The sequence below is a fragment of the Drosophila virilis genome, chromosome 4 (assembly GCF_030788295.1).
Source record: "Drosophila virilis strain 15010-1051.87 chromosome 4, Dvir_AGI_RSII-ME, whole genome shotgun sequence".
In the NCBI taxonomy this organism is placed as follows: domain Eukaryota; kingdom Metazoa; phylum Arthropoda; class Insecta; order Diptera; family Drosophilidae; genus Drosophila; species Drosophila virilis.
In genome coordinates this window covers 989,555-1,050,502 of record NC_091546.1, presented here as the reverse complement: position 1 = coordinate 1,050,502, position 60,948 = coordinate 989,555, and the positions used below count along the sequence as shown (strand labels likewise).

General features: G+C 39.0%; 2 protein-coding genes across 2 annotated transcripts; both read left to right on the top strand.

The window, feature by feature from the left end:
* The first annotated feature begins 11,199 nt into the window (after positions 1-11,199).
* On the top strand, positions 11,200-47,705 carry beat-IIIb (beaten path IIIb). Its single transcript, XM_002059126.4, is given in 7 exon segments — positions 11,200-11,842; positions 14,192-15,199; positions 40,289-40,491; positions 41,874-42,009; positions 45,320-45,582; positions 46,034-46,160; positions 46,269-47,705. Coding segments are annotated over 6 exon segments (1,170 nt in total). The 5' UTR covers positions 11,200-11,842; positions 14,192-15,057; the 3' UTR covers positions 46,568-47,705.
* LOC26531567 (uncharacterized) lies at positions 40,600-41,283 on the top strand. Its single transcript, XM_015169078.3, has one exon. The coding sequence runs from the start codon at positions 40,679-40,681 to the stop codon at positions 41,132-41,134; it is 456 nt and encodes a 151-aa protein (XP_015024564.1). The 5' UTR covers positions 40,600-40,678; the 3' UTR covers positions 41,135-41,283.
* Positions 47,706-60,948: the final 13,243 nt, after the last annotated feature.

The window sequence follows — 60,948 nt, the reverse complement described above, 5'->3', positions numbered from 1 at the left end:
AGTCAAGCGGGAATGAAACAAAACATAATTGATTTTTTTTTAAATAAATAATATTGAATATACATTTTATTTAATGATGTTTAGTCATGAGCAATAATTATAATTTTAAATCTAAAAAAACTTTTTAACTCCCATATTTGTTATTGTTTTAACAAACGGCGAATGAACTGGGAATTTCTTCTCTCTTGCAGCTGCCGGAAGTGTGAGGATTTTTTGAAATAGCTCAAAATGTAAATTGTTTTTTTTTCTACAAATACCGGAAATCTCCTTAAGAGGTGACTAACTCTAAAATTGGAAGGCTTAACAAAAATAGTTGTTCGCTTTTAGCTGCAAGCATTGAAATCTAAATATAGCTTCTCCCCATTCACAGACATGTTCTCAACTATGTCTATTATTATATTTGCATGCAGCTTTGTTTGGTTTAGCTTAAAGATATGGCAATAATAATCGTGCTCGCACTTTGTGCCATCGAAAAGGCAGCTCAAGCGTGGAATTTAATATAGTCGTTCGTTGCCTCGCCGTGGGTGTTGCAACAGCCGAGCATAGCTGATGTGGCAGGTGAGGCTAATGCCACAACCTGGGCCAAATTGACACGCGCCACTATTTAAGGCCGTCGCAATGAGCTCATTGTTATGGTGGCGCCTCCAAATGAGCGGCATAACTCAATAAAAGCCATTGTTGACGCGCTTGCTGACGGGCTGGCTGACGGGCTGACGGGTTGCTCTGATATTCAGGCAACCGTGCACATATTAAATAAGCAATATAAACAGTCGGTCGCGCTGCTGAAAAGCTGAACATTCTGATTGGGCTGGCAGCTCGTAACTCGCAGCCCGTGCCGCCAATTGGGTGCTCGCGGTTTGCCGCAACATAAATTAAGGCCAACGCTCGGCTGCCTCATCAGTCAAGCGTCGTGTAGTTTGTAGCGCGTTTTATTAGCTACGCGCCGTAAGCATAATTTTCCAGCAAAACAGCTTAAAAATTTGCATACGCACACACTCACATGTACGCACACACCTGCACATATGTGGGCCGTATGGGAAAGGGATATGAATATTGCGTCTGGCGTCTAATTGAAACTATGCAGCTGCTCAAATTGAGACAATTAGTGGCAAGGCTTGACAAACTTGGTTCAGCTAAATCTTGATTGCTTGCGCCATGCAGATTTTTCAATTTACATTTCATTTGCTGTGTGTTTTTGTGTGTGTGCTTAGCAGAAGTTTAACAACTTAAATTTAGGCATAGAAACAATAACAAATTGAGTGCTGCCCGGTTTTCTTTTATTTGTATATATATATATCTATTATCTATTATTATATATATATTTACACATCATTATATTCGACTGTATTTGTTTGTTTTATTTCCTTCTTTCTCTTTGGTTAGCTTATTTAATGATACTACTTTTTAGCATCTTAACCTAGCCTTATAATGGGATTAACATTCTCAACATTTCCTATTAGGTTTTATATTTATTTGATTTAAATTTATTTTAATACCCGGCTTGGGAGATCGTTGGGATAGATCCCACGAAGACTTCGTCGCTTTCTTCTGCAAAGCTTTCTTGCCAAATTATTAGGGTGCGCAGAAAGACAGGAAGAAGGGGACAATTTGCTGGTGGACTCTTGACTCTTGGTTTCTTGATGGCTTTAGAAGTAGGGATCAAAAAAAATAACAAAGATGTGGGTTCGAGTTCCAGGCGAATGCCATAGTACTCAATGCTATTTAAAATAATGCTAAATAATTTAAACAAGTTTGGCTTACTTTCCCATATCTAATATAATAATTGTACTTTTTGGGCTGACCCTTATATATGTTATTTTTTGTTTTTATTATTTATTTGATGAATGTTTTTCCTTCCTACGGTCATTTTCTTTTAGGCTATTTACATTGTAAATATTACGAAAATCTACGAACAACATTTTATTTGAGCTAATATCAAATGCGTGACATATTTGAAAGCCACAAAACTGCATGACCTCAGTGCCAATTGAGCTGCTTAAACTTACCTGCATGAAGTGGATTCTTGAGAGTTGCCAAGTTAATTTGCCACAAAATTGTCTTTTATTCAAATCACGCACACCCACACACACACACACACACACCCATACATATATGCACATACAGCATTCGTAATGGTGTTCTGAACATGCATAAGCTGGCTCAGAAGCATGCATATTTCTGGGCGAGTGTAAAATTGCTGGGCTCTGGCTCCGGCTCTGGCGCTGGTTGGTCGGCCTCTTTTGCTTATGTTCTATCGAGGACTGGCACATTCGAAGGACATTAGCATAAAAGCGTTGCTAATACACAGCTGGAGACAGCTAACAAGAAACACTTAATGAAGCAATTTTTAGCAGCAGCAGCAGCTACAAGCAACTGCAGCTGCATAAAAAGCAACAACTCAACTTCCTGCCAAAGCCGAAAAGCCTTCTCTCCCTCTCTCTTTATCCCTCTCTCTCAGCACGTGTGTTTGCTTGTGCAAAAGTGTGTACAGGTGACTTAATCAACATGCAACTCATTTTGTTTTCCATGCGGGTGTGTGTGTGTGTGTGTGTGTGTGTGTGTGCATATACCGTGGCTTGTTTGCACATGCGGGGAAATGTACGGGGGCTGCTGTGCTTGCCTGCGTGCAGGTATTTAGCAAAAGCTTCTCTGGGTTGCAACAACAATAACAATACGCACATGCATATAAGACACTAAATTGTGTTGAAATCAACAATGAGCCCAAAAACACAGGCGCCCACACAATCAGGCAGGACCTTTTGGTACCCGGACAAGGCAAAGACAGAAGCTCAGTGGGGCAAATGCATACAAATGGCTTGGCTGCAGCTCCTGGTAGCCTGGACATGATCCTCGGGCCCTGGGCGCAGCGGAAGCAGCCAGTTTTGCCGTTGATGTGAAATTATGCACACTGACAATATGGTATAAATGCCAGCCAAGGGTTCGCCTACATATCGATGCAGCTAGTTGACACCAGAGATGCTGCAGCAGGTAACTTCTTGATTTCTGTTGGCCTCAAGCGGTTGCCCATTGAGCAAATATATCATCATGTGAGAGGGGCCTGCCTTAATTAAGGCTACAGCCAGAAAGACTTGTTCGATTTTCTAAAGGAAGTGCAGCTAATGTGCTTTGTAAAGTGGCCAACGGGATTGTTGAGGGGGAAATAAAAACTAAAAAACAACTAATGATTGGTTTGGTATTTGTGGTATTTTCAGAAAAGGGAGTAAATGTTTTTTATAAGCCCAAAAACCCTGAAAAATATGAGATACCAAATAAAATAATTCCTATTTCAATATCCATTTTAAATTAACAGCGAGTATTTAAAACCCAAACTTGGTTTAACACAACACTTCGGTTTATTTGTGAGACTTTTTGCTTCGCAAAATAGACAAATATCCAAATATCACTCATGCTTCTAATTCCAAAAATAAGTTGTTGAGTCATGCCAAAAAAAAAATATTCGAAAATGAATGCCAATGCATTTAACACATATCTTCGGCATATTTTTGTGGTTTTCATTCTGGTATAGAAGTGTAGTTAGACAAGTTTTAATAATTAAAATAAAGAAATGAAATTGGATTTCATATTTTAATATTTTTAAGGTCTACTTCTATTTTGTGGTTAATATTTATGATCTAGTTTCATTGTTTTGCTGCAGCGTTAACTATGATTCCTCTGCGTGAGTCTATAAATCTTATGGCAAATGTAATTTGTACAGCTGTCCATTGAGCATCACACAAGAGTACAGTCGTTAGTTTTGCCGAGAATAAGGAAAAGCATGGACACATGAAAAAACAGTCATGCCACCATTTGAGGCAAGTGACAGCCAGAAGCATTTGCTGCTACTCCTTCGTGCAACAGTCCATGCAACACTTTGGCCATTAGAAAGCAAAAATTTAACAATGTCGCAAGTCAACTTGCTGAACCTCAACAGTTTGGCTCTTTGTGCTTGTCTGTCCGAGTGTGTGTGTGTGTGTGTGTGTGTGTGTGTACATGTGTGTGTCTGTGTGTGCGTGTGTGTCAGGGCAACACAGCCACAGGTCATAAATTCAATTTGGCTAACAAACACGTTGGCATGCACAAGCCCACACACACACACACACACACACACACACACACACAAACAAGCACATACAGACTTCCAGCTGTCGACTTTGTTATAAAAATCAACTGCAACCATTTCCTGAAATTCTTTGCCAGGCTAATTTTTAACGTTCTACATAGTTTTGTTGCTTCAATTTTCTCTTATATATATTTACATTTTTTATTTCCATTTGTAAATCGGATGCAAACGCAGTCGTAAACTAATTAAGATGATTAAAATCTTTTATTTTTTGCTGCTGTTATTTTCCTCCGGCATTTGCCGCGTAATTGGCAATAAAACTGAATGTGAATGGGGAGTCCATGAAACGTACTTTGTAAATTTGATATGGAATTCAATTTATTTATTTTGCTTGTTGTCTTGTTGACTCGTTGGCCGGCTCGTTGGCAAATAGAATCTGTAAAAATCTATAACAACAAGTTGCCAAAATAAACTTAAATAATAAAATCGCAGCAGAGGCCGTGGCCGATGTGGGGGCAGAGGCAGCAACAAATATCCGATTAAATTATGCTCAAAGTCAAAAGCGCAGACAAAATGGCCAGCAAAATGTAGGAAGCACTTTTTGGCGTACTGCAACGAAATAAGAAAAGTTTGCAGAGACACACACACACACACATCCGCACACCCACATGGACCCTTGTGTGTGCGTTCTCTTGCCAGCAAAATAAATCAAATAATTCAATTTTAAGCTAAACTTATTTTCGTATTAAAAATGAAAATCAAATAGAAGATAAAAAAGGATCAAGCTGTGCTCGCTCGCTACCGGCACTCGACGACTATCCCCTTCTCCGCCTCTGACCTCCCCCCTCCCACTCCCCTCGTTCGTCGACCAAGCTCTGTGACAGTGGGCGTGTGTATGGGGTCAGCTCACTTTGCTGGGCGTGGCAGAGAGCCATGCCAATGCATAAAACTGCAACCGCATGCCATGTGGGCTGTGTCTGCATGTGTGTGAGTGTGTGCGTGTGTGTGTGTAGCAAAGTCATATCCTTTTGCAATTTCGTCCACTAACCCCACACATATAGCATTCTGCGTGCATGAGTGTGTGTACAATAAAATTGTTTGTCGTTTGTATGTTGAGCAAAATGCTCGCTGCTTGCCTTAGATTTATGTCCAGCGGTGTCTGCGGGTCAGGGGCGTGGCACGGCGAGGGGTAGCTGGAGCTATTGCTGTAGCTGAAAGTAGTTTACTTTAGCTGTAAATTGCATGAAAGTTAAGCAGTTTCAGTGTCCAGCTTAGCTAATACCGCGCTCGGTTGCACAAAAGCCGCAAAATTCGAGTGCGTTTTGCGGATTCCAAAAGAGGGGCTGCTGGCCTGTGGGCGTGGCACAAAGTGCAAGACAAAATCAATTAACAGTTTAAGCTAACACAGCCCAGCCACTTAAAGTCTCTAAGTCTCTCAACACTTTCCAGGAATATGCGAGGAATTGATTTGATTGCGCATACGCCACGTGTTGCCGCAAAATAGTTTTCCATAGTTTTGTGCAAATGATTATTTTTTCTTGCGATGTCTGTAAATAACAAATAATAAATAACAAAATATGCATATAATTAACAATGGCAAAATTTGAGTGAAAGATGGAACGGAAATAAAATTTTTCGTAATCGAAAACGTGACCGTAATTTTGAGTCTAGCCTGAAATAGGCCTGTAAAGCAGTTCCAAAAAGAACTTTCCCAACCATATCGCTTTTAAATATTTTCTGAGAATATTTGTATACTAGATATATATATAAGTAGGTTCTTTCATTTATTTATTAGTATATATTATTATATTATTTATTTACTTATTGATTCTTCTATGTATTTTGTGGTTAGTCGAAAGCATTTTTGGGAACACTGCAGATGTGCTGCCTTTTGTCTGAATGAAATAACGATTTTCGCTTTTTTTTCGTTCTTTTTTTATGATTGGCATGTGTTAATAAATTTTCAAGGCTCACAGCTTGGCACGTTGTTCGTTTGCCATTTTCCACATAGCATTTTTCCCAATGCGTGAAAGCCCACACGTGTTTTGGAGTTTTTTGAGTGTGTGTGTGTGTGTGTGTGTGCTATGTTGAAGATGGCTGCAAATTAACTCACACTAATTTTGTGGTTCAATGAGCACACAACTATGACAACAGAAACGTAGCGTGAGGATTTACTTGCGCCGAGGTGTGAACAGTCAGGAATTCCCTTCGATTTTATGTGAGCTGGTTGTCAATAGAATGGAAGAATGATTGATAAATAAAAGGAACTGGGAGAGTATTAAAAGGGAGTAATATTGTCTACAGTGTTCTCTAAGATCCGATACGCTGTATTACTTTATCATAATTTATTAATGAAATGGAGTAATATTGTCCACAGCATCCTCTAAGAACCCGATAGGCTGTATTTGTTTATCATAATTTATTAATCACGAACTTTTATATACTAAAACTCGGATCGATTCCAGCTGCCTGGCAAATAAGCTTAATATGTTTATTTGATACGCGCCACGCATTTTGATGTATTTATGAAATTGTGAATATATTATTTTATTTTTCCTTTTGCGTTTTGTATTATTGGCAAACGCCAAACGGTGCAAATATATTTTCATTTATGTGTTTATACATTTCGATACGCATTCATCATGAAACATTGACAATTTTATCTGTGCGAATGCGAGAGGCAATTCTGGCCCAAGTTATCCTGTCCGCACAGAACTCAATCCCTCCTCCGCCCACCCCGCCCCCGTTCATGGCAGGGTTCGACCATTGGGCAAGCGAAAAAGTAAATTTATGCCATTGCCATGGAGGAAATGCGTGTTTAGCAAATGTTTTAAATTGTATAACGAGAATTTATGACGGACAGCGTTTTGGGTGAAGGTAAAAATTGCATGTTAAAATTCGTTTAATATTTTTTTTTTATTTTATATATTTGGCACTTCTTTTTATTATTTGTGTGTTGTCGAAAATATCGCATATATAAAAATGACAGCCGTGCGTTGAGCGGGCACATAAATTGTCATTTATTTTGGGGCCTGCGGCATTTCGAAATGGGCGTGGGCGTCGCCATGGGCATGGTATTTGTGCAGCATTTCAATGAGCAAATGCAAATAAATTAAAAATACACGCAAATAGACGAAGGCAAACGGAAAATATTGATGCTCTTTGCGTTTGGCGTTTCGCTTTCATAATTTTTGTTTCTGTTTTTATTTTTATATTTTTTTTATTTTATGTCTACATTTGGCGAACGTGACGAAATGTGTTGTGGCTCTTCTGCCCTAACCATGCGCCACGTTCCATAAATTAGATCGCATTTCATTGGGCCCCACAGTTGGCTAATGCGTCGTATACGCAATGCCCCAAGATACACGTGGAAGAGCGGCAAAAATTAATAGAATTTCCAGCCAGCCAGCGACTCGCAGCTTAAATTAAAGACGCTGTGGTTGCTGCGGCTGCTGAGGAGTGTGGAGAGAGGGCAGTCTGTGTATAGGAGAGAGGGGCGTGTGGGAGTTGTGGTTTGATGTGCGCCACGGCACGCTGATGAATGTGTGCAGACCGCTTAATTATTCATTGAGGGCAATGCATTGGAATGCCGTAGTATTATGCCAGGCCGCAAGCTTATAAATAGCGCGGCACAAACTGTACCAAACCATGCAATTGTGGTGCCGAATGCCGCCACATTAATCAGTGGTGCACATTGATTAGAGCGCTCGAGTGCAATAAAAGCCGCACACAATGCGAACAAACAATCATAACACATGAAAGTCTCTAAACAATGATGAACTTTGCGAGGCACACAAACTCCTCTCGACGGATGTGTGTCGCCTGTGCCAACTGCGACTGGCGCATTGTTTGTCTGATGAGCAAATCCCGCGAGGCATCTAATGTTATTTTTATGGCAATTTTATGTTTGCCCTGCATCGCCTGCGCCTCTCTGGCTGAGTCCACATGCATTTACACATCATAAAGCCAGCGATAATTGCAGTGAAAACTAGAAAATTCTTGCATTGTTACCCCGTCTGCTGCCGGGGTGTCCGCCCCTTGGAGTCGTCTGTGTCAAGTAATAATATGTCTGTAATCATTAGACGCCAGCGTGCAATGACTTCACACACACACACACACACACTCAAACTCATACCCCTTTACATACGTAGGCTACAGTTATCATCATCCGGACATGCACACTGCCTACGACCGACATAAGCGGCAAAACTGTTGGCCACGAGTTCGGGTATTTATAAAAAAAAATAATAAACACATTTATTAAGTGATCATGAATAATATAGCTCCAACCAAAATCTGGATGAATATATGTGCAATGACAGATTTACGAGAGAAACTCTACAAGTTTCTTACTTTCGAAAACGTCTTTGAAATCTTTTGTCGCCTGTGCCACACACAGTTGTGCGTATATGCATATGTGTATGTGTGTGTGTTTGTTTCTTGGCGTGAATGTGATGTGTGTTCCTGTGCGTGCTGTTCCCTTTCTTTTTTTTCTTTTTTGGAATATTAAACATGAACAAAATGTGAGCGTGCTTTAGCTGCGTTTTGTGAACCCAATGACCGACTTGTTTGTTGAGTAGGTGTTTGGGGTGGGAATGAGTGTGTGAGTGTGTGTGTGGGTGTGTGTGCGGGTGTGTGCAGATGTCTAGATGAAGCTGCTGCTGACTGCGAACACTTTCAATTGCTTTTCACTGATGTTTAAGAAATCAGAAAAAACTATAGCATACTTATGAGTGCTTATATAGCTGAATGTTGGGCAAAAGAAAAACTACTACTAGAATTTCTTAAATCTAAACATAAACATGTCAAAAGAGTTGAATGCTCGCAAATTAGTTGTTCTGGGCTTATCTGTTGATCAGGTAAAATGCATATATTTTTATCTGGTTAGTGAGACGCAATTAAACAAGAAGTCAGTTTGGGCAGGAGCACAATTTGTAATCAAATGAAACATTTAAATTATTTTGTTGGCAGTAGAAGGCACTCAGCACAGGGCAAAAACATAAAGAAAAGTAATTTGTATGCAAAATAGATGCGACTGTCAGGTTGTAGGAGGGCCTGATAGAGCTGAGGCTGAGGAGTTGGTGTCACACTATTTGCGACTGGCTCACATTTACATGCTAAATAGCTGCAACTGGCTAAATCCGTTGATGACAATCCACTCAGACTGTCTGCTGAGGCCTGGAGCCCAATAGAGCCCAATGGAGCTGCCATTGTCTGAGCTGCCGAAATAAGCCAAGAGTACAAATTTGATTTTGAAATGCCAGCGCTCACTCACTCAGTTTCTTGCCAGGCTTGTAATTGAAATGTTAAATAATGAAGCCTGTGGAGCGCAAAAGATTCAATCAGCTCATGAATTAGTTCGAGTTGCGTAGATTTAAACGAATTTTAGCTGACAAAAGGACGAGCACTGGGACAGGACACGTATTATTACCTACGAGCTCGACGAGAGTCGATAATCAAATTTATGCAATTTCCAAACAACTTGAAACAAAACAGAGACACACACACACACACAGTATTGAAAAAGTTGACGCAATCAATTTCAGTTAATTTGCCCCCTTTCTCTCACACATACATTCTTCTTCATCTCCCCTGTTCTTCTCTCTGTTGCTATCTCTGTTCTTTGCTCAGTTGTTGCAAAGTGTCTAAATTAGCGCGCATTGCAACCTGGCAAGTAAAGTTTTTCGCTCAAGTAAAAGTGCAAATTCTTAATTCTCTACAATTCTCTCTCACTCTCTCTCTCTCTCTCTCTCTCTCTCTATCTATCTATCTATGAGCCAAGTTGAGGCGCGTTTCAGCGTTATGACTGTCAATGAGCCGATGCTGGCCAACTGCTGCCTGCCTCAACTGCAAATTTCTACTGGTATGTGCAACAGCAACAACAACTAAAACAATTGTTGCTGTTGTTTTTGTTGTGGGTCTCGCTCAGTGGGCCAAGTTTGGCTTCAGTCTGCGGCAGTCAGCACTTTTTTGTTTGGCCTAATGATGCGCAGCCCCATGCTCGTGTTTTTGGCAAGTATTCGTGTGTGTGTGTGTGTGTGTGCGTTTGTGTGTATAAGCCTGAGTTGTTGTTGCTATTATTGTACATATCTGTGAAATGCTGCTGATGCAGGCGCGCTTATGCTATACATGAGTATGGGTGTATAATGCGCTCATAGATATATGTATAGAGGAGCACAGCTTGCAGCAGAAGTATTCATTTGAAGTGCATAATTATTGCACTTAACAAACAAGTAATTGTTTTTATTTGGATTAAAAATTTTTTTATTTACAACCGATAAGCTGTTATTATTTTGCTAGGGCTAGACTTTTTTTGTTGGCCAGGTTCTTTTTAGGCCTCCCTCTTTCTTGCCTCCTCAGCAGGTTCCTTAGTCAGGACGCTAGGGAAGTAATTGTTAGTTTAGAATAAATGAAACTGTAGATTTAAGAGTAAAAATCAATTTTTTGGCTTTTATAATTTGTTCAAAAGCACGAGGGTAACAAAGAATATTTATAAAAGTTTCACTTAATCGTTGAAAATTATTTAATAAATTAAAATTATATCAACAAAATTTAACGATTTTATTTGATTGCTTTTAAAAATAAATACATTTTATACAAAAACACAGCACAACACAAGTTTAAATGTATAACCGATTTTAGCTTTTGTTTTGGGTATCTTTTTTCATGCTTCTTGTTAATCAGCTCCTATTTAAATAATTTTGTATTGACATCATTTTGAATAGCCTTGCTGACTAATACTAATGAGGTTTTCATATTATTATTTAAACTAGCCTTGTGGTGAATTTCCCCCTATTTTCAAAATCTAACAGCAAACGAAACAGCGAAAAGCTGTGCTACAAAATGGAATCGAAATACAAGAGAGCGCGAGATTGAACTATTGAGAAACTCTCTGAACAGCAAACTCTCTCGAGTGACGTACTCTCTCAAAATCTCTCTCTCTTTCTGTCGCTCTGCGTTTGCTTTCGCAACCTCAGACAATACGAAACAGGTTTTGTGCGAGCGTATTTCCTTTCTGGCCAAGTTAGCTCGGCTTTTCTTAGCCTGACTTCCGGTCGTTGCCATCGGCCGAAGTCGTGCGTGTGGCCCAAGTGAAAAGCAGGTAATGAGGAGAGCGAAGCTTTTAGTCTTGGTCGGTTATTGGTGCTGTGTGGTTGAGACGACGACAAGCGCTGCGAGCCCGACAGAAGAAGCGACGACAGCGACGACTGCGACGACGACGACGTTGATTCGTAATGTGTGTGTGTGTGTCTGTGTGTGTGTGTACGTGTGTGAATTAGCAGTGAAAAGGCTAAACTAGGTGTGCGAGTGTGTGCATATGACAAGGCAGAAACGAAATAAAAACAATAACAAAAAATAAGTCAATGAGTGTGGGACTGCAGCGAAACACTCGCGAGTCGCATTCACATTCAAGCGAGTTTATTCAAACATTTATTTGCCGTCTCGTTTGACAAATTAAAATGCATAAATTATGAATGAAAGTAGCGTTACGTGCGTGTCAACTAATAATTTGTTATTATTCTAATGCACGTGGCCAGAGCTCGAAATACTTCGCACCCTGTGTAACTTCAACTCAAACTGGCGAGACAAGGCCGTGAACCGCGCCTTCCGCCTTCTCGCATAAGCCAAATAAACAACAAAAAATATGCCAATTGCCAGCAGCAACAACAATAGAAACAACAACAAGCGCAGCAGCTCAGAGGCAAAGCTGCCTTTTCATTGCCAACATCGTTCACTTCCTGGCCACAAAGCATATTAAGACCCAGAGCGGCAAAGGAAAATGTGAGTATTACAGTGAGTCGCACAATTTAAGCCATATTTCCCTTGAGGGCCGGGGCGGACGCTCTGCACATTTTTCTAATGGACTGCACAACAAATTTCAGTTGAAATTTTAGCCCGTGCCGCACACGCGCCTCAGGTGTCCACATAAATTACAATAATTATGAAACTCTTGCTATAAAACGGCCAAAACAGTGGCCAACATGGAGACCCAAACATTGGCCAAAACGGTGGCTATTTATCTGCCTCAAGTTGCGTTAGTTTATGAAGCCAATTTAAAAATTGGCATTGTTATTTAAAGCAATTGAAAAACTTGCCCAAAATATATTAAAGGTGTTTGGCTTTCAAGTATTTGAATATTTTCTGTGACATTGTAACTAAGCCAAAAAAAAGCTGGGTTTATTTTTGGAATTTAATGAAAAATGTAGCTAAAAATAAAAATTCGTTAAATTGCTTTTCGGCTTTTAATTCAAGACTTTCATCGAGAGAGTCTCTTAAGAACGAGATTGTACACAAATTGTAAGCAAACGCCAGGTGCTCGAGTCGCAAGTGCTTGATAGATAAATGCTCAGTATTAAGTTGTTAAATGATGCAAACATTTTGAGCAAAAAATGTTGCAATATTTATATAAATTTTATATTTTACGTTACTTTGCGAAAGAACAATTAGTTGGCTCTACTCTTGTATTTAAATTCTACACATTTAGTTTATGTTGCAATTTGAGCTTAAATTTTAAAGCAATCACCGGCTCAAAAGAACCTGCCAAAGGGACAGCATTGGCCCTGGCCCCAAACGCACATACAGAAAAGCAGCACAAAAATAAATGGCCCGACTCAGAACAACGATGTTCAGTCAGTCTGTCAGTCAGTCAGTCTGTCACTGTGTCTGTCAGCCAGTCGGAGAGTCAGTCATTTAGTCAGTCAAGCAGTGCAGGCACTCAGTCATTTCTTTATTCAGCATTCAGCCGAGCTTGGCCTACATAGCAGCACGAGTTTAGCCTGTTTGTGTATAGGTGTGTATGTGTATGTGTGTGTGAGGCTGTGTGCGTGCAAGTGTTTGCAGTGTGGTTGGCTTTGTTGGTGCGGCTATCGAAATGTCTTGCCACGTTGCCTTCGTGTGGCAATGTCGGGCTTAAAGCGAAATTTAAAATGCGAATTGCGGCACACACGGCGTATGCGTAATATAATTTCATTAGGCCAAGCTGCCGAAGATGCGCTCCAAACTGGCAGCCCAGGCAGCAGTTGATGACCTCTGCGAGGCGCCGTTCTTCGGCCTTGGTGCTGCTTCGCTTTGGTTATTTGCATATTTAACAAGGCGTCGCTATTCAAGCCACATAATTAATTATGCAAAAGGTTGAGAAAAACAGAACTTGGCTATGTAAATGCTCGAGCTAGTCTATTTACTTATACACATGCCTGACAAGATAGAGTATACGCACCGTGGTCCAAACAACTATTTTGCATAAGCCACTCGAATGGCTGGCACGTGCCTGAATCTAGCTTTAAATAGCTGACAACAAGGTGCTAAAATTATTCATAGCTTCTAATTACGTAACATGATTTTCATTTGAAAAGTTTCCTCTCTCACTTGCTGTGTGTGTTCATTTTCTTATGTTTGTTTAATTGATTTTATGTAAATTCAATTTTTGGCCAAGCAATACAAATGAAACCCGAAATGCATAGCTCTTGTCATATTTCGCTTTTGAGATTTCGAGATTTGCCAACAAATATTATTAATTTATACACTTATTTATGTGTTTGTCTTACTGGGTCTCGAGCAGCTTAATTGAGTTTATATCATGGCACTCGAATTAGTCGCCAGCTCGACGCATCTTTTCGGAGAGAGCATAATTGCCATTAAACACATTCTGTTAGTTATTTATAAATTACGCTGCATTCCATAGATACCTTCGTTATGAAAACATATCAATTTACAAGTAATACAATGGCATCTATCAATGTGGGGCCAATTATAATATTTTATATTGAATTAAATGTGCTACGATTATATAACATATTGAATGTCCTAGCACATTACGTAAAAAATAGAATTTTATTAAAATTCATTAATAATTTGCTTTGCATGCTTGTAGAAAATATAGCTTATTATATTTTATAGTCTTTTTTATTTTGCATAATTTTTCAAATTAAGGAAAAACACAAATTTAAAAGTATTTTTTATTTGTTGTACGTTTTGCTTTATTTAATAAGTTTCTTTAAGCAGCAATAAAAGCGCAGCTAGTTCATAACTATTAATATTAAAAACATTTCTGAAAAAAATGTTATTTCGAATTTAAAAAACATAAATAATAAAATAACTTACTATATTTTATTTGTACTTAATTTCTTGCAGTTTAATAGTTGCAACTGGCACAAAACAAAGTCTGTTGCAATACAAATGTTGTTGGAAATTTGGAAACTGTAATTTTTTTGATGCTTCAATTAATTTAACCACACAAATTGGAAGAAGCAGCAGAAGAGAAGCAACAATAACAACAACAGCGAGAGAAGACAAACTGTAATGGGAAAGGAAGCAAAGACAAACGCGCGCAAATAACAGACAAACACAAATTGCTGAACAAACACTGGCAGGACGCACGACATGTAAATGTAACTGCGAGCACATTCATGTACGTGTGTAAAGGTGTGTGTGTAGAGCGCATAATAAGAAGAGCAAATAGCAAGAAGCGCGTGGAAAATAAAAATAAATAGCAAACGACAAAACGCATACCACAACCCAAAGGAGAAAGGCTAAAGAAGAAAGTAGGGGAAGCGGAAGTGGTGGATAGAGAAGGAAAGGAGGACATCGGATCCTGGTGGGTGACGCGTTCCCTCGTTGGCGGTCAAGGGAAATTTATTGCATTGCGCAAATGAGACAACAACAAGACGAGCAGCCAAACTAAAACGCAAAGCAAACAGCAGTAAAAGCAGTCAAAGGAGAACAAAATGGAATAAGTAGAAGCAACAAAAAAAAAAAAAAAGAAAAAAAATACGCTACGTACCCCAAATTGTAGCTAAAGAAAAATAACCGAAAAATTCCGCAACAAATTGAAAAATTAAAGTTTTACCAGCGCCAAGCCAAGCTAACGAAACCGACGAAAGAAAAACTTGGCCAAGAAAAAGCGCCAAAAGTGTTACAAACAGCCACCAGAAGAGAAACCCAGCCAGACGGAGCAAAGGGAGGGAGGAAGACGCAACGGAACACATTAATGCTACAAAATGGGTGCAACTTTGAATAGACGACGACGTGGCCGTTGCCTGCAACTGAGCGCCTGCTGCTCCTGCTCCTGCTCCTCCACATCCTTCACATTCAGCCGCCTGCTAGTGCTGGCTCTGACGCTGGCCGCCCTGCTCTGCAGCGGTGAGTACTTTACGAGCGGGGGTTTGGGGGCTAGTTCCTGAATGTTTATTTAATTTATTAGCAACTTTGGCGAACGTCAACGCCAGCAACAAACGAGCCCTACAAAAATTGGCCAAGAAGTTTTCCTTTTTTGTACACAGTTCTTTTGGTTGGGAGGCGTGCAAATATTTTAGCCAACAATATTAGTTTGGCAGCCACATTTTGGCGCCCCTTTAAGAGCCATGTGCCATATTCTGATACGAGCTCTTAATCGATTTAAGGCCTGGCAGACTTTGACAGTTGACAGAGTCAACGGCGAACCAAAGCCTTCGAATCTTTGGATCCCGAATACATTGCCAAGCTGCTCAAATCTCTGCAGTAATTGGCAGGCGATAAACTTTGTGGCATGTTTAACCCTCTTCACGACCTTCGGTTCACTTTAAACTTGACGCATTAATCTGAACTTTGGCTTACTTATTTTTAATTAAGTTCATCAAACTAGTTAAAAATATAAACAAAAATTAACTGCCAACTTGGCCCTGTGGCCAGATTTTTGGGGACATTGAGACTAAGTTGGGTTCAAAAGAATGCAAAGTTTGATTATAAAATTCAGATTTTTGTCTATTTTAATTTTTTGCAATATATTCAATATGTGCATGTATGTGCAACAAGTACATTTTGTTATTTAATAGCTGGCATACGCGACGTATATGCAATGCAAACAAATCACAAAAACTGTTTGTCGCTTTCTAATTGGTTAAACAAAAATAGAAATATAAATATATTTATTAGTTATTATTTAAATTAATGGAATTTTTAATTTGGAAAGATTTCCGAACAAAAAGTTATAATTATCATACCATTCTCTCAGCGGTTGAAGGTAATATTTTGACATGAATTTCGACCAAAAACAGTGTAGTCAGATTTTAAAGGCAAATTGATTTACAGGCCAAACCATAAACAAAAACCCAAATTTCGTGAAAATCGGATGAGATAAGACCAAGTTATAAAGGTGGGAAAATTCGACCGATGTCTATATATCATATATGAGGGTAACATTTGGACATGAATTTCGACCAAAAACAGTGTTGTCAGATTTTGATGCCAAATTGATTAGTGGGCCAAACCATGATTAATAACCCAAGTTTCCTGAAAGTCGGATGAGATTTGACCAAGTTATGGGGGTGGGAAATTTTGACCCATCCCTATATAGGAATCTTAGGGTAAGATTTTGACATGAAATTCGACTAAAAAATATGTGTTCGGCTATGAATGTCAGATTAATCTTGAGGGAAAACCAGGAAGAAAAAGCCAATCCTCGTGAATATCGGATGAGATATGACCAATATATGGGGGTGGGAAAATTCGACCTATGTCTATATATCATATATGAGGGTAACATTTGGACATGAATTTCGACCAAAAACAGTGTTGTCAGATTTTGATGCCAAATTGATTAGTGGGCCAAACCATGATTAATAACCCAAGTTTCCTGAAAATCGGATGAGATTTGACCAAGTTATGGGGGTGGGAAATTTTGACCCATCCCTATATAGGAATCTTAGGGTAAGATTTTGACAGGAAATTCGACTAAAAAATATGTGTTCGGCTATGAATGTCAGATTAATCTTGAGGGAAAACCAGGAAGAAAAAGCCAATCCTCGTGAATATCGGATGAGATATGACCAATATATGGGGGTGGGAAAATTCGACCTATGTCTATATATCATATATGAGGGTAACATTTGGACATGAATTTCGACCAAAAACAGTGTTGTCAGATTTTGATGCCAAATTGATTAGTGGGCCAAACCATGATTAATAACCCAAGTTTCGTGAAAATCGGATGAGATTTGACCAAGTTATGGGGGTGGGAGATTTTGACCCATCTCTATATAGGAATCTTGGGGTAAGATTTTGGCATGAAATTCGACTAAAAAATATGTATTCAGCTATGAATGCCAGATTAATCGGGAGGGAAAACCAAGAAGAAAAAGCCAATCCTCGTGAAAATCGGATGAGATATGACCAATTTATGGGGGTAGGAAAATTCGACCTACATATGTCTATATATCATATATGAGGGTAACATTTGGACATGAATTTCGACCAAAAACAGTGTTGTCAGATTTTGATGCCAAATTGATTAGTGGGCCAAACCATGATTAAGAACCCAAGTTTCGTGAAAATCGGATGAGATTTGACCAAGTTATGGGGGTGGGAAATTTTGACACATCTCTATATAGGAATCTTGGGGTAAGATTTTGGCATGAAATTCGACTAAAAAATATGTGCCCAGCTATGAATGCCAGATTAATCTGGAGGCAAAACCAGGAAGAAAAAACTAATCCTCGTGAAAATCGGATGAGATATGACCAATATATGGGGATAGGAAAATTCGACCTATGTCTATATATCATATATGAGGGTAACATTTGGACATGAATTTCGACCAAAAACAGTGTTGTCAGATTTTGATGCCAAATTGATAAGTGGGCCAAACCATGATTAAGAACCCAAGTTTCGTGAAAATCGGATGAGATTTGACCGAGTTATGGGGGTGGAAAATTTTGACCCATATAGGAATGGGAAATTTTGACCCATCCCTATATCTTGGGGTAAGATATTGACATGAAATTCGACTAAAAAATATGTGTTCGGCTATGAATGTCAGATTAATCTTGAGGGAAAACCAGGAAGAAAAAGCCAATCCTCGTGAATATCGGATGAGATATGACCAATATATGGGGGTGGGAAAATTCGACCTATGTCTATATATCATATATGAGGGTAACAATTGGACATGAATTTCGACCAAAACAGTGTTGTCAGATTTTGATGCCAAATTGATTAGTGGGCCAAACCATGATTAATAACCCAAGTTTCCTGAAAATCGGATGAGATTTGACCAAGTTATGGGGGTGGGAAATTTGGACCCATCCCTATATAGGAATCTTGGGGTAAGATTTTGACATGAAATTCGACTAAAAAATATGTGTTCGGCTATGAATGTCAGATTAATCTTGAGGGAAAGCCAGGAAGAAAACGCCAATCCTCGTGAATATCGGATGAGATATGACCAATATATTGGGGGTGGGAAAATTCGACCTATGTCTATATATCATATATGAGGGTAACATTTGGACATGAATTTCGACCAAAAACAGTGTTGTCAGATTTTGATGCCAAATTGATTAGTGGGCCAAACCATGATTAATAACCCAAGTTTCGTGAAAATCGAATGACATTTGACCAAGTTATGGGGGTGGGAAATTTTGACCCATCCCTATATAGGAATCTTGGGGTAAGATATTGGCATGAAATTCGACTAAAAAATATGTATTCAGCTATGAATGCCAGATTAATCTGGAGGGAAAACCAAGAAGAAAAAGCCAATCCTCGTGAAAATCGGATGAGATATGGCCAATTTATGGGGGTAGGAAAATTCGACCTACATATGTCTATATATCATATATGAGGGTAACATTTGGACATGAATTTCGACCAAAAACAGTGTTGTCAGATTTTGATGCCAAATTGATTAGTGGGCCAAACCATGATTAAGAACCCAAGTTTCGTGAAAATCGGATAAGATTTGACCAAGTAATGGGGGTGGAAAATTTTGACCCATGTCTATATAGGAATCTTGGGGTAAGATTGTGGCATGAATTTCGACTAAAAAATATGTGTTCGGCTATGAATGTCAGATTAATCTTGAGGGAAAGCCAAGAAGAAAAAGCCAATCCTCGTGAAAATCGGATGAGATATGACCAATTTATGGGGGTAGGAAAATTCGACCTACATATGTCTATATATCATATATGAGGGTAACATTTGGACATGAATTTCGACCAAAAACAGTGTTGTCAGATTTTGATGCCAAATTAATTAGTGGGCCAAACCATGATTAAGAACCCAAGTTTCGTGAAAATCGGATGAGATTTGACCAAGTAATGGGGGTGGAAAGTTTTGACCAATGTCTATATAGGAATGGGTAAGATTTTGGCATGAAATTCGACTAAAATATATGTGCTCAGCTATGAATGCTAGATTAATCTGGAGGCAAAACCAGAAAGAAAAAGCCAATCCTCGTGAAAATCGGATGAGATATGACCAATATATGGGGGTGGGAAAATTCGACCTATGTCTATATATCATATATGAGGGTAACATTTGGACATGAATTTCGACCAAAAACAGTGTTGTCAGATTTTGATGCCAAATTGATTAGTGGGCCAAACCATGATTAATAACCCAAGTTTCCTGAAAATCGGATGAGATTTGACCAAGTTATGGGGGTGGGAAATTTTGACCCATCCCTATATAGGAATCTTAGGGTAAGATTTTGACATGTAATTCGACTAAAAAATATGTGTTCGGCTATGAATGTCAGATTAATCTTGAGGGAAAACCAGGAAGAAAAAGCCAATCCTCGTGAATATCGGATGAGATATGACCAATATATGGGGGTGGGAAAATTCGACCTATGTCTATATATCATATATGAGGGTAACATTTGGACATGAATTTCGACCAAAAACAGTGTTGTCAGATTTTGATGCCAAATTGATTAGTGGGCCAAACCAAGTTATGGGGGTGGGAGATTTTGACCCATCTCTATATAGGAATCTTGGGGTAAGATTTTGGCATGAAATTCGACTAAAAAATATGTATTCAGCCATGAATGCCAGATTAATCGGGAGGGAAAACCAAGAAGAAAAAGCCAATCCTCGTGAAAATCGGATGTGATATGACCAATTTATGGGGGTAGGAAAATTCGACCTACATATGTCTATATATCATATATGAGGGTAACATTTGGACATGAATTTCGACCAAAAACAGTGCTGTCAGATTTTGATGCCAAATTGATTAGTGGGCCAAACCATGATTAAGAACCCAAGTTTCGTGAAAATCGGATGAGATTTGACCAAGTTATGGGGGTGGGAAATTTTGACACATCTCTATATAGGAATCTTGGGGTAAGATTTTGGCATGAAATTCGACTAAAAAATATGTGCCCAGCTATGAATGCCAGATTAATCTGGAGGCAAAACCAGGAAGAAAAAACTAATCCTCGTGAAAATCGGATGAGATATGACCAATATATGGGGATAGGAAAATTCGACCTATGTCTATATATCATATATGAGGGTAACATTTGGACATGAATTTCGACCAAAAACAGTGTTGTCAGATTTTGATGCCAAATTGATAAGTGGGCCAAACCATGATTAAGAACCCAAGTTTCGTGAAAATAGGATGAGATTTGACCGAGTTATGGGGGTGGAAAATTTTGACCCATATAGGAATGGGAAATTTTTACCCATCCCTATATCTTGGGGTAAGATATTGACATGAAATTCGACTAAAAAATATGTGTTCGGCTATGAATGTCAGATTAATCTTGAGGGAAAACCAGGAAGAAAAAGCCAATCCTCGTGAATATCGGATGAGATATGACCAATATATGGGGGTGGGAAAATTCGACCTATGTCTATATATCATATATGAGGGTAACAATTGGACATGAATTTCGACCAAAACAGTGTTGTCAGATTTTGATGCCAAATTGATTAGTGGGCCAAACCATGATTAATAACCCAAGTTTCCTGAAAATCGGATGAGATTTGACCAAGTTATGGGGGTGGGAAATTTGGACCCATCCCTATATAGGAATCTTGGGGTAAGATTTTGACATGAAATTCGACTAAAAAATATGTGTTCGGCTATGAATGTCAGATTAATCTTGAGGGAAAGCCAGGAAGAAAACGCCAATCCTCGTGAATATCGGATGAGATATGACCAATATATTGGGGGTGGGAAAATTCGACCTATGTCTATATATCATATATGAGGGTAACATTTGGACATGAATTTCGACCAAAAACAGTGTTGTCAGATTTTGATGCCAAATTGATTAGTGGGCCAAACCATGATTAATAACCCAAGTTTCGTGAAAATCGAATGACATTTGACCAAGTTATGGGGGTGGGAAATTTTGACCCATCCCTATATAGGAATCTTGGGGTAAGATATTGGCATGAAATTCGACTAAAAAATATGTATTCAGCTATGAATGCCAGATTAATCTGGAGGGAAAACCAAGAAGAAAAAGCCAATCCTCGTGAAAATCGGATGAGATATGGCCAATTTATGGGGGTAGGAAAATTCGACCTACATATGTCTATATATCATATATGAGGGTAACATTTGGACATGAATTTCGACCAAAAACAGTGTTGTCAGATTTTGATGCCAAATTGATTAGTGGGCCAAACCATGATTAAGAACCCAAGTTTCGTGAAAATCGGATAAGATTTGACCAAGTAATGGGGGTGGAAAATTTTGACCCATGTCTATATAGGAATCTTGGGGTAAGATTGTGGCATGAATTTCGACTAAAAAATATGTGTTCGGCTATGAATGTCAGATTAATCTTGAGGGAAAGCCAAGAAGAAAAAGCCAATCCTCGTGAAAATCGGATGAGATATGACCAATTTATGGGGGTAGGAAAATTCGACCTACATATGTCTATATATCATATATGAGGGTAACATTTGGACATGAATTTCGACCAAAAACAGTGTTGTCAGATTTTGATGCCAAATTAATTAGTGGGCCAAACCATGATTAAGAACCCAAGTTTCGTGAAAATCGGATGAGATTTGACCAAGTAATGGGGGTGGAAAGTTTTGACCCATGTCTATATAGGAATGGGTAAGATTTTGGCATGAAATTCGACTAAAATATATGTGCTCAGCTATGAATGCTAGATTAATCTGGAGGCAAAACCAGAAAGAAAAAGCCAATCCTCGTGAAAATCGGATGAGATATGACCAATATATGGGGGTGGGAAAATTCGACCTATGTCTATATATCATATATGAGGGTAACATTTGGACATGAATTTCGACCAAAAACAGTGTTGTCAGATTTTGATGCCAAATTGATTAGTGGGCCAAACCATGATTAATAACCCAAGTTTCCTGAAAATCGGATGAGATTTGACCAAGTTATGGGGGTGGGAAATTTTGACCCATCCCTATATAGGAATCTTAGGGTAAGATTTTGACATGTAATTCGACTAAAAAATATGTGTTCGGCTATGAATGTCAGATTAATCTTGAGGGAAAACCAGGAAGAAAAAGCCAATCCTCGTGAATATCGGATGAGATATGACCAATATATGGGGGTGGGAAAATTCGACCTATGTCTATATATCATATATGAGGGTAACATTTGGACATGAATTTCGACCAAAAACAGTGTTGTCAGATTTTGATGCCAAATTGATTAGTGGGCCAAACCATGATTAATAACCCAAGTTTCGTGAAAATCGGATGAGATTTGACCAAGTTATGGGGGTGGGAGATTTTGACCCATCTCTATATAGGAATCTTGGGGTAAGATTTTGGCATGAAATTCGACTAAAAAATATGTATTCAGCCATGAATGCCAGATTAATCGGGAGGGAAAACCAAGAAGAAAAAGCCAATCCTCGTGAAAATCGGATGTGATATGACCAATTTATGGGGGTAGGAAAATTCGACCTACATATGTCTATATATCATATATGAGGGTAACATTTGGACATGAATTTCGACCAAAAACAGTGTTGTCAGATTTTGATGCCAAATTGATTAGTGGGCCAAACCATGATTAAGAACCCAAGTTTCGTGAAAATCGGATGAGATTTGACCAAGTTATGGGGGTGGGAAATTTTGACACATCTCTATATAGGAATCTTGGGGTAAGATTTTGGCATGAAATTCGACTAAAAAATATGTGCCCAGCTATGAATGCCAGATTAATCTGGAGGCAAAACCAGGAAGAAAAAACTAATCCTCGTGAAAATCGGATGAGATATGACCAATATATGGGGATAGGAAAATTCGACCTATGTCTATATATCATATATGAGGGTAACATTTGGACATGAATTTCGACCAAAAACAGTGTTGTCAGATTTTGATGCCAAATTGATTAGTGGGCCAAACCATGATTAAGAACCCAAGTTTCGTGAAAATCGGATGAGATTTGACCAAGTTATGGGGGTGGGAAATTTTGACACATCTCTATATAGGAATCTTGGGGTAAGATTTTGGCATGAAATTCGACTAAAAAATATGTGCCCAGCTATGAATGCCAGATTAATCTGGAGGCAAAACCAGGAAGAAAAAACTAATCCTCGTGAAAATCGGATGAGATATGGCCAATTTATGGGGGTAGGAAAATTCGACCTACATATGTCTATATATCATATATGAGGGTAACATTTGGACATGAATTTCGACCAAAAACAGTGTTGTCAGATTTTGATGCCAAATTGATTAGTGGGCCAAACCATGATTAAGAACCCAAGTTTCGTGAAAATCGGATAAGATTTGACCAAGTAATGGGGGTGGAAAATTTTGACCCATGTCTATATAGGAATCTTGGGGTAAGATTGTGGCATGAATTTCGACTAAAAAATATGTGTTCGGCTATGAATGTCAGATTAATCTTGAGGGAAAGCCAAGAAGAAAAAGCCAATCCTCGTGAAAATCGGATGAGATATGACCAATTTATGGGGGTAGGAAAATTCGACCTACATATGTCTATATATCATGTATGAGGGTAACATTTGGACATGAATTTCGACCAAAAACAGTGTTGTCAGATTTTGATGCCAAATTAATTAGTGGGCCAAACCATGATTAAGAACCCAAGTTTCGTGAAAATCGGATGAGATTTGACCAAGTAATGGGGGTGGAAAGTTTTGACCCATGTCTATATAGGAATGGGTAAGATTTTGGCATGAAATTCGACTAAAATATATGTGCTCAGCTATGAATGCTAGATTAATCTGGAGGCAAAACCAGAAAGAAAAAGCCAATCCTCGTGAAAATCGGATGAGATATGACCAATATATGGGGGTGGGAAAATTCGACCTATGTCTATATCATATATGAGGGTAACATTTGGACATGAATTTCGACCAAAAACAGTGTTGTCAGATTTTGATGCCAAATTGATTAGTGGGCCAAACCATGATTAATAACCCAAGTTTCCTGAAAATCGGATGAGATTTGACCAAGTTATGGGGGTGGGAAATTTTGACCCATCCCTATATAGGAATCTTAGGGTAAGATTTTGACATGTAATTCGACTAAAAAATATGTGTTCGGCTATGAATGTCAGATTAATCTTGAGGGAAAACCAGGAAGAAAAAGCCAATCCTCGTGAATATCGGATGAGATATGACCAATATATGGGGGTGGGAAAATTCGACCTATGTCTATATATCATATATGAGGGTAACATTTGGACATGAATTTCGACCAAAAACAGTGTTGTCAGATTTTGATGCCAAATTGATTAGTGGGCCAAACCATGATTAATAACCCAAGTTTCGTGAAAATCGGATGAGATTTGACCAAGTTATGGGGGTGGGAGATTTTGACCCATCTCTATATAGGAATCTTGGGGTAAGATTTTGGCATGAAATTCGACTAAAAAATATGTATTCAGCCATGAATGCCAGATTAATCGGGAGGGAAAACCAAGAAGAAAAAGCCAATCCTCGTGAAAATCGGATGTGATATGACCAATTTATGGGGGTAGGAAAATTCGACCTACATATGTCTATATATCATATATGAGGGTAACATTTGGACATGAATTTCGACCAAAAACAGTGTTGTCAGATTTTGATGCCAAATTGATTAGTGGGCCAAACCATGATTAAGAACCCAAGTTTCGTGAAAATCGGATGAGATTTGACCAAGTTATGGGGGTGGGAAATTTTGACACATCTCTATATAGGAATCTTGGGGTAAGATTTTGGCATGAAATTCGACTAAAAAATATGTGCCCAGCTATGAATGCCAGATTAATCTGGAGGCAAAACCAGGAAGAAAAAACTAATCCTCGTGAAAATCGGATGAGATATGACCAATATATGGGGATAGGAAAATTCGACCTATGTCTATATATCATATATGAGGGTAACATTTGGACATGAATTTCGACCAAAAACAGTGTTGTCAGATTTTGATGCCAAATTGATAAGTGGGCCAAACCATGATTAAGAACCCAAGTTTCGTGAAAATAGGATGAGATTTGACCGAGTTATGGGGGTGGAAAATTTTGACCCATATAGGAATGGGAAATTTTTACCCATCCCTATATCTTGGGGTAAGATATTGACATGAAATTCGACTAAAATATATGTGTTCGGCTATGAATGTCAGATTAATCTTGAGGGAAAACCAGGAAGAAAAAGCCAATCCTCGTGAATATCGGATGAGATATGACCAATATATGGGGGTGGGAAAATTCGACCTATGTCTATATATCATATATGAGGGTAACAATTGGACATGAATTTCGACCAAAAACAGTGTTGTCAGATTTTGATGCCAAATTGATTAGTGGGCCAAACCATGATTAATAACCCAAATTTCCTGAAAATCGGATGAGATTTGACCAAGTTATGGGGGTGGGAAATTTGGACCCATCCCTATATAGGAATCTTAGGGTAAGATTTTGACATGAAATTCGACTAAAAAATATGTGTTCGGCTATGAATGTCAGATTAATCTTGAGGGAAAGCCATTAAGAAAAAGCCAATCCTCGTGAATATCGGATGAGATATGACCAATATATGGGGGTGGGAAAATTCGACCTATGTCTATATATCATATATGAGGGTAACATTTGGACATGAATTTCGACCAAAAACAGTGTTGTCAGATTTTGATGCCAAATTGATAAGTGGGCCAAACCATGATTAATAACCCAAGTTTCGTGAAAATCGAATGACATTTGACCAAGTTATGGGGGTGGGAAATTTTGACCCATCCCTATATAGGAATCTTGGGGTAAGATATTGGCATGAAATTCGACTAAAAAATATGTATTCAGCTATGAATGCCAGATTAATCTGGAGGGAAAACCAAGAAGAAAAAGCCAATCCTCGTGAAAATCGAATGAGATATGACCAATTTATGGGGGTAGGAAAATTCGAACTACATATGTCTATATATCATATATGAGGGTAACATTTGGACATGAATTTCGACCAAAAACAGTGTTGTCAGATTTTGATGCCAAATTGATTAGTGGGCCAAACCATGATTAATAACCCAAGTTTCGTGAAAATCGGATGAGATTTGACCAAGTTATGGGGGTGGGAGATTTTGACCCATCTCTATATAGGAATCTTGGGGTAAGATTTTGGCATGAAATTCGACTAAAAAATATGTATTCAGCCATGAATGCCAGATTAATCGGGAGGGAAAACCAAGAAGAAAAAGCCAATCTTCGTGAAAATCGGATGTGATATGACCAATTTATGGGGGTAGGAAAATTCGACCTACATATGTCTATATATCATATATGAGGGTAACATTTGGACATGAATTTCGACCAAAAACAGTGTTGTCAGATTTTGATGCCAAATTGATTAGTGGGCCAAACCATGATTAAGAACCCAAGTTTCGTGAAAATCGGATGAGATTTGACCAAGTTATGGGGGTGGGAAATTTTGACACATCTCTATATAGGAATCTTGGGGTAAGATTTTGGCATGAAATTCGACTAAAAAATATGTGCCCAGCTATGAATGCCAGATTAATCTGGAGGCAAAACCAGGAAGAAAAAACTAATCCTCGTGAAAATCGGATGAGATATGACCAATATATGGGGATAGGAAAATTCGACCTATGTCTATATATCGTATATGAGGGTAACATTTGGACATGAATTTCGACCAAAAACAGTGTTGTCAGATTTTGATGCCAAATTGATAAGTGGGCCAAACCATGATTAAGAACCCAAGTTTCGTGAAAATAGGATGAGATTTGACCGAGTTATGGGGGTGGAAAATTTTGACCCATATAGGAATGGGAAATTTTTACCCATCCCTATATCTTGGGGTAAGATATTGACATGAAATTCGACTAAAATATATGTGTTCGGCTATGAATGTCAGATTAATCTTGAGGGAAAACCAGGAAGAAAAAGCCAATCCTCGTGAATATCGGATGAGATATGACCAATATATGGGGGTGGGAAAATTCGACCTATGTCTATATATCATATATGAGGGTAACAATTGGACATGAATTTCGACCAAAAACAGTGTTGTCAGATTTTGATGCCAAATTGATTAGTGGGCCAAACCATGATTAATAACCCAAGTTTCCTGAAAATCGGATGAGATTTGACCAAGTTATGGGGGTGGGAAATTTGGACCCATCCCTATATAGGAATCTTAGGGTAAGATTTTGACATGAAATTCGACTAAAAAATATGTGTTCGGCTATGAATGTCAGATTAATCTTGAGGGAAAGCCATTAAGAAAAAGCCAATCCTCGTGAATATCGGATGAGATATGACCAATATATGGGGGTGGGAAAATTCGACCTATGTCTATATATCATATATGAGGGTAACATTTGGACATGAATTTCGACCAAAAACAGTGTTGTCAGATTTTGATGCCAAATTGATTAGTGGGCCAAACCATGATTAATAACCCAAGTTTCGTGAAAATCGGATGAGATTTGACCAAGTTATGGGGGTGGGAGATTTTGACCCATCTCTATATAGGAATCTTGGGGTAAGATTTTGGCATGAAATTCGACTAAAAAATATGTATTCAGCCATGAATGCCAGATTAATCGGGAGGGAAAACCAAGAAGAAAAAGCCAATCTTCGTGAAAATCGGATGTGATATGACCAATTTATGGGGGTAGGAAAATTCGACCTACATATGTCTATATATCATATATGAGGGTAACATTTGGACATGAATTTCGACCAAAAACAGTGTTGTCAGATTTTGATGCCAAATTGATTAGTGGGCCAAACCATGATTAAGAACCCAAGTTTCGTGAAAATCGGATGAGATTTGACCAAGTTATGGGGGTGGGAAATTTTGACACATCTCTATATAGGAATCTTGGGGTAAGATTTTGGCATGAAATTCGACTAAAAAATATGTGCCCAGCTATGAATGCCAGATTAATCTGGAGGCAAAACCAGGAAGAAAAAACTAATCCTCGTGAAAATCGGATGAGATATGACCAATATATGGGGATAGGAAAATTCGACCTATGTCTATATATCGTATATGAGGGTAACATTTGGACATGAATTTCGACCAAAAACAGTGTTGTCAGATTTTGATGCCAAATTGATAAGTGGGCCAAACCATGATTAAGAACCCAAGTTTCGTGAAAATAGGATGAGATTTGACCGAGTTATGGGGGTGGAAAATTTTGACCCATATAGGAATGGGAAATTTTTACCCATCCCTATATCTTGGGGTAAGATATTGACATGAAATTCGACTAAAATATATGTGTTCGGCTATGAATGTCAGATTAATCTTGAGGGAAAACCAGGAAGAAAAAGCCAATCCTCGTGAATATCGGATGAGATATGACCAATATATGGGGGTGGGAAAATTCGACCTATGTCTATATATCATATATGAGGGTAACAATTGGACATGAATTTCGACCAAAAACAGTGTTGTCAGATTTTGATGCCAAATTGATTAGTGGGCCAAACCATGATTAATAACCCAAGTTTCCTGAAAATCGGATGAGATTTGACCAAGTTATGGGGGTGGGAAATTTGGACCCATCCCTATATAGGAATCTTAGGGTAAGATTTTGACATGAAATTCGACTAAAAAATATGTGTTCGGCTATGAATGTCAGATTAATCTTGAGGGAAAGCCATTAAGAAAAAGCCAATCCTCGTGAATATCGGATGAGATATGACCAATATATGGGGGTGGGAAAATTCGACCTATGTTTATATATCATATATGAGGGTAACATTTGGACATGAATTTCGACCAAAAACAGTGTTGTCAGATTTTGATGCCAAATTGATAAGTGGGCCAAACCATGATTAATAACCCAAGTTTCGTGAAAATCGAATGACATTTGACCAAGTTATGGGGGTGGGAAATTTTGACCCATCCCTATATAGGAATCTTGGGGTAAGATATTGGCATGAAATTCGACTAAAAAATATGTATTCAGCTATGAATGCCAGATTAATCTGGAGGGAAAACCAAGTAGAAAAAGCCAATCCTCGTGAAAATCGGATGAGATATGACCAATTTATGGGGGTAGGAAAATTCGAACTACATATGTCTATATATCATATATGAGGGTACCATTTGGACATGAATTTCGACCAAAAACAGTGTTGTCAGATTTTGATGCCAAATTGATTAGTGGGCCAAACCATGATTAAGAACCCAAGTTTCGTGAAAATCGGATAAGATTTGACCAAGTAATGGGGGTGGAAAATTTTGACCCATGTCTATATAGGAATCTTGGGGTAAGATTTTGGCATGAATTTCGACTAAAAAATATGTGTTCGGCTATGAATGTCAGATTAATCTTGAGGGAAAGCCAAGAAGAAAAAGCCAATCCTCGTGAAAATCGGATGAGATATGACCAATTTATGGGGGTAGGAAAATTCGACCTACATATGTCTATATATCATATATGAGGGTAACATTTGGACATGAATTTCGACCAAAAACAGTGTTGTCAGATTTTGATGCCAAATTGATTAGTGGGCCAAACCATGATTAAGAACCCAAGTTTCGTGAAAATCGGATGAGATTTGACCAAGTAATGGGGGTGGAAAATTTTGACCCATGTCTATATAGGAATGGGTAAGATTTTGGCATGAAATTCGACTAAAATATATGTGCTCAGCTATGAATGCTAGATTAATCTGGAGGCAAAACCAGAAAGAAAAAGCCAATCCTCGTGAAAATCGGATGAGATATGACCAATTTATGGGGGTAGGAAAATTCGACCTACATATGTCTATATATCATATATGAGGGTAACATTTGGACATGAATTTCGACCAAAAACAGTGTTGTCAGATTTTGATGCCAAATTGATTAGTGGGCCAAACCATGATTAATAACCCAAGTTTCGTGAAAATCGAATGACATTTGACCAAGTTATGGGGGTGGGAAATTTTGACCCATCCCTATATCTTGGGGTAAGATATTGGCATGAAATTCGACTAAAAAATATGTATTCAGCTATGAATGCCAGATTAATCTGGAGGGAAAACCAAGAAGAAAAAGCCAATCCTCGTGAAAATCGGATGAGATATGACCAATTTATGGGGGTGGGAAAATTCGACCTATGTCTATATATCATATATGAGGGTAACATTTGGACATGAATTTCGACCAAAAACAGTGTTGTCAGATTTTGATGCCAAATTGATAAGTGGGCCAAACCATGATTAAGAACCCAAGTTTCGTGAAAATCGGATGAGATTTGACCGAGTTATGGGGGTGGAAAATTTTGAAATTTTTACCCATCCCTATATCTTGGGGTAAGATATTGACATGAAATTCGACTAAAAAATATGTGTTCGGCTATGAATGTCAGATTAATCTTGAGGGAAAACCAGGAAGAAAAAGCCAATCCTCGTGAATATCGGATGAGATATGACCAATATATGGGGGTGGGAAAATTCGACCTATGTCTATATATCATATATGAGGGTAACAATTGGACATGAATTTCGACCAAAAACAGTGTTGTCAGATTTTGATGCCAAATTGATTAGTGGGCCAAACCATGATTAATAACCCAAGTTTCCTGAAAATCGGATGAGATTTGACCAAGTTATGGGGGTGGGAAATTTGGACCCATCCCTATATAGGAATCTTGGGGTAGGATTTTGACATGAAATTCGACTAAAAAATATGTGTTCGGCTATGAATGTCAGATTAATCTTGAGGGAAAGCCAGGAAGAAAAAGCCAATCCTCGTGAATATCGGATGAGATATGACCAATATATGGGGGTGGGAAAATTCGACCTATGTCTATATATCATATATGAGGGTAACATTTGGACATGAATTTCGACCAAAAACAGTGTTGTCAGATTTTGATGCCAAATTGATTAGTGGGCCAAACCATGATTAATAACCCAAGTTTCGTGAAAATCGGATGAGATTTGACCAAGTTATGGGGGTGGGAAATTTTGACCCATCCTTATATAGGAATCTTGGGGTAAGATTTGGCATGAAATTCGACTAAAAAATATGTATTCAGCTATGAATGCCAGATTAATCTGGAGGGAAAACCAAGAAGAAAAAGCCAATCCTCGTGAAAATCGGATGAGATATGACCAATTTATGGGGGTAGGAAAATTCGACCTACATATGTCTATATATCATATATGAGGGTAACATTTGGACATGAATTTCGACCAAAAACAGTGTTGTCAGATTTTGATGCCAAATTGGTAAGATTTTGGCATGAAATTCGACTAAAAAATATGTGCTCAGCTATGAATGCTAGATTAATCTGGAGGCAAAACCAGAAAGAAAAAGCCAATCCTCGTGAAAATCGGATGAGATATGACCAATATATGGGGGTGGGAAAATTCGACCTATGTCTATATATCATATATGAGGGTAACATTTGGACATGAATTTCGACCAAAATCAGTGTTGTCAGATTTTGATGCCAAATTGATTAGTGGGCCAAACCATGATTAATAACCCAAGTTTCGTGAAAATCGAATGACATTTGACCAAGTTATGGGGGTGGGAAATTTTGACCCATGTCTATATAGGAATGGGTAAGATTTTGGCATGAAATTCGACTAAAAAATATGTGCTCAGCTATGAATGCTAGATTAATCTGGAGGCAAAACCAAAAAGAAAAAGCCAATCCTCGTGAAAATCGGATGAGATATGACCAATATATGGGGGTGGGAAAATTCGACCTATGTCTATATATCATATATGAGGGTAACATTTGGACATGAATTTCGACCAAAATCAGTGTTGTCAGATTTTGATGCCAAATTGATTAGTGGGCCAAACCATGATTAATAACCCAAGTTTCGTGAAAATCGAATGACATTTGACCAAGTTATGGGGGTGGGAAATTTTGACCCATCCCTATATAGGAATCTTGGGGTAAGATATTGGCATGAAATTCGACTAAAAAATATGTATTCAGCAATGAATGCCAGATTAATCGGGAGGGAAAACCAAGAAGAAAAAGCCAATCCTCGTGAAAATCGGATGAGATATGACCAATTTATGGGGGTAGGAAAATTCGACCTACATATGTCTATATATCATATATGAGGGTAACATTTGGACATGAATTTCGACCAAAAACAGTGTTGTCAGATTTTGATGCCAAATTGATTAGTGGGCCAAACCATGATTAAGAACCCAAGTTTCGTGAAAATCGGATAAGATTTGACCAAGTTATGGGGGTGGAAAATTTTGACCCATGTCTATATAGGAATGGGTAAGATTTTGGCATGAAATTCGACTAAAAAATGTGTGCTCAGCTATGAATGCTAGATTAATCTGGAGGCAAAACCAGAAAGAAAAAGCCAATCCTCGTGAAAATCGGATGAGATATGACCAATATATGGGGGTGGGAAAATTCGACCTATGTCTATATATCATATATGAGGGTAACATTTGGACATGAATTTCGACCAAAAACAGTGTTGTCAGATTTTGATGCCAAATTGATAAGTGGGCCAAACCATGATTAAGAACCCAAGTTTCGTGAAAATCGGATAAGATTTGACCAAGTTATGGGGGTGGGAAATTTTGACCCATCCCTATATAGGAATTTTGGGGTAAGATATTGGCATGAAATTCGACTAACTAATATGTGTTCAGCTATGAATGCCAGATTAATCTGGAGGGAAAACCAGGAAGAAAAAGCCAATCCTCGTGACAATCGGATGAGATATGACTAATTTAGGGGGGAAGGAAAATTCAACCTACATATGTCTATATATCATATATATCAGGGTAACATTTGGACATGAATTTCGACCAAAAACAGTGTTGTCAGATTTTGATGCCAAATTGATAAGTGGGTCAAACCATGATTAATAACTCACGTTATGAATTCCAGATTAATCTGGAGGGAAAACCAGGAAGAAAAAGCCAATCCTCGTGAAAATCGGATGAGATGTGACCAATTTATGGGTAGGAAAATTCGACCTATGTCTATATATCATATGTGAGGGTAACATTTGGACATGAATTTCGACCAAAAACAGTGTTGTCAGATTTTGACGCCAAATTGATAAGTGGGCCAAACCATGATAAATAACCCAAGTTTCGTGAAAATCGAATGACATTTGACCAAGTTATAGGGGTGGGAAATTTTGACCCATCCCTATATAGGAATCTTGAGGTAAGATTTTGGCATGAAATTCGACTAAAAAATATGTGCACATCTATGAATGCTAGATTAATCTGGAGGGAAAACCAGAAAGAAAAAGCCAATCCTCGTGAAAATCGGATGAGATATGACCAATTTATGGGGGGTGGGAAATTTCGACCTATGTCTATATACCATATTTAAGGGACATGAATTTCGACCGAAAACAGTGTTGTCAGGTTTTGATGCCAAATTGATAAGTGGGCCAAACCATGATTAATAACCCAAGTTTCGTGAAAATCGAATGACATTTGACCAAGTTATGGTAGTGGGAAATTTTGACACATCTCTATATAGGAATCTTGGGGTAAGATATTGGCATGAAATTCGACTAAAAAATATGTGCTCAGCTATGAATGCTAGATTAATCTGGAGGGAAAACCAGAAAGAAAAAGCCAATCCTTGTGAAAATCGGATGAGATATGACCAATTTATGGGGGTGGGAAATTTCGACCTATGTCTATATACCATATTTAAGGGACATGAATTTTGACCGAAAACAGTGTTGTCAGGTTTTGATGCCAAATTGATAAGTGGGCCAAACCATGATTAATAACATAAGTTTCGTGAAAATCGAATGACATTTGACCAAGTTATAGGGGTGGGAAATTTTGACCCATCCCTATATAGGAATCTTGGGGTAAGATTTTGGCATGAAATTCGACTAAAAAATATGTGTTAAGCTATTAATGTCAGATTAATCTGGAGGGAAAACCAGGAAGAAAAATCCAATCCTAATGAAAATCGGATGAGATGGGACCAAATTGTGGGGATTGGAAAGTTCGACCTGTCTATGAATCATATATGAGGGTAAGATTTGGACATGAATTTTGACCAAAAACAGTGTTGTCAGATTTTGATGCCAAATTGATAAACAGGCCAAACCATAATCTAAGACCCAAGTTTCGCGAAAATCGTATGAAATTTGTCTAAGTTATGGGGGTGGGAAATTTCACCCAGGCCAATACAAAATTTGATTATAAAATTAAGATTTTGGTTTATTTTAATTCTTTGCAATATATTCAATATGTGCATATATGTGCAACAAGTACATTTTGTTATTTAATAGCTGGCATACGCGACGTATCGTAATTCAAAGCTATCACAAAAACTGTCGGTTTCCAATTGTTTAAGCAAAAATATAAATATAAATATATTTCTTTTAGTTATTATTTCAATTTATGGAACTTTTAATTTCGATAGATTTCCGATCAAAAGTTTATTTTTTCATACAGTGTTCGGGTGAAATTTAATAAAATAATCGTCTTAAAGCGAAAAGAATTTTTTTGAACACAAAATCTGAAAAATCTAAACAAATAAAAATGTACTTTTCAAATATGTAATCGGAGCGAAGGCGAATCGAATTATGTCTTTTTCAAGTATTTCAAATAGTTATTATTTAAATGTATTACAAGCTATCTGGCATACATGACTTATACGCAATGCGAGCATAACAAAAACTATTCTGTTTGAGGTTTAATAGAGTTTACTTTCTAGAACAACATGCTTTTTGTGCGTCACCTAATTAAGTGGATCTGGCCTGGCCTGGTTTGATAGTTTTCGTGCTCGTTTGCAAAACTTTCACGGTGCCGCATTTAATTAAATAAATAAATGTGCGCAACTTTTTCTTTCAATATTAATATTTTTTTTCCATTCGTTTGCTTTGCAGCTGCATCAACTTGTCAAAGTGAATGTTTTTCTGTGCTTCTGTTTGCCATTTAGAAACTGCTTTTTTTCCTTTACATGTGGATAATTTGCTTGATGTACTGGGGCGGTTTTTTGGGGGGCGTGGCACAAACAATAACTGACAAATAGAACTTGGTCTAGACAAGGGAAGAAAAAAATGAAAATGATTATTACGACTGGTTTGGGGATTTGTGAGGCACTTAATTGATTCGGAAAGCGCGTCCACTGAATTATAGATAAAAATCTTACTTACTTTTATTATGAGGTCACGTACGCAGTACAAAGCGAACAAAAAATCGAATGGAAAAACTAGAAAAAAATCTAAGGGCAACAATAATGAAATTAAGCAAACGTGGCGCGCACTCAAAAAGCAGTCCAGCAAAACGAAACTCAGTCATATTTTTTTTATTTATTGGCAGCACATGAAACTAATGTTAAACGACACGCAGAACAATTGCCAGCTGGGCTTTGGGCTTGGGCAAACTTCATCAAATATATGAATGAACGAAGCTTTAATCAGCTGTAAGCGTTTAGGCAATATAAATAGCTTTAACTAACGAGCCACCGAATACTTAGCATATTTTTGAAATATGATATTCAAGTTTTTCACTTAACGCCGAAAAACATGCAACAATAATTTAAATGTTGCCACAGACGTGTGCCAAATTTCGACTGGGCATGTAATTAATCATAGTAAGCAAAATTGATGTTTTCAATTTAATTAAATTAATCGATTTGATAAGGCTTGTTATTATTGTTATGAATAAGCTGGGCGCTCGATGTGTGAGTTGTGTGCAGTTTTTGCCGCCAGCCAATTTACAAGTCGAAATGAATTTTAATTATATTATAACAACTGTTCATGTTTATGTCTCTCTGTGTGTATGTGTGCGTGATTTAATTGATATCCTAATTAAAGAAAATAGGCATTGTTGCATTTGGCTGCCGACAACTTGACACTGACAATTTGTACATTGTCACAGCGGCTCTGATTTATTTGTTACCCAATTTCACATGAGCTAAGCTATTTTTGTTTTAATAATATGTATTAATTATGCCAGCTAATCTGGGCACTCTATCACCAGGGAATAGTTAACAGAATTTTCAAATTGTGTTTATTAAACTTGTATCAGAATGTGGACCTAAGAATTGTGTGCAAGTAAAAAACGTATGGAAAGAATATGCCTGTCCTAGATTTTAGGCGAGGAAGTAGGCCTGGGCCAGTTCCAACTATGCAAAGCGACTCCATAAGGCAAATAGCCAAATGACGAGCGTAACTGCGAGGCATACTTTTGTTTGGCTTGGGAATAAAAAGTTTGTAGCTGCGATTAATACGCTGCTTTTGCCATTTCTATGAGCTGGCTTCAAATCGATGACAAAGTTTTCTGGCTAACCCCCTCTCAATCCTGCGGGACGCACGAAATATGCAAATGCAAGTGCGCCTGCAATGCAGCAAAGCATCGAGGAACGTGCTCCATTTACAGCAACAGCAACAACAAAAATAATAACAATAACAACTGGAATGGGACAAAAAAGAACGCACTCATCGTCAAAGAAAACGAGCCTGACAGACAGACACACCGAAAGGCTCACAGACTGGGGCACACACAAGGACATACACAGTGAGACATAGACAATGGACGGCATGTCCTCGTTGTTGTTTTTGTTGTTGTTTTTGTTGCTGCTCTAGCTGTAGACTGAGACAAACTTCCGCTTCTGATTGCAGATAAAGCACGTTCCAGGCGTCTGTCTGTCCCGGCTGGGGCCAAAGCCTGAAAGGGGGGCCTAAATTGATGCGTATTGATGCTGCAGGCGTTTGCGAAACATGCAAAAACATTTTCTATTTGCTCAAGGCCTGGCATCCGGTCCAGCCGCCAAAATCAGTCTAAATTATCATCCCAGCTGCATTATAATGTATTAAATCAATTTCACATCCCAACTCTAAGCACCAAAACAAACACAAAATATTCTTGATTGATGACATTTGAGCTCTTAGTTTTTTCTGTATTTACATTTTTCGCATATTTTTTCTACGGAAATATTCAAAATTTGTTTTTCCCAAGTTTTTAATCTTAAAACTTAAGTTTGAAGGTTCGTTTTTGGTTCAAGGCTTAAGCCAAAAATTCGAACAATGTTGACTTCTGAGGATTCCAACCTTTGGCAAAAACCTTTAGTTCACGTACTTCATGAAAATATTAAGCTGACGAATGAGACAACAATGCATCAAAATATTTTTTAAAATAAATCTGAGGTCCTTTTACAATCAGCCCAAAAAATAGTAAAATGTTGAACATATAAAGTTCTTAATTTAAAACCTCCCTTGAAGGTTATTTCTTTATTCTCCACAATGAATGCTTCTATGCACAATATTCTGCCACATTCAACCCCTGGGTTAGGCATTAAATATTCAGTTTAGTATTCAAAACAAATAACTGTATGCGAATTGTTGTCTGCTGCGTTTGACACTTGCCACGGCCATGTGGCAGGATTTGTTTTGACTCGTGCTAACTCGATTTTATTTGACTTTGGCTGCGCCTGACATTTGGCCCCGGGCCGCAAATTAAATCATTTAAAAATCAACAATAATTAAGCACGAAACTTTTGTGGCAACTTTCTATCAAGGTAATAGTGCTTAGATCGTAACACTGGCATTTACACGACATCAAATGGAAAACTTTTCGCCCGCCTGGCACTTGTTAATTAAACGCCGCATTAGATGACAAAAGTTTTCATGTTGCATGGAATTTGGAATTTCAGTCAGTTGTTGGCTTAATAATTAGACAGCTTGCCCACCCCCAGACTGGACCAGCTGTGCTGAGCTCTCACTTGACATTTGTCGACGATAACCACTGCCCAATTTTCACTTGTTATTATATTTTGTATATTTTTTTTTAGAATTTTTCTACTAGTTGTGTTACGAATATTGTTGCTGTGAGCAGAAGCAGCTTATTGCCCTGGTCTGAGCATGTAAACAAATCTTAGATATGTTTACAGTCAATTTAAATATATTGGTAGTTTTTTGTTTTGGAAAGTGGACATATTCTCAGAAGCTACTTTGTGAAAAATGCACCACAAGTCTCATATAATAAATAAAATTTAAACTGCAATTGCCGTCGACAAAGGCGATTGAAAGCAATGGCAATGCCAAAGAAAAGCTTCAAGAAGTCTTTTAAAAAACATTTTCAAAGGCAGCGCGGGCTATAGTGTGCGTAGTGCGATTTTCTTTGACTTGGGCTGCGCAGAATATTAAGTTGTGGATCGTTGGTCGGGGGTCGGCGGTCGGCGGTCGCGGGTGGAGAGTGCATAATGCTAAATCATACTTATGTCATAAATACTTGGCTCAAAGTGTCCGCCGCACAAACAGGGAACAAAAACAAAAACGGAAGCCGCACTCAAAGGCGCCGCTTCCTGGCTCCGGCTGCACATCTGAGCCTGGCTCTGGTTCTGTGCCTGCTTCTGGTTTGGGTCTGGTCCGGGTCCTGTGGTCCCAATGGCGGCAGTTTGCCTTTGTGCATTGTGCTTTGCACTTGTTTATTTTGCTGCCAAAGGCGAATGGGTAGGCGGTACGCGGTGCGCCTGGTTTATTTCAAACACAAAAAGTCAACGGGCTTTAATGCTGCCGCTTCCTGGGGGGCTTAATGAAAATGTGCATTTATTTTTAGCCAAATGTCAACGCACCACACATTGTGACATATTTATAGAACTCGCATCAAAGCCCGGCGTAAATATAGTCTACAAGGTAAATTCGGATTAATTCCCAGACGTTCAATTGCCATTTTATTGGTTGCCAGTCAACGAATTCCCTCATGCACTTACTTGGAAGCCCTGTCATCATCACGAGCAGACGTCACAGGTGAAAGCCATTTTGACCAATTTAAAAGTTGGGGACAATGTGGTAAATTATTTCGCCTCGATTAAAAATATCAGTTTAATTAATTAAAAGCTTTAAATAGATACGTGTGAATGCTTGTGAGTTACTGCATCATAATCGATAAAGAAGGGCTATGTTCGGCGCGCCGAAGATTTAATACCCTTGCAGACCCAACCTTTTCATTATGCTCACAATGGTTTGCCCCTATTTAAGGAGCATAGGAAAACTAGCTAATACCGAGTATCGTTATGATCTCTTAATAAACAAATAAGTTTTTCATACAAAAACCTACCTTTTTATCGATCGTTCCAATGAAAGGTATATGAGCTATATGGCGAGTTTGATCAGGATATCTTAAAAATCAAAAAACAATTCAATCGTTCCTATGGCAGCTATATAATATAATGTTTAGCATATACATGGGGCGCATAGTTAAACTAAAAAATGCCGAGTTTGGTCAAGATATCTTAATAAACAAAAATTTTTCATACAAGATCTACTTTTCGATCTAGCTGAAAGAAACAGGGACTTTTGCAGAGTTTTATAAAGATAGCGTTAAAGCTGAGAGAATATTTCGCGTAGAAACAAACAGACGGACAGAAGGACATGCCTATATCGACTCGGCTGTTGATAGTGAACAAGAATATATCAACTTTATGCGGTCGGCCTGCAAGGGTATAAAAATCTGACAGCTTTTAAATTTATGTTCAACTATTCTCTGGGCCATCTAGAATTGATAGTTTTCTTTAAGCATTTTCGTTTTCTTCTTCTTGTTCTTTCAGCCTTTATGCAGCGCTCAGTTTTGGTGCAATTTTAATTTCATATCTTGATTTTCGTGCCATAACTTTGACCCAAATTGTCTAAGCCTACCTATGGGCTTTTGTGTACGTTTAAAAGTCAGCAACTTTTCGTTTCGTTTCGTTTCGTTGTCTCGAGTGCACACAGCACACAACTCCTTGCCTCCTGCCCCTTGCCACTTGCCACTTGCCACTTGCCACGTCTGTACGGATTCCCTTGCCGCGGCACGTTTCGCACGCCTCAAGTTGGCCGCTTTCATTCTTTGGTAGTTCGCATTGTTGGGCTAAACAAAAGCGCATTGTTTTGGCGAATTTCTTTCGATTTCCTTGACTTTTATGCACTTGCTGCGGGTTATTTATGGGCCCCTGGCATTGGACCAGAGCTAAAGCGAAGTCTTTGTTCTAAGCGCTCAAAAAAGGCCAGCTTAGTTAATCATCTAGTCTCTCTTTAAACAACTGCTATAACTATTTCTCCTTCTTCTTTCTCTCTATCTAGTGGAGAGCCTGACTATGACTGAGATACGTATCCCGAAGCATATTATGCGGCATGAGGACGCCGTATTGGGCTGCAAATTTGACCTGGATGGCGAATCGCTGTACTCGGTGAAGTGGTACAAGGATGGCTTCGAGTTCTATCGCTATGTGCCACGTGACATGCCGCCTGGACAGGTGTTTCCGCTGCCCGGCGTCGATGTGGAGGTGAGTCTGTGTGCTAATCTGATCGTTGATGCGACACGCCTCGATTGAATTCCATCGAGTAGGCAGGTAGTTTTCATTTATTCCCCAAGCTCGTCAATGTTGCTCAAGTCAATTACAAGCAAGCTGTAGAACGGCAGGCAGGAAATAAATATATACTCGTTCGCTTACATTTTCGGAACTCGACAAAATGTACTCAAAGAATAAATCGAAAGTGCTGCAGACGCTGGAGGAATGCTTCCCGCCTCTGAGCCACGACGAAACCATCGAGATGATTGCCCAAATGGTGCGCCAGCCGAAAAGCAATCCCATCGAGGCCGGCCTGCGCCTGGGCAAGATTGACAAGCAGCAGAGTATTCTGCATGCCGAGAGTCAAATGAAGCTGCACGCGGCCATGGAACACTTCGATGCCACCCCGGAAGCTCTGGACAGTGTGCTGCCGGTGAGCGATAAGGAAATGAATGAACTGGCCGAGGTGGCCTCATCGCTGCATGCCGACGACGATGATGATGACGATATCGATGATATTGAGGAGGAAGATGTTGATGATGAGCTCGATGGGGACGACGATGAAGCAGATGCTGAAGAAAAGGAAAAAGAAGTCGAAAGCCTTAAGCTATTTGATCAGAAAGATCCAACGAAATGAGGCCAAATTGTCAATAGTTCAGAATATATGCGACGGGTGCCTGCATTGAGTTTAGCACTGTCCAACACAATTGCGAGTTGTTCAGTTAGTGTTCGAAAATGTGTAGAATTTCAAAATTTGCATTTAAATTAAAGTTCAGTTCTCCATCGCATACTATCAATTTCTTCGCCTGCATTTCAAGAATTTAGAGGCAAGTCTTTCTCGTTAAATATTGTACATGTGCGTCTGAGGCTGTGTGTGTTTGCGTGTGTAAGTGTATGCATCTACTTATGCATTTATAAATACATGTACGCATGCATGATTGTTTTCTGATACCAAACGCAGGCCATGATTTATTGTCGCTGTGCTGCATATTTAAATAAAACGAATTTCTGCCAAGTGCTCTCCTCGATTCTCAAGAATTCAAGTAGGCTCTGCATTTTTAGTTAGTGCTTAGCAAGTGTCTTGGAGGTGAAGTCGGGGGTGAGTAGGGATGTATGTATGCATGTATGCATGTATGAATGAGTGCATGTATGTATGTATGTATGAATGCATGTATGTGCATATATGCAAACCAAACATGCATACATGTACCAGATAACGTTGAAAAGAACCCCAACTTTTTTTTAAATTCAGAATCTTTCATGACATAAATTTCACTTTCTATAGTTGCCACAAATGTGCAATGTTTTCTGTGCTCCCTGTTGACTTTTACTTTTTACATATGCGTTTATTTTACAACAATTCTCTTTGCTTGCAGTTGCAAAACTCGACGGACATTGCCGTTGTCCTGCGCTCGGTCAGCCTACAGTCGACGGGCCGCTATCGGTGCGAAGTGTCCGGCGAGGCGCCTTCGTTCCAGACAGTTTCCGGTCACGAGGACATGATTGTTGTGGGTAAGTGCAAGTGTGTGTGCGAGTAAGAGAGCGAAAAAGCGAGAGAGAGAGAGAAAGTGCGAGGCACAGAGCAAGATTAATTGCTCAGCATGGACAAAGCGATGAAAAGTAATCTGTTTCTTTCAGTGGAATACACACACGCATATATATATATATATATATATATACGTATACATATAAAATATTTCGCATTTATATAGTTTATGCTTTGGCATTGTTTCGCGCTGCGATTTACAAATTCTCAAGCATGAAACCTGTGCCAAATAAAAAGAGAAAAACAAAGATAACATGCCATGCAAGGCTACGCAGCCACTTGGCCAGTTGGGCGGCGTTCAACAACCTTCACACAGACACACACACATAGACACAGCTACACTATGTCTGCACGTCTGTCTGCGTGTGTGTGTGTGTGTTTTGTATTATTCTGCTGGCAAATTGCCCATGTACGTGATGCAATTCAGTTGCTCACTTACAGCTGCAGACCTGGAACCGAGCGACTATGGCTACCGCCTGGGCTTGGGTCTGGGTCTAGGGTCTGGGGTCTGGTTGGCTGGGCTGCAACTTAATTTGAAATTTTTGCGAAATCCAACAAAACATGGCGAAAATATGGCAGAACGCAATATGAAAAAGTGCTTTGGGGAAAACTTAGAATAAACGTGTTTAATAACAGCCGCAGCGGCCGTTGAATTGCCAGCAACAAGAGCGCAAGGAATAAATCCCAGTTGCTATTCGCCATTTTCGCATTTGCCAGCCTTCATTTCAAACGGGCTACAGTTATTGCCAACTTGATGCTTGACACACGGACATACACAGACACACACAACTGAGAAGAGAGTGTACGACTTGAAGGCACCCTGTATTCTGTCGTGGCATATAATCGTAATTATTTTTATTAATTATTAACAATTTCGTGTTACATAGTTTCTTTTAATTATTTAATTATTTTTTGTCGGAAGTTGGGGTTTTATATATATTATATTTTTGTCTCTACTCGAAAAAAGCGTTCTTTTTCTACCAAAAAAAGTCTCACTCACAAGCAAAATAAATAAACTAGGCTTGTTTACTGAGGACCCATTTCAAATATTCATTTGGTCCTATATGCCAAGCATGGAATACGGCAAGGGGAAAGGGGGCCAACATTATTATGATTATCATTGACATTAGCATTGGGTCTCAACTGTTACTCCCCAGGCAATTTTGGGTTCATTTTCGTCAGGTAGAGCCAGGCAGAGGAGGGCTATCAAACTGTGTATATCAAATAATTAGTTCAACTAACTAGCTGGTATACTATATATGTATATATATATGGGGCATAGGAGTATATGAGGAGGCAGCAATCAAAGCTGAGCGCTTCCGTTTTGCTAGGGGAATTACATGATTACTTGACTTTAATGTTTGCCAATCTGCGATCCGAATCGCAATCATCCCAGCCACGCCCGTGCTCTCCCCTAAGCGGATTAAATCAGCTGCAGATCTAAGTATAAAGTTAATGAATCACCTGTTAATGGCGGGAGCCTAAAAAAAGAAACGTATGAAGTGAAAAAATATCAAATGATTTAAATTACCGGAATATTGAAATTAATGCGGCAGTATATATATATATTACGACTGTGTGTGTGTGTGTGAGTGTGTTTTTATGTGGCAGAAAATAATTGAATGTGATTACGGGCGCACAGCTAAATGACGAGGCGCAACACAGTTGACCCAGTTAGTGGGCCCAGATGGGTTTGATAGCTGCTCGTGAAATGGGATAATTGAAGTACAAGCGCGGAAATTGAAAAACAGAAATGGAAAATAACGTCGACTGAGCAACGCGTACATTGCCCAGTTAATTAGATTAGCATAAGCTGCATGGCAATATCCTGGTCAGCTTTAGGTATTACTTCCGCATGCAAGAGATATGCTTGATAATATTGCCAAATTGATATACTATCTATTTTTGGACTGGAAATACTTCCCTTTGTCAATTTAAGCCGAAAAATTTGTGCACTATTGTAGACAACTTGTGGGACATTGTCTAAGCAGCTCGAGAATGTTGGCTCCATCAAAGTGGCCAAACAATTAGAAGCAATTGGACAACAAAAAAGGGTTTATTTTCGCTTTTCTTTTTGAATGAACGGGGGAAAGTGAAAAATGGACCTAATGACAAATAATAAAAAAAATATGCGTTGGACAAATAATAATACAAACAATGAAAGAAAGTAACAACAGCTCAATCAATGTCTGGAAAGCTTGGACATAAAATACCGAAAATAATAACTTATGAAGTTAAGCAGCGCTAAAATAATTGCAAGAAAAAGAAAAAATGCAGAAACAAACAAAAAGACAGCAAGAGACAAGAACATACAAAGCCTGCACAAGATTTTCTTTTCTTTCATTTCGGTTTTTTCTTCTATCTTCACTTGGATTTTTATTACTGGCCGCGAACAAGGCCTTGCATTTATTATGCGAATTTCGCTGTAGCCGGAAGCAGGCGCCAAATAATAATACAAGAGCAATCCAAATTATTATTATTTTTTTACTTTTATCATTATTAAGGCGAATGGACAGCGTGAAGGAATTTTAGCAAATGCCAGACACCAGATGCACAAGTATTTTTAAAAGCCAGATTATAATTTCTGTCTGTATGTGTGTGTAAGTGAGTGTGTGTGTGCATTGCAGTCGATTTATATGGATTCATTGGAGGATTTCAAGTGAAACTGAATCTGCTGGCTGCCTGGTTGACTGACCCAATTGGCACACATCCAGGTCAGATTCTGATTCAACTACGTCAACAACAAAAATGTGCAATAATTGCACATGAAACTTGGCGATTGTTGTCTCCAATTGCTGTTGCCAATTGTTGTTGCATTTGTGCAGAGTTATTTGAATAGCTAAATCTGCAGGTTTAATTTAAAATGGCACCCAATAAGACTCGTTTAAACGTTTTAATAGTGGAATTAAAAGCAACCTTTTTATTATAAAAAATGGAATGGAAAAATGGTGGAGACCTATTGGCAACTCATGGAATCTTTTCAGGACGATCGTACAAAAGTAAAATCGAACTTTGAAAAATCTAAATAATGGAAGCAACAAAAAAGCTATTATTGAACCTTACCCGGAAGAAGAATCAAGAATTGAGGAACTTCATCTAATTGCTTTCATTCATTATCCATTATCCAAGTTCGTTAAAAAGTACGTCGGGAATTAGCTGAGGAGGAAATTTTTTATACAACGATTACCTACACTCATATAGGAATTCGAGACCTCATTTCCAGTTATCTACATATAGCCAGGAACTTACACGTTGTGCACTTATCTACCATTGCAGTCACACCCAAGCATGGACCACAAATCACCGGCGGTCAGCCCCGATACCAAATTGGCGATATGGTGCGCGTCAATTGCACTTCGGCGCCATCGAAGCCCGTCTGCCATCTCGGCTGGCTGATTAACGGCATGCACGCGAACCGCTCGCTGTTGCGTCCCTACGAGCCGCTGTCGGTGGGCCGGGAGGGTCTCGAGGTGGCGCGCCTCGGCCTGGAGTTTCGTGTTCGCGGATGACACTTCAAGCACGGCGACATGAAGTTGAAGGTGAGTTATGGCTGCCCGGATCGGCTTTAAGCTGATTATGGCCCACCCCCTCAAATTGAAACATTACACTGGCCAACGTCGACTCAATTCAATTTGCGGCAACATTACATGACAGCGCATGTTGATTGCTATCTGGTGGTGGGGAGGGGTTGGAGTCGTGGGCGAGTGCAAATGTGTGTCGCAGGGGCCACAAAATTTCACGTCTTTTATGATTCGACCGACTACTGCCTGGCCATGGCCAATGTCCGTTTGCATATGCGGGTCATTTTGGGTTATCAGCTGGGCGCCTGGTGCCAGTTAATGAAAGCATAAAACTTTTAGTGTGCCGTCAACGCGCAGACACATTTACCGGGGCTCCCCTATTGCCCGCCGCTGACCGACACAGATTTCATGAGCCAGTAAACAGCTGCTGGTGGAGGAGAGACTATAGCGACGGCTTCTCTTATTGCAGTGTGTCGCCAAAATCAGCTCCGTCTACTGGCAGAGCAACGAGGAGAGCGTCGAGAGTGATAAGCATCAGCGGATACCCGTGTTGGAGTCCAGGGAGACAGTGCGCCAGCTGGACAAATCACTGGAAGGTGAGTGTGGATGCAACATCAATCATCTGCGCAACAGTTGTCAGTGCAGTGCATCAACTGTACCTCCCCTCTCCATCTCTCTTTCTCTCTAACTAACTGGAAAAGCAGACAAGCAGCTCAAGAAGAGTCGTCGTCCTGCGGCGGCCACGTCTGCCGCCGCCGCCGCAGCGGCTTCATCGGGCGCTAGGATATTAGCGTCCAAATCCATGGCACGCATTTCGCTATACGCGCTGCCAGTCTTAATAGCATTTCTGTGTAATGCTGCCGCCGCCGGTTTGTGTGTTATGCCCACGTCCACGTCCACGCCCACGCCCACGCCCAGGAGGAGTAACAAGCCGAGGAGCAGCTGCTGTCGACATGACCGCCGCCCGTTGGCCCAATTAAGCACATCCACGCCGTGCAGATAACAATTAACGAAGATGTATGACACCACCAGCCCCCATTCAGGCCCGACCCTAGAGCTATGCCAAACTCATTAAATCTGTGTAAATATTTCAACTACGTAAATGCACAAAGCCGATAAACAGAAAACGTGAAAGCACAAAATACGCACATCAAGTATACGCCGCATTTGCCGGGCGGCAAATCAAATTCTGTAGCTGCTTAGCTACTGTACATACAATGAGACAGACATACGTATTTTCCAAAAATTATAAATGATATTTTAGGAAGGGATACGGAGGGGGTACGGCGTGCAGATCGTTGTTCCTTGCTTGCTTTTAGGAAAGGGAAGAATTTGCTCAAAGTTGTTACCAAAAATACGAAAAATTAAACAGAAATCAAGATATGCAAGTACTTAACTAGCCAAATCTGTACAAGCGTAGTTTTTAAGTATCCTGTTAATGCAAATCAGAAAATCGAAAAATATATAGCTAAAGTTAAGATTAAATTAACTGCAAATAGAGTCTTCAATATTGATGCTTAACATAAATCAAAAACACTTTTCGTGTACAATTAAAAGCTACATAAAATACATGGGTAAATTTAATTGTTGCAACTACCGATAAGTACATGAAAAATTAAATTAGATTGAAAAATAGCAAAGCTGATATGCTTGAGATTGATAAGCGAAGATCCAATGCAATTTTTAGGCAATTTACGAATTTTAATTAACCTTGAAAAGCCAGCAAAAAATGCAGAGACACCCAAGAGTCGAGCTATAGCTCGGAGGCGCCACTGTAAATTTCTACAGAGTAGGCTAATCAAATTGTAGGCACACATTGTACAGTTATTTCTTCTTTCTCTATGCAATATTTAACTGCTGAAGGCACACCTAAACACACACGCATATGGAACACGTAAATGTGCATATCTTGAGAAAATTATCCATGGAATTCTGCATGCGTATTTGTTGAATGTCTAGGTCTAAGAAATAATAATATGCAAAATATTTAACTGCAATATATTAAGTACATATTTATGTTTAGCTGTGTAAAGTAATATGTAATAATGAATGTTATTAAGTCTTTAAATAAAACCGCATTGAAAATCGAAGCTGCCGCCTGCTGCTTCTGCGTTGCCCCAAAAAGTGGGCAATACTTTTTACGAAAGCGCAACTGGAACTGGAGCTAAAGCTGGAACTGGAACTGGAACTGAAATTGTCATTGTCAGCGTTTGTCCTTGCTTCTCATTGTTTCTTCTGCCGCGTTATACGTTTTTTATTGCTGTCATAATATCTCGCCTTGGTTGTATTCATGCCGCGCTGCTTCCCTTTTTATTGTTATTATATTTACTTGTCGGATTTGCAGGGCCCACTCGCCCCCACATTCATTTACTTTCTATACGTCTGTTTTAATGCGAACATATTTGTTTTGACTTATGGGGAGGTTGCACTTATAGGCCAGGGTCGGGGCTGCGTAAGCCATGCATGCATGCACTTAAAACATTTTATTACGTGTCATATATCAGCACATTGTACGATTGAATTTTGACTATGAGGTCATTACTGACAACCATTAAGCAAACTTCATTGGGATTTATTATTGTCTATTATTTTATTTATTATTTATTCAAGGGTTCGAGCACTTTTTGTTCATAAAGTTCTTTGAACTAATCTGGGTTTTTTTAATTTTAAGAATTGCTTTATGTTAAAATCGATACTTAAGTAGACTTTACTGCTGGGTTATTTACTTGGCCAGCCCCAGCCCACCTGTTCGCATTTAAAGCACTTTAACTTTAATAATCTTGGGTGAAAATTGTGCACAAATGAAACATCACTTGAAATGAAACGCCTCAAGCAGTAGAACTAGTCCAAGTTAAGGCACATTTAAAGTTTTTGCAGCAATTAAAAATTGTGAAAGGCGCTGAAGCGCTTGCACGGATTCCGGGAACAAAGTTGCCACACAGCTCGGCATGAGCTCGTGCTTATTTGCTTAATTTCACAGAGCGCATATGCACAAAAGGACATCAACAGCAGGCAGAGACCGGGGGCAGAGCTGAGGGCGTGGTGTTGGCTTCTTTATTTATTTATTTAGTATTTTTTTTTTTTTTTTTATGCCAGCCACTTGCATTGCATTTTGTTTATATGCTTTTAATGCAATTAGCACGCTTTTCACTTTGATTTACGCCCAGGCGCCCGAGTGCTTGACTAACCGAGGGGGGAACAGAGGGACAGACTGAATGACAGTCGGTCTGACAAACCGTGCCCAAAGGGCGCTTTGTCTATCTAGGCACACACGAGTGGCTGGCAGCTCTGTTTCTGCCTTTTTGTCCCACTGTTTGTCTCGCATTTGTCAGTGTACATATTTATGAGTGGCAAAGCGGCTTTCATCTTTTGTCGGGCGGCGTCTCCGAGTGTTGGGTGCCTCCCTTTGTTTGCCAGCCTGACTGCTGCTGCTGCCTCTCTGTTCATTATGTGCTCGTTGCGCTTGTTTATGCAACCATTTTCATTAGCAGCGCCGCGTCATTGCCATCAGTCAGCAGTCAGTCAGCAGTTGGTATTGGAGTCGGACTAGGAGTCCTTGTCGCAGCCATTTGGGTGCTTTGACCCTTTCCTTAATGCATATTGTTTGTGCCTTGGAGCGTCGTTTGTTGCGTTGTTTTTAATTACGATTTGCTCACTTACATTCCATTTTGCTGCTGCTAATACCCACATGTCCCCGTCGTCCTCGGCACCGACTGCAGATTACACTTCAATCAAACGCGCGTAAATATCAATCAACGTGGCCAGCGCGAGGCTAAGAAACGCCCCCGAAGCAAAACTCATTTAAAAGTAATCAACAAGTGGCACGAAAATGGCGCAAAAAGCGAGTTGCAACAAAATTGAAACTAATCAAAGAATCAGACATGCTGGAGAAATAACCACGCATTAAATGTTAAGAAAATAAATCATCTCGATACTCGATCCGTTGGTAAGGAGTGAATAATATATATGTAGTATTCAAAAGGGATCATCTTAAAGTAAATATTTCATTTTGTCTTGCTAGAATTAACTTTAAGTAAAATATACGTCGTGCTCCTCGGTTCTCGAGACTTGTCTATTCTACTATATACATGTAGATATAGATATTTAAATGGAGCTATATTATACTTGGTCTGTCCATCAGACCTTCAAAAACAATTTTTTTTTTGCGATAATTATTTATGCATTTATATAAATATTTTTCAGCTTCTATCAAGTATTAGTCACGCTTATCCATTGTTATAAATACTTAAATAGATAAGTTATTCTTATGGTGCATATTTTTTGAGATTTAAATATGTATCACTGACGCTTCATGAAATCTCTTTCAAATTTGTCATAAAAGTCATTAAAGCAATAGTCCTGTTAATTATACATTTTAAATAGGGTATGCCCTGAGGTCAAATTACACACTCTGTCAGCATGGCTGTCAACATGCCGAACAGGTGTTAGGGACTGCCAAATGCAGATATTGTTTATTTTTTAACTAACTAATACAGACGTTTAACATAAAATTAAATCTCAAATGTCTAAGATGCATTTTACCTCTAACTATAGAGTGGTAAGAGGTAGATGCAAATTAAAAGAAAAAAATTTCGTATAAACCTCAATTCAATTGCTTCCCTTCACACTAGACACACATACATACGCTCACACAAACTCCGCTCAACTGCATAGAAAATATCATAGCATACATTTGTGCGCTCGCTTTTCGCTGGTATTTCGATTTCAATGAGTTATGGGCATAAATAAATGTCAGCATCGTTACTGGACGCTGTCGATAATTTATGTTTATTGCTTATGCAAAACGCAAGTCCAATAAGCACAAAATCAAACAAATGGCTAAAAGTTCAAGACCCCGTGCCCGTCCCCGTCCTCATCACCGTTCAAGACCCCGACCCCGACCTCGTCCAGGAGCCACTGCTGGGTGTCAATTTGGGGTCGTGTCTTGTGTCTCGGGCTAATGGCGGCTCGTTGATAAGCTGTTCGCTGGGAAATTAGCAAACAAAATGCGTAGCTGTAAATGCTTTTGCCTTTATTTTCATTTTCGATTTTTTTTATTTTTGCTAGGCCGCAAGGTGAAAATTGTGTGCGAAAAGTCGTACGTGCGTGAAAATGAATGAAGGGCGCGTGCACAAAATGTAATTGTTTGCGGCAGGAACTGAGTGGTCAGGTGGCCGGCAAAGATATGGCCCTGCCTTGTATATGATTTAATGTTAATCACTTTTAAGAGCCGGAGATGGAGATGGCGATGGAGTTGGCTGTTAGGGAGCTGTGGAGCCGTGGAAATGTGGAAATGTGGAGCTGGGCATATTGAAAATACAAGCTCGTAAATTAAATTTTACACCGGCTGGCGCAATGAATAGCTAAAAAGTCCGTCTTTGGTTGGCCAAATGATGCAGCAGCAGTAGCTACTCCTCGAGAAGGCCTCCGACTTGGCCCCATAAATTCTTGGGCTAAGCACACGCAGTGCGCCTGGTCATCCATTGCCAACTCGACTCGACTCGACCACGTTAGGGCAAATGTCTGTTGGCCTTTTTTATCGTTTAATTAAAATTCGCAACACGTAAATCCATTTGAGCCGCTGCTGCAATCTTTACTTTAACCTTAAGGCGTTCGCTTCTTAGCCGCAATCCAAGTGCCAAGCTGTGCGAGAGTCCATGTGTGTGTGTGTGTGTGTGTGTGTATGTGGTAAATCCCATTTTTCTATTTTGTTGCTCCATAAAACCACTTTACACAATTTTCGTCTTTTGTTTTTCGATTTGGCTCGTGTTGTTTTGTTGTTTTGGCATTTTTTCTTTTTTTTTTTTTTCCATCCTTCCTTCGACTTTTACCAATTATTGTGCGCTAGTGCAGCCAGTCAGCCGGAGCCGGAGCGCTCGAATTAGCCTTTGTTGGCGCTACCAATCAGCCCAGCCTCCAGCTCCTAATCCCCACTTCAACTCTCGTTCGTCTTCTTCTTCTACTTGCTCGACTGGCTTTCATTACTTTTTCTATCAACGTACTTAGGCGCCATTGTTGTGCAGTTATTTAGCACAATCAACACCCGATGCCGCTGATAGCCCCGCCCTTCTGCCCCTCCCCCCTGACAGACCAACAACTGCCTTTGACTTGGTACATTTTATCAATGTTCCCTGTCCCTTCACTTCTTTTCTCCTACTGCCTGCAGGCAAGTTGCTTTGTTCATTTACGTTTTAGCTGAGCTGCACACTGAATTAATGGAAATTACACTACACTACATCGGGCTGGGCATTAAAAAATTAACAGAATATACACTGCACACAGCCGGCAATTGGCCAATTGGCATCGCATCGGGCACGTTGAAATGCAGCTGTTGTTCGCCCTGGCTTACACTCAATTAAAGGAATGTCGGTGAGCCGATGAATGGCCCAGTGTGCCTTGTCCACTTGCCCAAGGTTTGAGCCGAGCAAAGGATATAGTTGCTAAGCAACGGCCGTTGTAATTGAGAGCCCGAATACCTGCCTTTGTAGGCAATTGAATGGCTTTATAATGCGCTTTATGCGCAGCTTTATACCAGCTCCTGCTGGCTCAATGGTGTAAATATTCCCATTTCAATTAGATGTAAACAAAAGATTCGACATGCATGTGCCTTAAATCGGCTTTATATCACATTCATCTGGACAACTAACAATCTACAGACTAGTTGATTGATTGGAATATGCAACTGAGACAGGAATGGGCTACACTTAGAAACTTTCTTCGAAAATGAACTGAGGTAATACTATAAGATAAATGTTATAGAAATCATAATAATAACCTTTGAAACTTTTCTATTTATATATATAAAAGCATTTGTCGTGACGGTTTGGCTATTAACGCGAATTCTAAAACGTAGTTCCTACGAAGTTGAAGTTCTTGCGGAAGCTGTATTTGGATGAACTCTAGGTTGAGGCGTTGGAAAATTCGATCAACAAAGTGGAGGAAACGTGGGAGAAAGTGATTGAGAGCCTGCATCGGACTAAGTTGGGGGCAAATAATCTAAACAATTTCGATACCACATGGATTAAAAACATAATTTATTTGACACTGGACGAAGGGTAAGTTCTAGATTTTCTAGTCTGACAAAAATGTTTCTTCAAATTTAAAGAAATTTCAAATGAAGCCCATCAAAAACTTACAAAATTTATATAATAACCTATGCATTTATCCATATTCAATATTGATTTAAAATAAGTCAAAATATTCTTCCATTCCCGTAACTCGGTCAAAACTCAACCGATTTTCACGAAGTTTGTCTCTTTGTTCATGGTTTGGCCTCTAGATTAATCGGTTGTTTAAACCTGATAACATAAAAGTTTGTCGAATTTCATATATAAAAATTAACCCTCCAAAATCCATATAGACAGCAGTCTAAATTTCCCATTCACTACAGGAACTACTTTTCATCTGACTAAGTTGCAGGTGTTTTTATGTAAAAATTTTTAAGAAAAGACTCGCAGTCAACTCGTGTTTATATATTTAAGTTAATTCAGTTTACAAAAGTTTGATAACTTTCGGTATTTGGCCAATATTTTGTGTAAATTGAATATGAAAATTGGATACGGATCTCAAGTGCTTGGACATATTTTCGAGTTATTAGCCGAGTTTTTCCTTCTACAAATGCAAGAAAAATGTTCAATGTTGTCCAGAATGTTAATCGCGGCAGAAGGCAACTTTATGGCAACTGCTGGCAAAAACAATGTTTCCTTAGATTCCGAACACTAAGGACTGCTCACGGTGCGCAGCTGAGTGCTATTCAAGGGGCAAAAGCAATGCAGAAGGCAGAAGTAAAAGCGTAAAAAACTTTTGCTAATACAATAATAAAAAGTTGCAATGTGCATTGTTGCATAGGTGGGACGGAACCCGGAGGCAGCAGCAAAAAAAACAATATAATGGTAAAAATTTAACTTAAACTTCTGCCGCCAACAAGCTGCCAACTTTAGCACTGAGCCAACCTTTAAGCTGCGTCCAATGGGAAAGGCTGTGGCGTGGGCGTGGGCGTGGCAGCATCAGGAGCGTGGTTTTATATTGCATGACGGCCGCGACACTTATTAGATTTATCAACGCAGCGAAATGAAGTTCTACATAACAACGAATAGCGAGCTGGTTGTGGCTGAGGTGAAAGCAGGCGGCGGACAGGGGTAAAAACCACCACAAGTTGTCGCAGTAATTGCCATTGAAATTGATGCAAAAATTGTCAGGCAACAATCAAAACTCAATCAGACAGCAACAGTTGTCAATTAAATGCGAACGCATAATGCCAGCCCACGCGGCGTATGCGCAATATGCGGCGAAATAATGTGGACTGGTTATATTTGGTTCGTGCAACATGCTTGCCGCATGTTGTAGCTTGTAATGAGCGTGCAACAAGCCTGGCCAAAACGATGTCAACGCAAAACTTTTATTCGCACAATGCCATGTGAAATGCGGGCGACATATTCCGGCTGTGTCATTCGGTCTGATGAAATTATGAGCAGAGTGTCATAGTATATTCGTGGAGGATGCAGTCAGTTGAAATTAATTTAATTTTAATCATAATCAATTTTTTTATATCTAAAAAAAAGTGTGTGTGAAAGGATTATTCGTGGTGATAGAAATGTTGTCGATATATATTTAAAACTAAAGTGTTTTCCTACGGTTAACTATATGATATAGTGTTCCGCTCGGGTCGACTTCCTATAAGAAAATGGTAAATCTACTGAAAGTTTTATTAAGAGCTTTAAACTAATTCAATAACTAATGCAATTAATCTGCTTGGAGATGTCCTTAATTTTGTGATAAAATGATTATAAACATATATAGAGCAATTTTTAGTGTTTGTTCCCATAGTATTAATCTTGCTAAAGAACAATTTTAAATTCAAATGAAGTTAATTAAATTAGCTGAAAAGCTGTTTTATCGCGTTTTGGTTTCTCAACATTACCATAACAAGTGCCCAGGGTTATTCGGAAAACCTTTTTGGTTTTTAATAACAATTGATTGTAAGCTGATGCTATCCTCTTTTCATATATTTTGCCTACATTTCAAGCGCTTGGTAAAAATACCAAGAAGAGAAAAAAAAGTACAATCAAATTTCAGCATAACTTGTTTGTTATATGAGTTCCTGATTTCATTTGCTTCATACTCTCTTTGAACAGATATCAAATTCCGAATCGTTAACATGGCCCCAGCGATGGGGTTGCGCCTCCTCCCATCGATTTCGATCTGTTGCCATTTGACAATATCTCGCAAATGTGACGCGTCCAAATCATAAATGAGCAATAAATAACACATTGCCACATGTAAAGCTGAAAGCTGCCACGAGCCAGACACAGCGAGATGAAGATTTCGCTTACATGCTTCTGTGGCATGCGGCCATATATGTTACGTATGTATTTATATACATTTATAGATGTCGTTGAAGCTGTTGAACGTGCCTTGTGCCAAGGGTTGGCTTGGGGTGCGGCTGCTGTTGTTTATACCCTGAACCGATTGAACATGGGTAGAGAGGGTATAATGGCGTTGCCTTAATGTATCTTACAGATAGAGGAAGCAATAAAGTGTATATTTTCGCGATAAAGTCGACTTATTGAGTCGAGCTAGTCATGTCTGTCTATATTTTCGGAGTACCTAGCTATTACTCTTAAAGTCATGCTTAACAAATTAAGTCTGAAAATAAATGTCAATGTGTTAAAAATGAGAGGGAATTAGATAGTTTTTCTAGAGCATAAGCAGAATATAAAGGTGCCATATATGTTCATATTTGTTCAATCTGAAAGGACTCAAGGTATATAAGTATTACAAGGGTGCCAGCAGGAGAGACCTAGCAGCTATGCTGGTCTTCTAGTCGGGCAAGCCCGAATACTTTTTTTGTCTTTGCTTGCTTTTGCGCTTGTTGATAAAATTTAATCATATTACACATATTTCGCTCTTTATGCTCTGTTACCCCATATGGCTGTCGGGCATTGCCAAGGCATGCTACACTGTGCTGTTGTTTACATGCACACCGACGGCCAAATGGGCAAAAATAACCAATTTGAAAATTAATGCCTTTAGGATATTATTCATAAAACTCGTGTACTGCAATGTTGTTGTGTTTGGGTGTGTTGTTTAAAGCAACATAAGCCTGTGTTCCAGAGAAAGAGAGAGCAAACCAAAAATGAAAGCAAATCAGCTAGGATCTGGAGCTGATGCACAGGACTCGTCCTGATGTCCAGCGAACCCTGCCGACCAGCGGCCCCACCAACATATTTATGCATGTAGATTTTTGGTTTCGCCATTTATGCTTCATTCGATGCTCAGCTCTTGGCTAGATGCGCCCCTCCCCGGGCCCGGCTGGGTCCGGCTTGGCTTGGCTCTTTTGTGCTGTAATTGCCCTGCGGTATTTGGCGCGTTGAAGTTTTGCCAGCGACCGCAAAAGTTTATTGCGCGCTATAAATTTAATGCAAAAGCATTTGACTGAGGAGACAGGACGACGACGACGACGACGACGACGACTACGAGCCGGCGAAATATGCAGCGAATGCCATAATTCAATTTAAGCAATTTTCGCTTAAATGCCACACAAAATGAAACTGAAAGTTTTGAATGGCAACCAAAAACCGAGGCCGAAACCAAAAACTAGCACCACACCAGGCCAACCTTTATCTCATAGAGTGCCTCCCTGTGCCCGTTTCCAAAAGAAATGTCTGCAATTTGTTCCAGTTCAAATATAAAATGTAAAATCAGCCAGCTGCTGCCAAGGTTAAACGCCAGTCAAACAGTCAAGCAGTCAGTTAGCCAGTCAGCCACTCGATGGCTCAGTCAGGCGGCAGGCGTTGTGTATCGTATCAATGCGCGGCTTGGCATAAAATGCTGTAGGAAATGATTGCGGAAATTACACTAAATCGCAGTCAGCCGCGACACACACACACACACACACACACGCACAGACACACACGGCTCAGCCGCCAGGCAAATGCCAGCGAATAAAGGCCCACGCGGCGTATGAGTAATGCAAATATTTGGCTGTGGCCTGCTCGGAGACGTCTTTGATATTCGTTCGAACAGGGCATTGTAAATTTTTTATGGGACACGCAAAGCCTAAGTCAAGTTTACCGCATGCCGAGAATTATTAAAAAAAATTATATTGAGCCCAAATAAAAATACAATTTTAAACGAGATTGTTTGGCGTTGCATAGTCAAGATTTATTTAACATATTTGGATATAAGCTTCCTATTTTGTCGTGAATAATATTTTATGCGGCAACAAGCATCAATTAAAAAATATTTTAAAATATGTTCTTTAATTTGAAGAATTTATTTTACTAACTAGTTGTTCGTTTTCAGCGAGCCCTTTTTTGAATAGAGTATTTAAATTTCGTCCAGCATTGCGCTTGAAAATATATTGAATTTTTGCTCTCGGCTGCTGTCACGACTTAAGTAAATAAACGTAAGAGTAAATATAACATGTTGCTCCTGTGTTGGTGTTTGCTGTCAAGTGGTTTTTTTGGCAATCTGAAAGTTTAATAAGACTTTCACTTTAATTCGTGGCACGTGGCACGAGCCATGTTGGCCCCCAAAGAGTTGCAAAAGTCAAATATGCCACAAAATAAAAAGAAACGGAAGAAATTTGACAACAAAAAATTAAATGAAATAAAGAAATAAACCCAAAAGGGACATTTGATGCAAGACACACATGCACACACACTACACACATACTTAACACACGCACATACCCACATACTGTCAGCCCGATGTCTGTTTTGGCGATCATTTGCCTTGACTTTTGGCTGATTTTGAGCGAACTAATTTATTTTGGTCGCGTGTGTTAGCCGGGTCAAACGCTTTGTGGTCTTTGTATTTATATTTGGCTTGGCTCAATGGCTTTTAACCCTTCAACCAGGGGCCAAGTTGAGCTGCCCCGCTAAATGAGTTAATTTATTCCTTCGACCAGCTGCATTTCGGGGCCAACAGCTGCTTAACTGCAATAAAAATGCTCAATTAATTAAATGCATTTCGAATCCATAAAATTGCTGCGTATTGCAATAAATTAATATTCATAATTTGGTTTAATTTTTGCTGCTTATGAACTATGAAAGCAACATAATTGCCAAATATTTCCTTAAAAAACCAAACAGTTTTTTATGATTTACTAAAATGTGGCAAAATGCAAATTAATAATGCAAGCTGTTTGTTGAAGTTAGCTAATTTGAAATAATGTTTTTTTTTTTTTTATTTAGTTGCAATTTGCATGCGCATAATTACTTTATGTACACATGTATGTGCGCATGCATTGTTTTATATTTAATTAAATGCATTTTAAACACAAAGTTTGATTTCAAATATTTATATAAATATATTTGACTTGCTCAATAAATTGGTGTGTAAAGAATGTAAATCAAATATATATTTTAATTTATTAATAGATTGAAGTTTTAATTTAAGGAAATTGCTTGAACTTTAATACAATTTAAAACAAGTAACAGGCAAATTTAAAATTCTTTTAAAATGCACTGAAATTTGCACAGACCTATAAATTTAATTAGTTTAAGTAGTCCGCGCCGTGGCTTGGAGCAGTAACCAAAGCAGCTGCCAAAGCCACACGCAGTGCGGACCAGAAACTTTGCCAAATTAGTTCAAAGTTCAAATTTAGGCCAACAACAACAAAATACAAGCCAAACAGTAACAAAAAAAAAAACAAAAAAACCAAAGAACGGCGAGTCAATTATTAAAAATAATTACTTTGGCCAAGTTGCCACAGTGCAGGCATTTATGTATCTGCCATGCCCTCCACTCAACACTCCGCCCACACAACAAGCTGAAGAGCAAAAAGCAAGTTGCCCCATTTGTTATTTATAAAAGATTAAACCGCAAAAAAGCAAACCGAACGCCTGTAGAAACGCAGAAATTATAATAATATTTACCTAAATATGCCTACAGTCAGTTTTCCAGCCATCCCCCCCCCCCCCCCCTCTCTTTTTTTCTTGTGTGTGTTTGGGAGTGGGCGTGGCTTATTTATGGCCACGTCCTTAATTGAATTGCAGTTTATTTGGCGGGGGCTACTTACACAAAAGCTGCCCGCGCAATGGCCACAATTTTTTAATTAACTTTCGGCGCCGCGGCAAAGGTCAGTTTTGTTGAGGCTGAGCTGAGCTGGAAGGAGGCCTGGTGAAATGATTTAAGCGAAACAATTATCAGTTTAAATGGCTTATTGAAATGCACAAAACATTTCACCTGAAGCGCATTTCAGCTGGCAAAGTGCCAGCCAGCGTCAAGCTTTAATTTTATTATTATTTTTTCCCAACGTAACAAGATTAAAAAGTTTCGCACGACAGCCGCCAGTTTTCCCTATTGTTGCGCGCACGCTCTGGAAAAGCGAAAAACTCAGCCACGCTGACTCCGGCAAACTGTTTGCGATAGTTGCTGAGCTGTTGCATTAGCAGCGACTGACTAAAAACTTGTTGCTTAATGAAAATGAAAATGGAATTGCCACTGTGCCAAAGTTCGCTAGACCCAGCCCAGCTTCATTCAAGCGCACAAAATGCACCACAACCAGAACTCGAGTGCAAACATTCAATACAAATTAAATAACAGATAAACCTTAAATCACAGCAACGCACAAAAGTCAAAAAAATGCACAGGCAACTGCAATCACACCAAAAAGCTAATACACTCGCTCGAAATATCAAGTGCAATTTGGTCAAAATTTAAAATATACAATTTGACTTATTTTATGAATGAAATTATAGTCAGAAGAATTATCATAATTCAGAAATAATGATGCGTTTATTTCATAAATTCCATAAATGACAATTTGACAACTTGCATCGGATTGACAGCTTCATCGAATTTCATATATCTTAAATTAACCAAATCAAGTATCAAGTTCGTTTTGTGCATTTAAAATACATGAAATCTGTCTCAAATCCATTTGAAATTTGCTAGCCTTGCCAAATGCCGGGAGCTGAAATGTAGTCGCATATTGCAAAGTAAAGCTCTCTGAAACTGGCACCTAATGGAACTTCTCACATTCTGGTATTTTGATGAAATTGAACTGAAGCAGGCATAATGATGCAGCGGCGATATCAGGCCTCACTCCGACAGGTTGATGTCCTCCATGTAGTGCATCGGGTAGCAGCAAATATTGTTTTGCGACTCCTTCCTCGGATCATTGATGGCTGATTTGTGGACTCCGCGCAGGGCGTATTTCTTATAGTCTGCCGCGCCGCAATTGTCCAGACTCTCCTTGTAGACCTCGCCACAGCGCGCATACTTTTTCCCTTTTGCTTCCGAGTACCAGAAGTATAAATCATTCCCACGATCGCGCAGCTCTCTGTTCTGTCTGGCAACAACGCGGTGATGCTTCAGATGTTCTCTAGTAATGATGCCTTATTTCGATTGATAGAAACGTTAAAACAAACAAACAAAATAATAATAATAGTTGGTATCTCAACAGAAAGCTAATAAAAGGCCAACTGCCTGAAATTTTTAGGTATATCCAAGCCGCATAGTTTAATTTGATGTTCAATATAATTGGAAACAGGATAAATACCAAAAATATTGTTATTAATCCATTTTTGTCTTTATTTCATTCAATTTTTATATAAAATGCGTTCCCTTAATCATAATCTACTGATGCGGAGGTTAATAAGTTAATTATATCAACCTCGAATCGTAAGGTTTATAAATTTATAGTATTGTTATTTTTTTTTAAATATTGCTTCAGTAACTTAAATAATTTCATTTATTGTTATAAATTGAATCTTATCGAAATTGCTTTTATCATCCCATTATTTCCTTTAAATTTGTAAATGAAATATTTTGATCTATTACTTGAATTATTTAAAAAGTCTAAATGAGAGCTGTTTTAAGCGTATTTCATAGCCGTTAAACTTTTGGAATACGTTTTTAAAAGAATTTTTTTTTTGTGTATTCAATCGTTGGCTTTTCATTTCTGGCCAGTTGTTATTCACAATCAAAGCACAGCGCATCAATTGCATTGCAGCAGATGGAAAATGGCCGCTAAAATTGTGCCGAAAATAAAAATAAAAAAATATAACAAACTGACAAAATGCGCTGCGGTCAGCTAAAAAACAGCAGACAGACGTCCATTTGGGTCTGTTTAAAGTGTAAATAGTTGTTGTTGGTTGTGCCGCTCGAAATTAAATGCAATAAACTGTGCGTTATTTGTGCTGCAAGGACCCGAGAGCATGCCATATATATAATTCAGCGACGAAACAATTAAAACTACATGCTGAGCGAATGCAAATCCAAATCCAAATCCAAGTTCAAATGCCATGCAGGGCGCAGTCAAATGCGAAATGAGTTGCTTCCGCAATGATATGCCAGCTGTGTGCATATGGAATGATGGAGGGAGGGGATGGTAGGGGTAGGGGGTAGGGGCTGGCCAGACAGTTCGGGTAGTGT

Bases quoted from the DNA above. Each gene is read 5' to 3' on its own strand.
- LOC26531567 (XM_015169078.3), top strand. From the start codon at position 40,679: ATGTACTCAAAGAATAAATCGAAAGTGCTGCAGACGCTGGAGGAATGC.